The sequence below is a fragment of the Berghia stephanieae genome, chromosome 5, assembly GCF_034508935.2.
Source record: "Berghia stephanieae isolate SIO BIC M18660-M18661 chromosome 5, UCSD_Bste_1.3, whole genome shotgun sequence".
NCBI lineage: Eukaryota > Metazoa > Mollusca > Gastropoda > Nudibranchia > Aeolidiidae > Berghia > Berghia stephanieae.
The window spans coordinates 56788134-56860222 of NC_088364.1; the positions used below are offsets into that span (position 1 = coordinate 56788134).

At 35.7% G+C, this 72089-nt stretch overlaps 5 protein-coding genes and 1 long non-coding RNA gene across 7 annotated transcripts in view; 1 reads left to right on the forward strand and 5 right to left on the reverse strand.

Moving 5' to 3' along the window:
* The window catches only part of LOC144973271 (uncharacterized), an 11777-nt gene extending 9444 nt beyond the window's left edge, over positions 1–2333 (reverse strand). The window contains exons 1-2 of the mRNA XM_078915521.1: positions 1900–2333; positions 95–297 (exon numbers count right to left, since the gene is read on the reverse strand). Of these exons, the coding sequence (XP_078771647.1) occupies positions 95–297; positions 1900–1972 (276 nt within the window). The 5' untranslated portion in view covers positions 1973–2333. The remainder of the gene's footprint in view (positions 1–94; positions 298–1899) is intronic.
* Positions 2334–5829: 3496 nt separating this feature from the next.
* LOC144973274 (uncharacterized) lies at positions 5830–14560 on the reverse strand. Its single transcript, XM_078915523.1, has 3 exons — positions 14241–14560; positions 11654–11989; positions 5830–6290 (listed from the first exon to the last, which is right to left on the reverse strand). Exons 1-3 carry the CDS (start codon positions 14344–14346, stop codon positions 6118–6120), a joined length of 615 nt encoding a protein of 204 aa, XP_078771649.1. The 5' UTR covers positions 14347–14560; the 3' UTR covers positions 5830–6117.
* Positions 14561–23931: 9371 nt separating this feature from the next.
* LOC144973979 (uncharacterized) lies at positions 23932–24387 on the reverse strand. Its single transcript, XM_078916868.1, has one exon. The coding sequence runs from the start codon at positions 24385–24387 to the stop codon at positions 23932–23934; it is 456 nt and encodes a 151-aa protein (XP_078772994.1).
* Positions 24388–25664: 1277 nt separating this feature from the next.
* LOC144974170 (uncharacterized) lies at positions 25665–32388 on the reverse strand. Its single transcript, XR_013645648.1, has 3 exons — positions 32273–32388; positions 27359–27652; positions 25665–25860 (listed from the first exon to the last, which is right to left on the reverse strand). It is a non-coding gene; the product is annotated as an uncharacterized LOC144974170 (long non-coding RNA).
* Positions 32389–39124: 6736 nt separating this feature from the next.
* LOC144973275 (GDP-fucose protein O-fucosyltransferase 2-like) lies at positions 39125–52556 on the forward strand. Its single transcript, XM_078915524.1, has 10 exons — positions 39125–39270; positions 41674–41846; positions 42299–42552; positions 42859–42974; positions 43782–43918; positions 45999–46065; positions 46813–46938; positions 47440–47620; positions 48230–48359; positions 49275–52556. The coding sequence occupies exons 2-10, from the start codon at positions 41674–41676 to the stop codon at positions 49426–49428; spliced, it is 1338 nt and encodes a 445-aa protein (XP_078771650.1). The 5' UTR covers positions 39125–39270; the 3' UTR covers positions 49429–52556.
* A 3544-nt stretch (positions 52557–56100) lies between these two features.
* Positions 56101–72089, reverse strand: part of LOC144973276 (uncharacterized) — a 22860-nt gene continuing 6871 nt past the window's right edge. The window contains exons 1-8 of one of the 2 annotated variants that reach the window (XM_078915526.1): positions 70286–70566; positions 69061–69175; positions 67068–67235; positions 66145–66219; positions 65293–65515; positions 64739–64947; positions 63371–63528; positions 56101–62040 (exon numbers count right to left, since the gene is read on the reverse strand). In XM_078915526.1, coding sequence (XP_078771652.1) covers positions 61765–62040; positions 63371–63528; positions 64739–64947; positions 65293–65515; positions 66145–66219; positions 67068–67235; positions 69061–69175; positions 70286–70357 — 1296 coding nt within the window. In that variant the 5' untranslated portion in view covers positions 70358–70566 and the 3' untranslated portion in view covers positions 56101–61764. Of the gene's footprint in view, positions 62041–63370; positions 63529–64738; positions 64948–65292; positions 65516–66144; positions 66220–67067; positions 67236–69060; positions 69176–70285; positions 70567–72089 lie in introns of those variants that run through there. The other variant, XM_078915527.1, reaches the window with a different exon arrangement.

The following is a 72089-nucleotide window of genomic DNA, read 5'->3' on the forward strand; positions in this document are numbered from 1 at the left end:
TCTTATATTTTCGAGATACACCCTAAAGACAAATTTCCCCATGGGATTCATAAATAAAGGGAAACTTTTTAAATCAGTCAGAAAGAGGAAATACCTGCATGTTTGTCTTCATGTTTGGACCCGAGGAGAGCTTCTGCTGACCGTAAACAAGAATTGGCTTTTGTCCACCCTTCATCAGTTGTAACCATACAACTGTCTTTGCCCAATAGGCAGGGCCGTCAGATTTGCACGTGATGGTGATCTCATCTGTCATTAGTTCGTTGATGCTTTGGGGCACAGACTTGATATGAAGAGCAGCTAAGCACATCGAATGGAAACGGTATTTATGACGTATTTGTTGTGAAAGTGAAAAAAGGGAACAAAAATTTAATAAAAACAAATGAAACATGTCGTGGCCTTTGTTTACAATCTGGATTTATGTTGGTGCAAACAGCTGCTGAAAGTTGACACTATAAATCTATACAATGTTAAATTAGGGTCAATGTGATAAGCTTTCATGCACGAAAATCAAATTGTTTCCTGCAAATTCTAAAAACCCACCAACTTGCATCCGGATTGACGTGTACTTGTTTACAGGTCTGATAACCCAAATTGTTATGAGCTCACTGTTGTAATGGAAATACTCTTAAACCAACGCAAAATAGTGTCCATTATAACAATGTCTAATTACAGTCAAACCCATGATTGTGTTAGGTTATCAGTGTATTTGCTACTATGTGCCCTTCGATCGAGAACCGTTTTGAACGACGGTTAACGTGCAGCCATTTACTTTGCAAATCAAATTCTTTTAACAATTAAGATTTCAATTTCAAAATTGTGATGCCTCAGCGACGTGTACTTATTTGCAGGTCTGATACCCCTAATTGTTTTTGGTTCATTGTAATGAAAATATCCTCAAACAAAGAAAAACAGCCCTTAAACGAAATGCGTTTTTTTAAATGTGCTTAAATATCAAATCATATTAGATAGATTTCTCTCCATATCATCGCAAAAAACCATATATTTTGATTGTTGCATTTGCTTGCAATAGCTACAACAAGAGACAGAAAATGATGAAGAGTCGTTGGGTTAGAGAGAGAGAGAGAGAGAGAGAGAGAGAGAGAGAGAGAGAGAGAGAGCGAGAGAGAGAGAGAGAAGAGGGGAAAGAGAGTCAGAGATACAGAGAGAGCTAAAAGAGAGAGAAAGAGAGATAAAAAAAAAGAGAGAGAGAGAGAGAGAGTGAGAGAGAGAAACATACAGAGAGAGAAAGATCCAAAGAGAGAGAAAGAGAGATAGACATACACAGAGAAAGGGGGAGAGTGATACGGAGAAAGAAAGAAAGAGTGAGAGAAAGAGAGAAAGAAAGAGAGAGAGAGAGGGGGCAGAGGGAGACAGAGAGAGTGAAAGAGAGAAAGATAGAGACAAAGAGAGAGACAAAGAGATAGAAAGGGACAGAGAGAAAGACAGAAAGATAGAGAATGAGGGATAGAAAAAGAGAGATAGACAGAGAGAGAAAGAGGGATAGTGAGACAGAGAGAGAAAGAAAGATGGATAGAAAGAGACACACAGAGAGAGAGAGAGAGAGAGAGAGAGACAAAGAGAGAGACAGAGAGAAAGAGAGAGACTGAGAGAGACAAACACAGAGAGAAAGAGAGACAGACAGAGAGAGAGAGAAAGAGAGAGAGAGAGAGAGAGAGAGAGAGAGAGAGAGAGGGACAGCGACAGAGAAGGACAAAGAGAGAAACAGAGACAAAGAGAGAGAGAGAGAGAGAGAGAGAGAGAGAGAGACAGAGAGAGGCTCATAGAAAGAGACACATGGTGAGAGAGAGAGAGAGATAGGGAGAGAGAGAAAGAGTGAGAGAGAGAGAGAAGAAAAATAAAAAGAAAGTCTAAATTTTTCTATCAAAGAATCGTACTTACCAAATCCCTTGCTTGAAACAATGAGAACTGCGACGACGACGTAAAAACAAAATAGTAAGGGATTTGTCGCCATTTTGTATTTCAAGTTTATAATCTTGTCTGTTAGAGATATTCGTATTTGATGTGCTTGTTGGATTGAAGGTTGTTTATTAAAGTTTCGAAAATTACTTTGTTTGGATTAAAACGAACTAACTCACAAATTATAAGTTTATTTAATACATTTATATCTAGGGATTTTTTTTGCGTTCAGTTATAAGAATGTGCAATTGATTCTGTTTTGTATAAAATATTTTGATATGAAAACATTTGGGTCAGCAATAAACTTCACTTTCTTGTTAGTCAGCTCTTGAAACATGACAAGACCATAAACTTTTCATTGTCGTTTTGTGACATAGTATATTTTGATCGTGACTGACACAGAAGTCGTTTATCACGAGACTGGTCTATCTATCACTGAGTTATCAGTGGAAATTACGTACTTTGGCCCTTCTTTTCGTCATTACATATAATTATAGACATCTTTTCACATAAGGCCAATCCAATCCGGAGGTCAACCATTGAAATTTTCAATTCAAGATATATTACGATTCGTGTCTTCAATTTTGAATAGATTTGCTTTTCTTGTTAGTTTGTTTAATTGATTGTTTGTTGTTGTTACATGTTGTTTTGTTTTTTTTGTTTCTTCTGTTTCATGTTGTTATAAATGTTTTTAAAGTTGCTTTTCTTCTTATTTTTTAAGGAGGAGGGTTTTTAGAAAAAAACTCTCCGTTTGAAATACCATTAAAAATAATTGCTTCGTTACTTTATCCAGTTTGGCAGTGCAGAAATAGACCATGCCATATATAACCAGTGCTTGAATCCAGGAGCAAATAAATATCATACCATATCAATAGCATGGCTTTAAAATGGACCAAGTGTTCCTTAAATGCCTTAAAACATAAATAATAATATATTGTACATTCCACATTGCACCTTTGAGAAAATAAAATATTAAACAGGGAGACACAGATAAAAGCATGAAGGAAAATCAAAAATTAAAACAAACACCCCCCCCCCCCCCCGAAAAACCCCCCCCCAAAAAACGTTATTTTAAAAAATTAGAAAATAAAAAGCATCCATTCATAATGAATGCTTAGTAACATATAAATATATATATATATATTATATATATATATATATATATATATATATATATATATATATATATGAGTGTTGGTGGGTACTCGTAGGTACGAAAGTGCTCGATAATGATGGTTAGAGCTAATATAAAATATAAATTGTCACTCACATTATATGATTACGCCGACTGAGGACGTAGAGTAAACCCACAGAAACGAACGTCTCATATAATGTGAGTGACAATTTATATTATATATATATATATATATATATATATATATATATATATATATATATATATATATATATATATTTGTTATGCCTTGGCAACTTGGTTGCTAGGCAACACCCGAACGTGTCTGGAGTTTGGCCGTGCCTTCCCAGGGTGCTATGCATTTTGTATCCCGCCTTTAGCCAATCAGGGTTCGAGCCTGATGCTTATATACTTGAGATCAAAAGAAAGTATACACATTTAAAATCGTCGTTCCTTTTTTATCCGTCGACGTAGGCTATTAGCCTTTAATTATGTTTACCGATAGTCGATGTTTTTGTTTTTGACCTGAAATTCGCTTACCACGTCGCTCACGTTCTAAAATAACCTTTTAGCCCCATACTGTGGACAGGGAGTGTGTAGATTAATTTTTTGTCATCCGTGTCTTTTTTTAACTATTTCCAAGGCAGGAAAGCACATACAAAATACCATCCATTATTCTACGCGATGCCACGACTTAGTTTAGAACAACGTGCACGTGCCATTGGTCATCTTCAAGCTGGACAGTCTGTGACCAATGTTGCAAGCATGTTTAATATCACAAAAAGAACGGTATATTCCTTAGTGGATCGATTTCAATAACCCAAACGGTAAGGGGCCGAAATCGAACTGGCAGACCACGAGTAACAACACAAGGTGAGGACTGTTTTATACGCACCCTACATCTACGGGATTATTTTAGAACGGCGACTGAAACTGCGCTAGAGTTCCCAGGTACACGAAGTCGACACACTGTTCATTGCAGACTTAGAGAGCATGACATTATCGCAAAAGTCCGTTGATGCGACAATTTCTTAGAGCACATCACCGGTTGGCCCGTCTTCAGTGGGCCCTTACTCATCTGCGCTGGACAATGCATGCGTGGTCATTTGTTCTCTTCTGGCTGGCCCGTCTTCAGTGGGCCCGTGCTCATCTGCGCTGGACAATGCATGGGTGGTCATTTGTTCTCTTGTCAGATGAATCACGCTTTGTGATTGGAAGAAATGACTGTAGATTACATTGTTACCGAAGATCACACGAGTGATTTCACGATTCATGTGTCGTGGAATCCCCAAACAGGGGATATGGACAAGTGATGGTGTGGGGTGGAATACGCAGAGACTATAGGACACCTCTCGTCCAGGTAAATGCATCCCTAACCGGTGCAAGATACATCCAGCACATTTTACAACCCCACGTTATTCCATGTCTTTTATGAACATCCTAATTTTTATTTCCAACACGACTATGCACCATTCCATCGAGCTATTGTAACACGGGATTTTATAGCAGCAAATAATGTGAACGTTATCAGCCTCGGGCCTGCAATATCCCCCTATCTAAATCCGATAGAACATATGTGGAACATAATCAGCCGCTAAGGTCGTTCATTAGACCCGCAAAAGGAACAACTGTTCCACGCCATAAGAATAGATTGGAATAACATTCCTCAACACCAGCGGGCCAGATTGACCTGACCAATTCCATGTGTAGGAGATACAATGCTGTGATTGAAGCGAACGGGGGATATACTCGTTACTGATTGAATTAGATTCACCTTCACTTCAAATGAAATGAACGCAAGTAAGTTTATTAAAATGTCATTGTTTGTCAATATTATAGTGTATGTCTTGACTTGTTACTTCACTTTTTCAAGACCATGTTTTAAAAAGTCTATGTTGCATACAAGATCAAACATGAACGTTACAAATTCTAACAAAATGAAATATAAATTATAGTACTATGATTACACATAGGTTTTTAATAAACCAGAACAATATTTCATACCAATTCTGTAGGTAAAACAAGTGTATACTTTCATTTGATCACTAGTATATAAGCGTAGCGCGGGAAAGCAGACCGTCTTTGTAAGTATGTCGAGTTGAAGAGAATACCACTTTCCGACGGTCCTGTTCTTTATTGTTTTATTATTGTAGTGTTCCCTATTCGTGGGTGTAAGGAGAAAGGATAAATGGATAAGTTGAGTTGTATCGTTCTATTTTGTGTAATACATGTTATTTAGTTCCTTAATAAATGTGTCGTGTCCGTAAACCTTAAACTTAATTTATTTCTTCACTACAATTGAGTGACCGTGAAGCACGGACTTTCTCTGTCTCTCTCTTGCATCTGATCGGGCTAGGCCCAGAGCAGTGGCCTGATCTTCCTCTCCGAGTTCCCTCCGTCTGTCATTCTGGTCTTTTCCCTTTTCTTTTCTCTTGTTGACGTTACCGGTTATCTGGCTCTATCAACTAACCGAGAGCGCCCGAATTGTCACAATATATATATATATATATATATATATATATATATATATATATATATATATATATGTGTGTGTTGTGTGTGTGTGTGTGTGTGTGAGTGTTGGTGGGTACTTGTAGGTGCTCGATAATATTGGTTAGAGCATGTGATTGTTATTACTTATTTTACTTATATATATATATATATATATATATATATATATATATATAATATATATATATATATATATGCCACAAAATTGAAAGTTAAGGTTAATTTCACATCTTTATGATTGGGAATAAATAATACTACTTCTGATATTGTAATCACATCTTTATTGTAAGGGAAAAATAATAATATTTTTGACATTGTAATCACATCTTTATGGTGGGGAATAAATAATAACATTTCTGATATTGTAAAAAAAATCTAAGTTCGTAATTTCTTACAATTTTGTTATCAAACTCAATTTTTCCGACATAATACCGTTCTGAGACGCTGAGTCACAATTGAAGAATTTTTGACACGCGTCGATATTTGACGTCAAAAATCGTTGGCCGAAATTAGAAAATGCATTTTGTTGTGTCATCTGAATTTTGGACGTTCCGTTAATTTGAACCGCTTTGCCCTCCACATTGGTTGATACAGGAAGTTTCGTCATCGAAGCCTTTGTGTCTACATCCGGAATACTGGGAGATCTCGCATTGTCCAGTTTTGTGGTTGTAAAAATACTTCTCCACTGTGGTAAAGCATTTTCCCTTCTCTCGTGGCATACGGCATTCTGTGGGGTGGGTGGGGGGGGGGGGGGAAGAAGGACAGTTTGGGGGAAGGGGGGGGGGGAGGGGGGGGAGGTGGGGGGAGAGAAAAATTGTGATATCAGAGTGAAGTAATGCAGATACTGACTTGACTTTCCTTCCCTTCCTCCAATACATTTCTCCGTCTTCTCCGCACCGCCCGCCTCTTTTTTTCCCTCCATTTTCATCGCGAAGTCCCAGGTTTGAGAGTTTTTGTCAAGATGAGGGTCATCTAAATCGATCGATATTTGAAGGACAAATTGTTAAGTATGGGTTTTTTCCAGAGTACGGCAGAATTGACGTTCTCTAAGTTGCCTGAACAAAAAGGACATGACGCGTTGTGCCAGGATTGACCCCCTCCTTACCAGCCATTTTCAGGATTTTCACCAAAACTTCACACCCAACGAACACAGATTTTTTATCACTCAGACATAACAGTAGTAAATTCTTGCGATACATAATTTCTTTAGCAAAACATGCTCTACAACACATTATTCATTTTCTTTAAATTTTATGCTGTACAAAAGAAATTTGAATAAGAAAAATGTTGGTTGTATCGTAACGAATGTGACGGTTTTCCTATGGGTGGTAAGGAGAGGGTTAAGTCATGGTAGCCTTTGGCTGTTATGGAGCCCTCATTGACAAGCTCTGCACGACCATTAGTTTTATACTATACGGGCCGTGCCATAACGAACCCGACGCCACAGCTCAAGACAGCTTTTTTTTCAGATTGAAATGGTGTTCTTGTGTATTGTCCTTATGTTTTCTGAATAGGGTTCAACAGTCGTGACGTCACTTCCCTTGTGATGACACATAGTAAATGGTTCTAAACCATCGGAACAATGGCGAACGCCATTATCTCCACCACCGCCCTTTTGAAATACTTACCCCGACGAGTATAAAAGTGTATCAAGATGAGAAAAACAGTATACATCTGATCATGTTTTGATTTTTATATATTCTGATCACATGACATGTATAAAAGTTCTAGACAGCATGAAGAATAAAGAGAACTGATTTTCTTTGCTTAGAACCAAGCTGCTGGTTGCTGGGCGGACGTGACATCGGACTATTGAATCCTATTACGACATGTTTCTCCCCAATAGGGATGTACAGTGCGCAATGGATGCACGTACTCTCCGCTATTCGTGTAGATCAGTTTTATTGCTTTTCACACTGTATGTGGCATTTTAACAATATGACGCGTAATTTTGACGATATAGGCAGTTAAACTCTGGCAGCAGCGTCTAATGGTGCTCACACTTCTATGTTATGACGATCAACCCGATCAGCAAATTCCGTACCGCACTCGTGCACCGTCGCAAACCCACCTGGAAGCTTCGTCACAGCACACCGTTCAACTGGATGCTCTGCGGTGTCGGGTTCGTTACCGCAACGGGTACATATTGGACAGGTGGAACGTCCCAACTGATGAAGCGATTTTGCCGTTAGGCAAGTTCTTGACCGAAGCCGATTCGCTGCCACCCAGTGTCTCCTCTTGCTGGTGGAAAAGCCTGGCAATTTCCCCCCCCCCCCCCCCCAGTTTTGAGGAGCTCTTGTCAGTTTATATTGGCGCTCAGTAGGATATTATAACGCTTCCGATTTTTCATCATCATCATTGCCTTTTTCACCCTGGGTCAGGGTATAGGCCACAGACAAACAGTTTCCATCCTTCTCTGTCCTGAGCTATCTTTTTAATCTCATTCCAGGTCTTACCACTTCTCTGTATATCAGCTTCTTTAATTCTTCTCCATGTTCCTCGTGGCCTTCCCCTTGATCTTCTGCCCTGGGGTTCCAGTCCAATACTTTCTTTGTTATAGTGGAATCATTCTTTCTAAGCGTGTGTCCAATCCACCTCCATCGTCTTCTTCCTATTTCCTCTCCCACTGGTTTCTGCTGTGTTCTTTTCCATACTTCTTCATTTTTTATTCTATCCATCCATTTTATTCTGAGTAGCTTACGCATGCACCTGTTTACAAAAATCTGTACCCTCCTTATACATGCCTGTGATGCGTTCCAAGTTTCACATCCATACAGTAAGACAGACTTCACATTTGAGTTGAAAAGTCTTAGCTTTAGTCGAAGGGAGATATCTTTAGTTCTCCAAACTCTGTTCAAAGATGTGAATGCAGCCTGTGCCTTTCCTATTCGTGCTTTCACCTCTGCTTCCGTGCCTCCATCCTTGTCAATAATACTTCCGAGATAGCAGAAAGTGTCTATATCTTCAAGTTCCTGATCTTTTACTTTGATCTGCTTCCTTTGACGCGTACCTATCCTCAAGACCTTTGACTTTGCAGGGTGAATTCTTAGACCAATTGATTCCGAGAGGCTGTTTATAATTGTGGTTTTTGCTTGCATTTGTTCCTGGGTGTGGGACAAAAGAGCCAGATCATCTGCAAAATCCAGATCATCCAACTGTGTCCAGGGGGTCCACTGTATCCCATTTCTTCGCCCTTTGGAGGTTTTTTTTCATTAGCCAATCAATGGCAAGGATGAACAGGAATGGTGAGAGCAAGCATCCCTGCTTGACACCAGTCTTAATTTCAAAGCTGTCAGTAAGCTGATCTTCATGTACAACCCTGCAACTTGATCCTTCATACATTTCCTTAATGAGGTTTACTATCTTTTCAGGGAGTCCATAATGTGCCAGAATTTTCCACAATGTTGCTCTGTCAATACTGTCGAAAGCCTTCTCGTAATCCAGAAAGTTGACAATAAGAGGGGAGTTCCATTCTATAGACTGCTCCACCATTACTCGCAGAGAGGCAATCTGGTCGGTGGTTGAACGGTTTTTCCGAAAACCTGCCTGTTCGTCCCGCAGTTTAGCATCTGTTGCATTCTTAATTCTCTCTAGAATAATACGGTTGAAAACCTTTCCTGGGATAGAAAGAAGAGTGATACCTTGATAATTATTACAATTGCTGAGGTCCCCTTTCTTTGGAAGCTTGATAAGATGTCCTTCCTTCCAATCCTTTGGGAATATCCCGTCATTCCAGATTCTCTCAAACAGTGGGTGCAGGGCCTCAGCATTTCTTTCAGCATCAACTTTTAGAGCCTCCGGTGGAATCTGGTCTGGCCCAGCACCTTTCCCCCTTTTCATCATGTTAATGGCACCCACAATCTCTGCTATCGATGGTGGATCACAGCTAATTGGTAACTCATTCCTTGCAGGAAAAATTTCTGGCTGGTTATCTGGTGGTGGTCTGTTCAGAAGGCAGTTGAAATGTTCCCTCCATCGTTCGGATTGAGCCTCTTTTCCAAAAATAGTTTTCCCATCTTTGTCTTTGACCGGTACCTCTGGTTTCCCATATTTTCCAGCGAGTGTCTTGGTGGTTTGATAAAGGATCCTCATGTGTCCTCCTGTCGCTGCTGCTTCTGCTTTCTCTGCAAGTCTGTTCATGAATACTTCCTTGTCTTTCTTCACAGATCTTTTGACTTCCTTAGCTATGGCTCGATACTGCTCTTGTGCATCCAGTCTTGAAGCCCTTGTTCGGCTTGCGTTCACTTGTTCCTTCCTAGTTCTCCTCTTTTCAATAAGGTCCAAGGTGGTTGGACTTACCCATTCTTTATGTTCCGATTTCTTTACCCCCAATACCTCGTGGCAAGTTGTTATGTAGACTTCCTTGATCTTTGCCCAATGTGACTCTACATCTATGTCCTCCTCGAGCTCAGTAAGCGGTTGGAATCTAATACTCAATTGTAGTCTGAATTCCTCATTCTTTTCCCCATCAAGTGCATTCACCTCGAATTTTCTTCTTGTATGTGAGCTGGTCCCATGTTTTCTGAGTCGGAGCTTAAGCTTTGCCAATAGCAGGTGGTGGTCTGATCCAACATCTGCCTCTCTCCGTACTGTCACATCTTCCAATGAACGTCTGAATCTTCGAGAGATACAAAAATGATCAATCTGATTCTCTGTCACACCATCTGGTGAGACCCAAGTTGCTTTGTGGATCCTCTTATGGGGAACACTGATCCTCCAATCACCAAACTGTTAAATGCACAGAAATTTGCAAATCTCTCACCATTATCGTTCATTTCTCCCATGCCATGACGTCCCATGATACCTTCATAACCTACGTTATCCTGTCCCACTTTAGCATTAGCATCTCCCATCAATATGTTGATGTCTTTCCTTGGCAACGTGTCAATGACTTGTTGTAGCAGACTATAAAATGTATCTTTGTCCTCATCCGTTGCATCATTTGTTGGAGCATAGATCTGTACAATGTTCATGCTGATCTTCTTACTCCGTGTTGTAAAGGACGCCATGATGATCCTTTCTCCGTGTTGTTCCCATCCTCTCAGTGACTTCTGGGCAAACTTGCTTAGAATTATTCCTACTCCCTGTGTATGAATCCCGTCCCCTCTCCCTGAATATAAAATCTTCTCCCCAGACTTGAGGTGTTTCTGTCCGGATTGTATCCAGTGGGTTTCGCTTACTCCAAGTATATGCAGCCTGTATCTTCTCATCTCAGTCACAACTTGAGAGCTTTTTCCTGCTTCATACATGGTGCGAACGTTCCACGACGCAATTCGAAGCTGCTTGTTTGGCAAAGACGTCATCGGGTCAGCAGAGTCCTTTCGGCTTTGTCTGTTGTCCTTCATAAATTCTGTCATTCCAGAAACTCTTCGTCGCCCAAGCTAAAAAAAGGATTTGGTTTGTCTGTCTGCGTTTCTGTAACGGTTTGAGTTTAACGGAAAGGGGTGTTAACCCTTTGCCAACCCCCAACCTGGAGGACCAGGTGACTCAAAGATGGGGGAATCACACACGATTAGTCGCCTTTTACGACACGCTGGCTTGGCGTTGGGCTATTCTCGACCCTCTCAGTTGAGGGACCCCCGGACACCACACGGGGTGCTTCCGATTTTTACCTCTTAAAATTTACGAATCTTCATTTTTTCAGTAGGCAGGTCTACCTACTGACCCTTTTTTTTTTGAGCATATTATCAGGTGGATAATGGTCAAAAGGAGAGGTAACATCAACACAGCAGATGTGATCTAAAAAGCACATATGGACATAATAAATTTATTTTTTAACTTAAACTTTTATATAGAAAGCAATATCCACTAAACGTGCTCAAAGCGCGTTACAAAGGGTCCATGACCAAAAGCAACACGTAAAATGTAGAACGAGACATGACGCCTGTTAGGCGATATTACATTTTTATTTTTATGGAGACAACGCTGTTAACGGGCAGGTACTCATTTGACACCTGAGTACGGTGAGAGAATTAAGAACCTTTTCCAAAGACTGAACTATGCGCTGAGCGAGGCTCGACCCCAGGACCCTCCAGTCCAAAAGCAGGTGTCATACCACTAGACCACATAGCCGCACATATAATTTATTACCTTTGTCACGTTTCCAAAAAGGTTTGTCGTCCTTGCCACCCCTGTCTCTGCCTCTGCCTTCGTTGTCCTTGCCTCTGCCTTTGCCTTCTTTGTCCTTGCCTTTGCCTTCTTTGTCCTTGCCTTTGCCTTTGTCTTCCCTATCTCTCCATCTGCCCTTGTTGTCCTGGTCGTCGTCGGTTTCGGATCGCAAACAACGTCTTTCACATTTGTTCTCACTCTTGAAGGTGGGCCACCCGCACTGTCCATCAGCGACCTTGACACACTCCTTCTTGTCCTCGTCAAAGTAATATCGGGAAGACTTGTTGCAATCCCTGAACGTCTCTGGTTTCTTGCATCCTGTGAACCATATTATCCTTCATAAGCAAGTTTTAAAGTTTAAAGATCAAAATTTTGGATTTAAAGTTGAAAATAAAAATGCAAACAAGAACAAAACAAAAATAAAACAGAAACGAAAGAAAATAAAAAGGAAAACAACAAGCAAGCAAAAGAAAAAAGAAAAAAAAAGAAAACATAAAACAAATCTAAAACAAAACTAAAGAAAAAAGAAAGAAAACCCCCACAAAAATCAACACACAACAAATAAAACATAACAAAAACACCAGCAAAGCAGATTAAAACAAAACAAATAAAAATCAAACAAATAAAAGTGAGAAACCTATAATTTTCTCTTTAACCAAAAAGTTGATAGAATGCGACGTACACGTATTTGCAGGTCTTATACCCCAATTTCTTATGGGCTCATTGTGGTAATGGACAGCTCAAAAAATGACCCGAAATATTGACCATGACAACACTGTTAGACTAGGCCCATGTATGAATAATTATCGTTCTTCACAGATCATTGGTGCTCGCAATTTGTTTCGGTTACTAAATCGTAAAACATATAGTAAATATTTCTTAAAACCTTTTGGATAGAACGCTGCTTTATAGCAAATGATTTTCTGACAGATCTTACGACAGGTCCAAAACCCATTTTATGTTTTTGTGGACATGGATGTTAGAACCTATTTTTAGAAAATAAAACCGTTCTACTCAGATACAACCCCCAACACCCTAACACACCCCATTTGCAAGTGATCTATAAATCAGTCTTCAGAGCCATTAGGCCTATGGAACCGGAGTTTATCCCAGTTTCTATAGCATGGAAAGGACAAAAACAACTGCTACGCTTGGAACTGGACGCTAGTCTATAGCAAAGTACTGTGTGCCTGATCTAATAAACCCGGCTACCCAACCACTGCTGGGTGGACGGGACACCCAAGATATATATATATATATATATATATATATATATATATATATATATATATATATATATATATATATATATATATCAGGAATCATTCCCGTTCCTTTACATGCGGAGCGAGTGCTCAATTAAACTGTTGAGACCCCGAAATCGGGCTTTACAGTTATGATATTGTGTGAATGCATTATCTACCTAATTCAGGCCCTTGATTAGGGGACAAAGAGTAATTACTTGTAAGTTTTGTTCACTCATAGGAGCAACAGAGCGTAGCCATCGTGAATTTGTAGCCAGACACTGACCAAAAAAATAACGTAAAAAGACACGTCTTTGGAACGTTTCCAAAAAGTCACTGGCGGTCGGTCTATTGAGCGGAGTTGCTTTGCGCCTCCCTACATGGTGGTGCATTGAGGTTGGATTTTCTATACATTCTATTACATTTTGACAATAATCACCGTTGATATTCAAAGAAATTTTATATGACTGTCTAATTGCTGTTGTCATAATTTTTAAAAATGATATTCATAAATCTCAATGCATTGACTTGTGACACGATCCATACCAATACTAGGATAGGATCCAGGGTCAATTTTGCTTTAGAGTAGAGGAAGGTCAACAAAGGGACCTTTTTTACATTTTTACATAGGCACATCGTAAATGCCAATTACGTGAGTACACCTCTTTAAAATTCAAACCACATTACCCCCCCCCCACACACACACACACATACACACACACACACCACGTACACGCAATGATACACACACATTCTAAAATATTAAATTAAACCCACTAGAACATTGATGAAGCTCAATATCCATTCAGTGTGCTTAAAGCACTTAAAAGTGGTCCTAAGCCAATAGCAATATGAAAGACGAGACATGAAAGTATCTGTTGTCTTAATATCTGTGAACCACTGTTTTGTAAAGCTCATTTTGCTTCATATTATGGTCTGTAATTAGATATAGATTTTGAGTTTGAATGTAAAAAAAAAAATATTTCTATTGGGTCGGTCTGGCTTTTATGGAAAATTCCTGAAAATATTAGCAAGGAAAGAATTAATGCAACAATTAACAGTTCTTATCGACGTGTACGTATTTGCAGGTCAGATAACCTAAATTGGTATGGGCTCATTGTTGTAATAATAATTATACTCTCAAACAAACGTGTACTTATTTGCAGGCCTGATGACTTAAACTGATTTGGGCTCGTTGTTGTAATGGAAATTTAACTCTCAAACCAACGAAAATTATTCTCCAAAACAACAATGTTAAATCAAGCCCAAAGTTACGTTCTGTTATCAGACCTTCTAATATGTACAGCTTGCATCCAGATTCTTACTGTTACGGGATTTGAACCTTGCGTCCACCTGGGCCATGTCCAGCAAAACGATGACCATAAAGAACAACATCACCCACGTCGTTATGAGCTTGCCACAACTCGCCATCTTTAAAACTGTCGTCAATAACACTGAAAGATACTGTTACTTAAATAGATATAGTGTACGATTCCAAAATATGCGTCTATAAAATTAGTATTAATTTAGCATTTTACAAATCCAAAAAATTAACAACCGCAAGTTTTGAGTAGTTTTTAAGTTCTTGATTTATTTATCTAGTTCTTGGCTAACGGTTGATCTAAATTCCATGAGCTGATACCAGGTTTATATAGAGATGATTTGACTTTAAATTTGAAATTACATAACAAAAATCAGTCAAGTGGAGCGAGCGTCGCTAAACTGGGCGTTTGCTTTTAACGGAAACCCGCATAAATAATGTCCAAGAAATCCAAGGATTAGGGAAGAAAAGTCGTATTAGCTATCCACGATCGATAGAGTCACGCTCTCACCGGCCAGGCGGAGTTGTCGTACCAGTAAGGTCGCGGGTTCAAACCCCCATCACCGCCGAGAAAAGTGTTTATTCTCTATTGTCTTCTGTCACTTTCCTACTCACTTCATCTCTTGTTGTTATCAACATAAGTGCCTGCTCCACTCACTTTTTTTTTCTGAAGTCACATCTTCTACTTTTAAGGTTCCAAAATTCTTGGAATTGTGTATGTAACCAGTTCTTCGAAGACTATAATGAATACTTTACATATTGAATCATAAGGTGACATGACTATTTATGTAGCAGGGTGTATAGTCAGATTCTAAGGATTTCGGGCTGTAAAAGAGCGAGGATGGATGCATGTTTCATGTCGACCAGCATAGATTTAGACTAGAAAATTAGATGCCATCACTCTGAAACCAGAAAATCTTTTACACTAGGTATATATTTAGTAAACGGGAAGAGTGGTTTTACACTTTCAATGAGATGGGAACCAATTTTTTTACATCACACTTTTGTTCCCTATTGCTTAGGCGGAGGGTGACGAACCAGTCGAGTCCCGGGTTTGGTGTTCATCGTCGCAGTTTTCATTCTCTCTTGTCTAATCAAATCGTGTGTTTTGATCATCTGGGAAATATCGGCCAATAATCGTTGATTTCACGTAAAGTAGAAAGAGCGATGGGGGCCTGCCCGGCATCGAATTCAGTCTCATTGCGCGTGAAGCTAGTGCTCTATGAAACTGAGCTACCGTGATCCCTGGGAAGCATATTACTTGAACCTATTATCTATTATTTTATTTCGATAAATTCCATTTGTCTTTTGTTTTCATCAGAGTCACAAATTAAACTTTGGGAATAAATGATTTTTTAAATTATACCTTTAAAAAAAAAAAATATTCATTTTAAAAAATTTAACAAAACAACCCCCCCCCCCCCAAAAAAAAAAAAACAAAAAAAAAAACAAAAAAAAAACAACAACAACTTTGTATTGATATCAGTGACTTCATCGGAGTGTCCAACCACTACGCAATCAATAGGGAACTGCAGATGTGTGATGTAAAATTAAATTGAAGTTCGTTTACGCGGTGTCCATATTCGGGTTTGAGGGAAAATCTTTCACCCAGCTTGTCCCTCCTAAAAGATTAACGAGATGAAAAAAAAGAAAGAAGAGAAGAAGAAGAAGAAGAAAAAGGTACAATGCAGACGAATACAAACGTGACAAATAAGACAATTATAAATACAATTACACATCGTGACTGATAGTTGATAAACAAGCACGACCCCCATGAATGGAAGTCAACATCAAAATTGAGAAGTCAATAGTAAATCGTGATTGTCGAGAAATAATAGATACAAAGGATCGACCCCAATGAACGTCAATCAACATCAAAATAATATTATCTGCTTGCGTGGGAGCTGCAATACAAAACAAAACAAAACAAACAAAAAAACACACACAAAAACAAGACAAAACAAAACAATTTTTTTTTACAAATTAATTTAAATTATTTTTTTTTAATTAAAAGGCAAATTAAAAAACGAGGACTTATCTGTTAACCATTTGATGGCGAGACAGAGTTTCTTTCATACTATAATTCCCCTGAAGACGTCGGCGGGAGATCCCAGGTTTGAGAGTTTTTGCAAAGATGAGGGTCATTTAAATTGATTGATATTTGAAGGACGAGTTGTCTGACCAAGTGTTTCAATTTGATACGTGTGCTTCCTGAGTACAACAGTTATCTGGTTTAGCACACCGGGTGTGGTGTCTAACTCTGAAAAAACAAAAACAAAACAAAACAAAACAAAAACAAAAAAAACTGAAAAAAAAATTTATAAAAACAAACAAACAAACAAAAAGGCACACAAAAAAACAACAACAAAAACAACAAAAAACAAATAAGCATTTAATTAAATATTTGGCCAGAAAACTCGTTCTTAAAATTAAATATCGATCGATTTAAATGACCCTGATCTTGGCAAATACTCTCAAACCTGGAACCTACTCTTAAATTTGAGAGTTTTTGCCATAGTGAGTCCAGGGCTCGACTTGAGTCCTCCTCTGAGCGCGCAAAATTTATTACCTGGAAACGTTTCCTTACTCACGTTCTCTCACCACCGTACTGAGTTATACCATTTTCTTCTTACTGCTCCTCCTCCTCCTCCTCCTTCTTCTTCTTCTTCTTCTTCTTCTTCTTCTTCTTCTTCTTCTTCCTGCTCCTCCTCCCCTTCCTTCTCCTGCTCCTCCTCCTCCTTCTTTCCTTCATACACTTCTTCCTATTCCTTTTCCCCATATTCTTTCTCCCCCACCTCTTCCTCCTCCTTATCCTCCTTCTCTCTTCTTCTTCTTCTTCTTCTTCTTCTTCTTCTTCTTCTTCTTCTTCTTCTTCTTCTTCTTCTTCTTCTTCTTCTTCTCCTCCTCCTCTTTCTTCTCCAACTTCTTCTCCTCCTCCTCCTCCTCCTCCTCCTCCTCCTCCTCCTCCTCCTCCTCCTCCTCCTTCCTTCTTCTTCTCTTCTTCTTCTTCTTCTCTTCCTTCTTCTTCTTCTTCTTCTCTTCTTCTTCTTCTTCTTCTTCTTCTTCTTCTCTCCTCCTTCCTCTCTTCTCTTCTCTCTCCTTCTCTTCTTCTCTCTTCTCTCTTCTCTCTCTCCTTCTCCTTCTTCTTCTTCTTCTTCTTCTTCTTCTTCTTCTTCTTCTTCTTCTTCCTCTCTCTCTTCTTCTTCTCTCTTCTTCTTCTTCCTCTTCCTCCTCCTCTCCTCTTCTTCTTCTCTCTTCTTCTTCTTCTTCTTCTTCTTCTTCTTCTTCTTCTCTTCTTCTTCTTCTTCTTCTTTTTCTTCTTCTTCTTCTTCTTTTTCTTTTGCTTTTTCTTCTCCTCCTCCTCCTCCTCCTCCTCCTCTCTCCTCCTCCTCCTCCTCCTCCTCCTTCCTCCATTTTAACGAATACAGAGTTCACAGCAATGGCATTAGGGGTCATATTCAATGCTTTCAAAGTGAATCAACAAAAGATAATCCGTCACGTTACTGAATCTGACTTGTAAAGGTTACTTTTTTAAAAATCTACTCAGTTCTTTATTTTCCACTCAAGTTTCTGAGGCCTTCGCATGGACGGATCCAAATTATTGTTATTCTCTTCACTACGGTCATTATATCTCTGGAATCACAAAGCAGGCGAAGGATTGGCTGTTTTTGTTATAATATTATAATTTCTGCCGTACAATCCATGTCAAATCTTCTTTTATTCGTATTGATCACGATCGTAAAAAAAAAAAGTAGGAAAAGAAATAAAAACCTTAGCTCAATATAGGGATAGAATCTGTTTTTTAAAACATTCCAGTCTTCCCTTGGAATAGACCCTAGAAACAAATTTCCCCTATGAGATGAATAAAGGGAATTCTATTTTATTTATTTTTTTATTTTAATATCTTGAAATAAACATTTTGAATTCATATCCACGCGTGAATGTTACTGGAGATTAATCCCCAAAAAAAGTCAAGGTATTTTATGTTAGCAAGACCATGAACCACTGCTTAAAAAAAACAGAGAAATTTAAGTCCACAGGGAATAAAATAATCGCCGGAAGTAATGATTAACTTCTTCTTAGTGATAGATAAAAATTATCATACTGCCCCTCGCCATGTAAAATACACTTGAGTTTCGAAGGCCTTTCATTGATTCAAAATTCTGACTATGATTTGCATTTCAATGACATTAAAGATTTTGTAATCGGGACTAATTGCTGGAATTAGAGGTGTTTGGATTACTCAGACGCTACTAATAATGTTTTTGTTTTTTTGTTTTTTGTTTTGTTTTGTTTTGTTTTTTTTGTTTGTTTGTTGTTGTTTTTTGGTGGTTTTTTTTTTGTTTTTGTTTTGTTTTTGTTTTTTTAAGCCAACGCAATAATATTATCCTTTCTTCTAGTTAAACCACAAGAATTTTTTTTTTTAAACAGTCATTTCCTCAGTTTAAAAAAAAAGCTTTTTCACCAAAATGAATATATCAAAACAATAACAAAGAGCTGATTGACGTCAATTTCGTTCCTTTAGTTGTGAGAAAACATGAGTTAAGAGACTTTCCCCCACTAAATCCAGCTTCCAGTCCTCAACGGGACTTGAACAAGGAACGAAAGGTCACAAGCTTAGTATCATACCACTAGACCACACAACTTATTAACAACTAGACTCTATTATGCGTCACCACTGTCTTAATAATCTGTGGTTCTGCATCATAGATAATAATATATTACATAGTAGCCTGATATCTGCACTGACAGAATGTTAGTCATTATACACGGGAATGGGAAAGGACTATCCATATTGACGACGAGAACTCATTTAAGGAACACGAGATACCATTAATCATTTTAAAACGGGAGAACTGGATAATAGATCAAATATTGATGCTGTGCGTTTAGCCAAAATGCTCACAACAATCCGCCAACTGGATATAACGTATCAACACACAAAACCATGTGTAACCCTGAAGGTTTTTTTTTATTCTTTGCGCTTCGGCAGAAAATTCACATTTGCCAGCCGAAAATAATGTATCAAAACACAAAACGATGTGTATTGTGTAGCCTTGAACGTTTATAGTCTGACTAATACAGTTCAGTCAGAAAGACTCATAAAAACGACTGACTAAAAACAATAGCAAAGACCTGAGTGACGTCAACTTCGTTCCACCTATAGATAGTATGCGCTTAGCTAAGAAGCTGACAACATTGCCATCCGGAAGTATAACGGACCAACACACAAAACTCTGTGTAATCTTTAACGTTTATAGTCTGGTTAATATAGTTTAGTGAGAATAGGCTTCAACAGTCTTCACATCACTTCTCTCGTAATGACGCATAATAACTTATTAACTGGTTTAAACTATCGGAACAATGGCGGACGCCCTTATGAAATACTTCCCCGACGAGCATAAAAGTGTATCCAGAGGAGAAAATAATTATAAATCTGATCATGTCTAAACTTTTATACATTATGATCACACGACATGTGAAAACGTTCTAGCCAGCATGAAGAATAAAAAGTACCGGTTTTCTTTGTTTAGAACCAAGCTGCTCGTTGCTGGGCGGACGTGACATCAGACTATTGAATCATATTACTCATAAACTCGGATGGCAAAAAACAATAACAAAGACCACAGTGATACCATCTTCGTTCTATCTATAGATAGTTGAAGTTGACGTCACTCGGGTCTTTGTTATTGTCAAAATACACGGAGATCTTTTGTAACGTTTTAGAACACAGTGTTCCTTCAATTCAAACTGTCAGAAGGTGGGTCAGGGAAGTTGAAGATGGAATATCTGTCATGCAGAAGGCTCCTTCAATTCAAACTGTTAAAAGGTGGGTCAGAGAAGCTGAATATGGGATATCTGATTTGCAGAAGGTTCTTCAAATCAAACTGTTAGAAGGTGGGTCAGGGAAGTTGAATATGGGAGATCTGACATGCAGAAGGTTCTTCAATTCAAACTGTTAGAAGGTGGGTCAGGGAAGTTGAATATGGGAGATCTGACATGCAGAAGGCTCTTTCAATTCAAACTGTTAGAAGGTGGGTCAGGGAAGTTGAATATCGGAGATCTGACATGCAAAAGGCTCCTTCAATTCAAACTGTTAGAAGGTGGGTCAAGGAAGTTGAATATCGGAGATCTGACATGCAAAAGGCTCCTTCAATTCAAACTGTTGGAAGGTAGGTCAGGGAAGTTGAATATGGGAGATCTGACATGCAGAAGGCTCCTTCAATTCAAACTGTTAGAAGGTGGGTCAGGGAAGTTGAATATCGGAGATCTGACATGCAGAAGGCTCTTTCAATTCAAACTGTTAGAAGGTAGGTCAGGGAAGTTGAATATGGGAGATCTGACATGCAAAAGGCTCCTTCAATTCAAACTGTTAGAAGGTAGGTCAGGGAAGTTGAATATCGGAGATCTGACATGCAGAAGGCTCTTTCAATTCAAACTGTTAGAAGGTAGGTCAGGGAAGTTGAGTATGGGAGATCTGACATGCAGAAGGCTCCTTCAATTCAAACTGTTAGAAGGTGGGTCAGGGAAGTTGAATATGGGAGATCTGACATGCAGAAGGCTCGCAGAAAATAAGGAGAGAAGAAAGTGATCCACATCGGGGGGTTTTCGACACACGTGGCATTTTACTGAACTGGCCTGTCCAACCTGATCAAAATGATAACGGAAACTATTACAGATTCGTTCTGAGACCAGCAATACGAAAAAAAGAGACCCACTTTGATTGAGTGAGGTGTCATTCTGCATCACGACAACGCACCTGTTCACAAGTCAAGAGTTGTGAACGAGCTACCCGAGGGATACTCGTGGGAATGGTTGGAACACCAGCCCTATTCACCCGATCTTGTCCCATGCGGCTTACTTCCACTTCTTCCCTAAACTAAGGTTAAAAAAAAACGCTGTGATGTTAATGATTTGAAGACAAGGGCCAGATTCAAAATGCGATGAAGAATGCAATCATGGCCTTCGACATCTTTGACTCCTGGGTACACCGAATGCAGAAGTGTGTAGAACTAACGGTCCTTATGTTGAATAGGCAATACGCTACAACAATTGTAAAGTCACTTCTCTCGTGATGACGCTTGGTAACTTAGTAACTGGCTCAAAACTATCAGAACAATGGCGGACGCCCTTATGAAATATCTCTCCGAACGCATAAAAGCGTATCCAGAGGAGGAAAAAACGTTATAATTCTGATCATGTTTTGACTTTTACATATGAAAAGTTCTAGCCAGCATGAAGAATAAAAAGGACAGATTTTCTTTGTTTAGAACCACGATGGCCGCCGATGCTGGTTGACGTGACATCAGACTATTGAATCCAATTGAATAAAGTTTCATGTGACACAGCGCGACAGGGAAACTTAATTCTGAAAGATACCTCGTTTCTCAACACAAAACTAAGAGTACAAGTAGATATAGGAGGAAACGATTGACTGTATGTTATGATTAATCACACACTACAATCCGGTTACTAGCTTGAGGCAAAATTAATCAGATATCTCTCGTCCTAAAACAAGCAGTAACCACCGGGGACATTCTTAATTACGCCAAATGACGGGGATGAGCGAGTATTGACTACTAAAAAAAAGGATGCAACCTCAAACTTATTTTTCTAAAAAAAAATTGATTTCACCACAACTTGTAAATTAGCTAAAGATAAACCAACATACATTATATTTTTTTAAAAACATAACACCCACTGATTCAGTTCTGCTCGTTGAAACGATCGTTTTCTTAATAATACTGTTTAAGCATTTTGTGAGTAATTAATAAAATAAACCCTTTGCAGCCGGGATTCGAGCCGATTTTCCCTAACAGCAGTATTTATTATTTATTCTACCTATACAGTCGTTGCAGTGATATGACTCAGATTTCATTAATGAAGCCCGAGTGGCATTGTTTTGACTTTAAGCTAGGCGAAAACTGTTGAGTTGGCAGTTTAGTATCATTTTAAAAAAATAGGAAAATTAATATGTGGAAAAAAAAGGAATCTCGTTGTTAAAGGGTTAATATCGATAATACAGAGCGACTCCTAATAACAATCCAGTCAAAAAATATGTAGGCTTGGTAAGAGCAAGTTATTGAATGTCAAGGAAAATTGAAGAAGATTTGGGAGAGCACTCGTCTCACAACTCATAAGCAAATGGACTAGTATCGTTTCCAAATTGAAACGAATTTTCTTCTGATCCCTTTGAGCAGTAAGTGGCTGGGTAGTTAGATTTATATATATCCGACGAAAATTACTTTGCTGTGCATTAATATCTCGATTCAATGGTTAGTAAGCAATAATTGCTGTTGTTTGTTCAACGTCACTGAAACGGGAGTCTTATGTTGCAAAGGACTACTTTTTTCAGCAGCGTCTAATGGTATATTATTATTATGATGGTCTTATCTAGGCGGCGAATTAGTTGCTGAACTATGCCTTCCATGTCCCAGAAAATGGTAAACAAGACCTTTCTCACATAAACAATAACTTTGAATTTCCTTGGGCATGGAAGAGATGTATCCCTTATTACACTTTGGCTTCTGGGTCGTAGTGATAGACTCAAGATTCATCACCAGTCACAATTTTCTGCAGAAAAAAGTCTCCCCTTCCTTGTCATATGGTTTCAAATGTTGGGTACAAATGTCTTTACTTTGCGCTTCATTGGCGATATATTTTTTTATTTCCCGTCGATTCGTCCAAATCATACGGTCAACCGTTTCTTGATTATTCGTATCGGATGCAGAAAATGGCCTACTTGTTCGCTTGCGATCAAACACTTTTGGCTCAGTTGGGATATTTCCTTTGAAAATACTAACCCTCTTTCAGACTGCACCATCAGTAATAGACATATCACCATAAACGGCCTTTATTCTTTGATAGATGTTTGCTGCGCAGCATCCTTCTGCTGTTTGAAATTCAATATCAGAGGGCTGTTTGACGAGAAATTTATTATGTGTCGCAATTTTCTTAACCGTGTCGTCTTAGTAAGGTTGTGACGTCACTCGATTATGAGTTGACGTTACATGAATTAGTTGTTGCACATGAGGGTAAAATAATGGTTTGAGAGTGCTAAAATATGTTTTGATTTATGGGCAAACGGTACTTATATTATATCAACCCGTCCTCGCACTTTTACAAACCATTTAAATCGGCTCTGAAACTTTATAAAAAGCTTGCTCTTCTTGCCGATAATGGCTGCAGGGAAAGCTGAGAGACGATAAATTTATCTTTTGAAGACAGTCGTGTTTGTAAAGTTACACCTTATGTTATTATTATCATTCACTCCCAGAATAGAGCGTCATTACTTTTAGAACTGATTCATCTTTTTAAATCTCTCTCTCTCTCTCTCTCTCTCTCTCTCTCTCTCTCTCTCTCTCATATATATATAATATATATATATATATATATATATATATATATATATATCCAACATATACATATATATATATGTATATACACAACATATATATATATATATATATATATATATATATATATATATATTCATTCATCCATCCATCCCATGATCTGATGCAGCTCTCACCACTTTCCGCCATTCTTCTCTTTTGTTGGCCTTCTTTAAGAGTTCTTCCATCTTCTGTCCTCTCCATTCCTTGGTATTGCCCATCCAAACTTTCCTTTGTCTTCCTCTTCTTCTTCCTCCTTCAAGGGTGCCCTCCATCACCGTTAGCACAAACCTTCATGCCTCACATTGTGGCCAAACCATGACAGTTTCCTCCTTCTAACTGTGGTGATGAGGGGTTCCTGTCGTCTTTATTTGTTTTGTGTTCTGTGTATGGCACCCGCAGGAGTTTTTGATAACTTTTCATCTCAAAAGCAGATATTCTGCGTTTAAATTCCGCAGTTGATGTCCATGACTCGCAGCCGTATTGTATGATGGAAAGTACCAGTGGTTTGTACAGTTTAATTTTTATTTCGAAATTGATTGGACTTTTCAATATTTTTGTCAGTATCGTTAGTGTTGCTGATGACATTTCTATTCTTGCCTTGATCTCAGTTGTACTGGTAACGCCCTTGGTTGGCAGAACACCTAAGTATTTAAATGTTGACACTTCCTCGAATGTTTCATAATCGTTTGAAATTTCTGCATGCACAAAGCAAAGGAAAGCTGGGTAATGGGACAGTGCAGAGACATTGATCATGGGATGCAGCACGGGAATGCAAAGAAAGCCTATGATATCTTGAAAATGCTTACAAAAACAAGTAGACCAAAAGCTAATGTTATTGAAGACAGCAATGGTACTCTACTTACCAAGAAAGAGGATGTCACGAGTAGATGAAACGAATACTGCAAAGGGCTGTATAACATCAATTTGAGCCCAGACGCATCAATCTTGTTAGAGAGCAGAAACACTAAACAAAGACACACCAATTTAATGAAACATGAGGTTGAGGCAGCTATCCAGGGTTTAATCTCCAGCAAAACCCCTGGAATACATAACATTCCAGCAGAACGTTTTATAAATGGTGGAGAAGAGACAGTGGCGGTAAGGGAAATTCTATGCCAAAAGATAATAAACGAGACAAGGTAGCCAAAAGACTGGACACAATCCTTGATAATCCCTCTCCCAAAAAAAAGGGAGATTTGAAAAGGTGCAGTAAATAGCCACCCAAGTAAAATACTTCTACGGATAATACTAAACAGAATGAAACAAAAAAAAAACCCGAAGATATCCTGGTAGAAGAGCAAGCTGGGAAGAGCACAGTACAAATCTTCAATAATAGAATTCTGACAGACAAATGTGGGCGTCAGACAAGGCTGCATACTCTCCCCAATGCTCTTCAACGTCTTCCTAGAGAAAATTATGAGCGAAGCTCTAGAAAATCATCAAACCTCTGTATCAATTGGCGGACGAAAATTATGTAATTTACGTTTTGCTGATGATGTAGACCTCATGGCTGAAAGCAAACAAGAACTACGAGATATAACTATCTCACTTGCACATAAAGCAATGCAGTACGGCATGGAAATAAGTACAGAAAATTCTCAGATACTGGTAAACAGCAGAAATGATGGACATGCAGAAATATATATATATTATTATTTCATGTATAATTATTATTGTTTTCATGAAACAGTACTGTAGAAGTTAAACAATAATAATTATACTTGAAATGTTTATAAATAGCTCCTTTTATCAAAAAGTTGAGCATTATTTTTCATTTTGCATTTTTTTTTTATGTTTATATAATATATATATATAATATATATTATATATATAATAATATATATATATATATATATATATATATATATATATATATCTCAATCTCTTCTCTCTCACTCACACACAAACCCATACACATACGCACACACGCACGCACACACACACACACACACACACACATACATACACACATACATACATACACAATCACGTGGACCACAAGATATTGATAAATTAAAAAATGGCAGCTGTTGTGACGTGACATAATTTATTATTGTATTCAATGACTTAAATTCTAGACATTTCCATGAAAGACAAATGGGCGGACGTGATGATCACATTAGTCGGTGATGGATGGGGACATAGAAGATGATTAATTAGAAAAATGACCTATTTTCTATTTTGAAGATTGAACTTGCTTCGTGGATGGTGTCATTTTGCCTAGTCCTGAAAATAGAAAGAGAAATCGGGTAGCCTATCAATGATTAAGATCTCTCATCAATAACATATAATCAACCAAAAAGCCTGTAAATCGATAAATATTGTTATTATTATAATTATTATTATTATTATTATTATTATTAATTATTATTATTATTATTATTATTATTATTATTATTATTATTATTATTATTATTATCATTATAATTATATATTATTATCATTATATATTATGTTATATTATATATTATTATCATTATCATTATTATTATGTTATTATTATTATCATTATTATTATCATCATCATATTATTATTATTATTATTATTATTATTATTATTTATTATTATTATATATTATTATTATTATATATTATATTATTATTATTATTATTATTATTATTATTATTATTATAATTATTATTATTATATAAATCATTATAAATCTGATGATTATACGCTTGCATAAATAAAATTGATATCAAAATTTGTTACCTGTGACAAAAACAAAAACAAAAACAAAACAATAATTTGAAAATCGAATGTAAAAGTACAAACGGGATAGCACGATAGTTAGTGTTGTTGTTGTTGTTGGTGGTGGTGGTGGTGTTGGTGTTGTTGCGGCTGCTGCTGTTGTTGTTGATCCTTTGACGGTTGTTCCTGTTTTTCTTGTTGCTATTCTTGTTTCTTTAGTCAGTGGTGGTTGTGATAGCGGTATTGTGGGTGGTGGTGATGGTGGTGGTGGTGGTGATGGTGAAGTGAATACTATTGCTGATGGCCATGGTATTACTGGTGGTGTTTTTTGTTTGCTTTTGTTTTTGTATCATAACGAAAATGTTAAGAATAAACCATACTATATATTTCAAGTTAACTTTCGATGAAATTGGATTGCTTTATGTGAGATTAACAAGTTGTTGGTAATTAGTGGAGGTGGTTAGGACCAAATTGCGCAAAGCATGAATTATGTTACAACGAAGAGGGTAACCTCAAAACAATTATAGATACTGAACCGCTTTGACAGATGACCGGAGTGATTACAAACTGACCATGGATTAAAATTAATATATTGAATATATATTGTCGCTATTGGTTCTTGATGTATATTTGTATATATAAATATATATATATATATATACATTGTCGCCATAGATTCTCAACTTTGTGTTTATACATTGTTATGCATGCCACGTCTGTAAACGAATTTCCATTTTTTTTGGATGAATAAAGAAGTATATTATTATTATTATTATTATTATTATTATTATTATTATTATTATTATTATTATTATTATTATTATTATTATTATCATTATTATCATTATTATTATTATTATTATTATTATTATTATATTATTATTATTATTATTATTATTATTATTATTATTATTATTATTATTAAAACCCTCGAATTACTATGGAAGATCATCGATAGCAAAAATTAATGTAAAGCGTGATTTGTTGCTCGTTCCACATAAAAGACGACTTCACACATTTATTAAAACTCACGTAGTATTTGCTGGCCATTAATCCGCCGTAGAGAGGCATTCCAACTCCGTATCCAAGGTAGCCAAGTCCACCGTAGGCGTAGGGCATGACGCCCATGCCATAGCCAAGACCCATCCCCATCCCCATTCCGTAGAAAGGCATTCCAAAACCTGCTCCGTACATGCCTAGTCCGAAGCCTCCCATGGCAGGCATGATGGGGCCTGCTGACACGGAAGCGATGACGACTAAGGCAAGGATGAGGGCGGACGTCTGGGCCATTATGGATGAAGGGGTTGGTTTTTGCTACTGGCGAGCCTGTAAATTTAAAAAATGTTAGATATAATAGGCATGTACAGACAATCAAACAAACAAATAACAGAGGAAGAAGAAGAAAGAAACGCAATATTTTATATTGGTTCTGATAATAGGCACTTTCGAATACCTGTAATACTGTAAATTACTTTCAGTGTTTTACAGAGGGTCAATAGCTGCACTATAGATTTAGGACGAGACATGAAGACTAACAGGCAACATTATGATTTTCACTTCGACAGAGAAAATACTATTGCATACGAGGTACTCATTTTGCAACGGAGTATGTTGAGAAAATATGACTAATGTGCTTTATCCACGTCGCTCACAACTGTATTCGAAAGCTTGTCACAATCTGTGGAGCGCGATTTGATTCCCTTTTCTGCGGCGAGAACAGACTGTCCTAATGATTGCGACTCTTTGGATAAGACGCAAGTCCAATGCACAGCACTTTCTATCATGTTTAAAATAGACCTGAATATTCTATTCACTTATGGTATGTATGTATGGACAGGATAAGTCAGCTGAATGAGAGGATTTTGAATCGCACTGGAATTGAAGTTGGGTCTTTCGCACGTCATTTAGACACTCTACCGTTTAAGCTACTGGGCCATTGAAATTGATTAGGTGTCAGCAAGCACAAATTAGATTCTTTACCATGAGCGGTTCAATTTCCCTCTTACTTGACATAATATACCAGAAGTCCCAGGTTTGAGAGTATTGACAAGATAAGGGTCATTTTAATCGATTTATATAATTTGAAGTTTTCTGGCCTAAAGTATAAAAATGTATCGTTGTTTTGTTTTGTTTTGTTTTGTTTTTTGGGGTTTTTTTTCTTTTTTTTTCTTTTTTTTTTTCTTTTTTTTCTTTTTGTTTGTTTTTGGTTTTTTTAGAATATGGCAGTATTATTTCTGTCGTGCGCTTTTACTTTTTTGCAGGCCTGATAACCCAACTTGTTATGGGCTTGTAATGGAAATACCCCCAAACCAAAGCAAATATTGTCCATTACAACAATGTTATATCTGGCCCATAATTGCGTTCGGTTATCAGACCTGTAATTTTATGCACTTCGCTGTCTTGGTTTGTGTGAGACACGGCATAAATCTCATACATAATATGTCTGAATAAATTAGGTGAAGAAAATTGAGTTCAAGGATAATATCGTCAAAATTAAAAAATCTCAAGTTTTTGAAATTTAAAAGATATAATTTACTCTCTTCAACAGTGTCATTTATTTTTTATCAATGTGTATAATTAGACTTAAGATTTACTTGAAAGCAATGAGTTTAATCCATCAAAATATCGTTTTGAGACGATTTGGCACATATTATTTAGCAATGACTATCCCGCACAAATCTTTGGGCCTCTTTTTCGCTGACGAAGTGCCCGAATTCGCGTCAAAATATGGGACGAAGCCGTTTCGTATATGCTATTTTAAAAAATTAATTACGACGCTGTTTATCGATGAATATGACTGAAAGTTGGCACACGGTTAGAAAACAGGTCATTTTAGATTATGTCAAGCGACAAAACCCGTGCGATTACCAGAAGACCGTTAAAAATAGATTTTTACTCTTTGGAGTAAAATATTTCTAAAACTACCGGGCGTGGAGGTTTTGTCGCTGACAAGGTAATACATGAACATTTCTTCTTTTGGTTGTAAAATTTCATATGAATATGACGAGTACTTTTCCCGTATTTTACAAAACACCATCCTAATTTGCTCTTCAAGTTTCAATCTTTTAATCCACTTATTACGCAAGATACAACGAAAGGTCGAAAAAAAAATGCCGAAAAAGCGTCCCATATTTTCGCGTTTTTTTTCCTCTTTGCGGGTCATCCAAATAAATGACACCTTTAAAACTGTATAACTTATTTATTTATGAATGGATTTTCAAAATTCAAAAACATTTTTACTCAGTGGAGATAGGGCTTGGATTTTAGACAAAAAATTTCCTCAAAAAGGGAAAAAAACATTTTTCATAGTCATTGCTATATTATTTTATTATACTAGGATAACAATCGGAAACGCCCTTAATTGGAAAAAAAATCAACATTGTGTTTTGTTTTTGTTTGGGTTTTTTTTTTCTTTTTTTTTTGGGGGGGGGGGGGGGGCGGAGGGGGGGGGGGGTTAGTTGTTTTTTTGTTGTTGTTTTTTTAGTTTTAATAATTTTTTTTTTATTTTTTTTTTTTTTTATTTTTTTTTTTTTTTTTGGATTGGTTTTTTTTTTTTTTTTTTTTTTGTTTGGTATTTTGGTGGGGTTTGTTTCTTTTAAGCCGTTTTTTCTTGTTGATTTGTCAGGGAGCGGGTTGTGTTTTATAGTTTTAATTATTGTTTTTAATTTGTTTTTCTGTTTGTTCCTTTGTCTTTTGTTACTTTCTAATTAAGCCACAAAACGATTTTTTTTAAAAATAAATACCAAAGCATAGGCAACATGAGAACAATGAAATTCGGATTGATGATCATAAAATCTCAATGCCCACATTCCAACAAGGAAACTACGGTTTGGGCTTTTGACTTTGTGGAAATAAAAACAAAAGCATAAATAAAACAATCTGGCAGGTCCCCAGAAGAATTTATACGAATGGCATGATCCATAAATTACGGTAAAATGTAGCCCATCGCCTTAATCTGTGCGGCTATGTGGTCTTGAAGTATGACACTCGCTTTCGAATCGGAAGGTCCTGGGTTCGAGCTTCGCTCGGCGCATAGTTGAGTCCTTGGAAAAGGCTGTTTACTCACATTCTCTCACCGCACTCAGGTGTAAAATGATTACCTGATCGTCAACAGCATTGTCGCTGTCGAAAAAATAATTTTAATGTCGCCTAACAGGCGTAATGTCTCGTTCTACATGTTACTTGTTGCTGTTGGTCAGGGACCCTTTGTAAAGCCCTTTGAGCATGTTTAGTGGATATTGTGCTATATAAAAGATCAATTTCAAAAGCAAATTTAATCTGGTAATATTATGTCAGTTTGAAAAAGAAAACGTAAGTGAATTTAACGTTGTGATGATTAGAAATATGATAACTTGGTGTTATATTTCTGTTAGAAACTTTTAAAATGCTTTTCATTATTTTTTAAAAATCAAATTTAAACTGAATTTTATTTTCTTGACTTTAAATAGTTAATTGCTGCACTCTGGTAAAATTTGTATTTAAAATTTTGGCCAGAAAACTCGTCCTTCAAATATCGATCGATTTTTTTTTAAATAAAAATTAAATAAATAAATAAAAATAAGATTCCATTTATTCATCCCCAAGGGAAAATTTGTCTTTAGGGTCTATTCCAAGGGAAGAGTGGAATAACCCAGGCGTCAGCCGCAGTGCAGCGCGCAAAGTGAGCTAAGGCGAGGTGACTTGATCAAGGCCACACATCGAGGCGGGGTAGTCGAACTCGGTACCTTTTGGGTACGAAGCAAAGACCGTACCGCTGAGCCACGCTGCCCCTACTATGACAAATTACCCTCATCTTGGCAAAATCTATCGAACCTGGGCCTCGCTTGTTAATTGTGAAACACTATTATATCGGTGTCAGTAAGTTGCTGGAATAGAAAGCTATAGTTTTTAAAAATGATGATAATATATGAGGAGGTTTTAAGAGGTTTTTAACCTCTTAGAGGTTTTAATATCATATGTTTTACTGGAAAGAGTGAATATTATGGCTTCTCAAAGTGACAAACACTAATTTAATGTTTCTGCTAATCATAACTTTTTTTAAAAAAACGTTTTGGCATCTTGTTCACTTCGACATAATACTGTTTGCGGTGATGGGTCATGATCGACGTATACATATATGCAGGTCTGACATCCGAATGAAATTATGGGCCTAGTTTAACACTGTTGTAATGTACAAAATTTTGCGTCATTTTTGGAAATTTCCATTCCAATAATGAGCCCATAATGAATTGGGTTATCAGACCTGCAAATAAATGCACGTCGGTCATGGTATTAAGTTTGAACATATTTGAAAATACCAAAATAAAAGTTCTGGACAACAGGAAGAGCTGTTGGAGGACTTTTAATGATAAAATATTTTTTAATTAAAAAAAACTTGAGCTTTTATATAGTGCATTATCCACTAAACGTGCCCAAAGCGCTTTACAAATGCTAATGATGAGGATGAAGAGGAGAAGGAGGTGGAGAAAGAAGAAGTCGTAGTAGTAGTAGTAGTAGTAGTAGTAGTAGTAGTAGTAGTAGTAGTAGTAGTAGTAGTAGTAGTAGGAGGAGAAGTAGTAGTAGTAGTAGTAGTAGTAGTAGTAGTAGTAGTAGTAGTAGTAGTAGTAGTAGTAGTAGTAGTAGTATTTGTTATTGTTAGAATAGTAGTAGTAATAGTAGTAGTAGTAGTAGTAGTATAGTAGTAGTAGTAGTAGTAGTAGTAGTAGTAGTAGTAGTAGTAGTAGTAGTAGTAGTAGTAGTAGTAGTAGTTGTAGTAGTAGTAGTAGTAGTATAGTAGTAGTAGTAGTAGTAGTAGTTGTTGTTGTTGTTGTTGTAGTATGTAGTAGTAGTAGTAGTAGTAGTAGTAGTAGTAGTAGTAGTAGTAGTAGTAGTAGTAGTAGTAGTAGTAGTAGTAGTAGTAGTAGTGGAAGAATATCCTGAAATTATTAACAAAACATAAACACTTACCTTTTAATTTGACGGTAGAAGCAAGTGTGTATAGACTGGCAAATAACTTTTGGCTTGCTCTTTTTATAGTATACCAGGCAAACTGACCAGCTTCCCCTCAATCAATCCGGAAAAATAATATTGCTCATTCGACACGGGATTTAATCGGTTTGAGGATCGAAGTCTGTCAAAAGGGACAAATTTATGGATTAAAAAAGTTGTTGACGCGAGTAGGATTATCAGCTGTTTATTCCCAATCCATCAATCTATAACGGTAACTCCAACTCAATATTACCCACAGACTCTATGATATTACCTGGCGATTATATCTAGAGCGTCTGCTGTGGTGTAATCGCAGTGTAGAGATGCATCAGATGTGATGTGAAATTTGTCACCTAACCCAATTAAGACAGCGTGAAGGAGAGATCGTTATGCTTTGCGAGATAATCTTATGTGAGTGAAGATTGAATGTTTGATTTGTAAGACCTATCTGTTAAAGGATTACACTATAACTTTGAAACGCAAATTTACTCTCCTGTTTTCTCTCTCTCTCTCTCTCTCTCTCTCTCTCTCTCTCTCTCTCTCTCTCTCTCTCTCTCTCTCTCTCTCTCTCTCTCTCTCTCTCTCTCTCTCTCTCTCTCTCTCTCTCTCTCTTTGTTTTATCTTAGGGAGTTTTTGATAACATTTTCTTTTGTTTGTTTGGAGTTGTTTTTATTTTTTATTTTTTATTTTATTTTTTTTTTATTTTATTTTTTTTGTGTGTTTCTTTTTATCCATTATTTTTTATCCTAGACTTCAGTAATATAAATAGTCAATGGTTGTTAAAAACATTTTCATTAGAACTTTAATTTAATAATTTGTAAAAAGCTCTTTTTTACGTTAAGCCTAAAGCCTTTGTTACATTATGACTGGCTGACCTCGAATTTGGCATAAAAATGGGTTTCATTGTGTACTATGATCCTTTTGTATAATTTGAACAACGAACTGAGGACGAATATAATCTTAAAGGCACTGCTTTTTTTTTTTTTTTTCGATTGGTAAAAAATCTACTGGTTAATTATGGACTTGATTAAACATTATTGCAATAGACAACATTTTATCTTGGTTTAAGAGTACACGCATTATAACAATGATCCCTTAACAATTTGGGTTATCAGACCTGCAATAGTTTTTAAACAAATAATAAAAACAATCTTTATTGTCCTTCAAATGATCCCAAACTGATGGCAGAGTGAACATAACGACGCCCCTTGCCCTTTAAACTCCAAATTGATTCAGAATGTCCAAACAGCCAAACCGAATACGATTCAATAGTCTGATGTCACGCCGCCCGGCAACGGCGGCCATCTTGGTTCTAAACAAAGAAAATCATTACTTTTTATTTTTCATGCTGGCTAGAACTTTTCATATGTCTTGTGATCAGAATGTGTAAAAGTCAAAACATGATCAAATGTATGTGTGTTTTTTTTTTCCTCTGGATACCCTTTATGCTCGCCGGAGAAATATTTCATACGGGCGTCCGCCATTGTTCCGATAGTTTAGAGCCAGTGTTACTAAGTTACCATGTGCCATAAGGAAGGAAGTGACGTTACGTTTGTGTTTATGTAAATACTCACTTGTTATACTCGCAAGATCAATCAAATAAACTCACAGGACTGTGTGTAACCTTAAACAATATGATTCAATTGTCTTATGTCACGTCCGTCAAGCAACGGGCAGTTTGGTTCTAAACGAATAAAATTGGTACTTTTTATTCTTCATGCTCGCCAGAACTTTTTCACATGTCATGTGATCAGAATGTATAAAAGTCAAAACATGATCAGATTTATAATGTTTTTCTCCCCTGGATACACTTTTATGCCCGTCTGGAAGTATTTCATAATGGCGTCCGCCATTGTTCCGATAGTTTAAAACCAGTTACTAAGTTACTATGCGTCATTATGAGGGAAGTGGCGTCGCGACTGTTGAAACCTATTTGTCTGAGTGAGAGAACTTACTGAGAACTAGTCACCCAAGTGGCGGTTTAAAAGCAATAACAAAGGAGAGTATGATGTCAGCTCCATTCTTTCAATCGTTAGTAAACAACCAGCTATGTTTGTGCGCACGTCTTTTTGGGGTCTGTCATTATTCCCATGTTTTGATTGGTCAAAAAAGTACTGGTTAATTCCTGCGTGGTAAACATTTGCTCAAACAAGTTAATTTGGGTTATGACAAGAAAAAAAAACAAAAAAAAAAAAAATGTAATGGTTTTAATATTGATGTTGATGACGATGGTGGCGATGATGATAATAACGAAGATGATGACGATTATGGTGATAACAGTGATGACTATGATGATTATGATGACAATAATGATGATAAAATATATGATAATATTAGTAATAATAATAATAATAATAATAATAATAATAATAATAATAATAATAATAATAATAATAATAATAATGATAATAATAATAATAATAATAATAATAAGAAGAAGAAGAAGAAGAAGAAAAGAAGAAGAAGAAGAAGAAGAAGAAGAAGAAGAAGAAGAAGAAGAAAGAAGAAGAAGAAGAAGAAGAAGAAGAAGAAGAAGATGAAGAAGAAGAAGAAGAAGAAGAAGAAGAAGAAGAAGAAGAAGAAAGAAGAAGAAGAAGAAGAAGAAAGAAGAAGAAAGAATAAAAATGATGATGATGATGGTGATGATGATGATGATGATGATGATGATGATGATGATGATGATAATGATGATGATGATGATGATGTTACTATAATAAAACAAGGCAAGGACGGTTCGCTATATCTACATGTGTGTCGGTTACTTTTATTTATCGTCTTCCCGTGTCCAAGTATTGTAAATATCTCGTCCTTGTTGTCAAATAAATATCTATTATTTAAAAAATAGGGTTGGGAAAATCCAATATACAATGTATATCAACGACCACAGAATTCCTGGCAAATCTAAAAATTATAAAACTATTTTTTACAGGCTGATATAGAGTAGATTCAGGCTTACCGGACACACAAGCCTTATCTGTGGTCGTCTCAGAGAATGGAAGACTGCTGGCCAGAAATAAGACCAATGCTGTATAGTGATGTCGTAAAATGTAACGCTCAAGTGGCCGGTTTCAGGTGAACCAGCCGATTTTGCACCCTAAGCAGTCTTTTCCATGTTCTCGACGCAAAATGTTATTCGTGACATTTTGGTACTACCGGACACTTATTGAACGTTAAGGTCCAACCGGACACCCAACTTGGGCAAACCGGACACCCTTCACGGATGTTGAAAAACACTGTTTCCTTTTGTTTTTTTAATAGTTTTCAATTCATAAACAGTTACAGCAGATCCATAGGCTCAGTTTGTAAAATATCTGCCGGGTCATTGGTCAATTTAGGGTTCGATTCCAGCATTCTAAGGACTTTGAAGGACTCTTTCCATAAATTGGCAGAATGTTGCCTTCTCCCAAAACGACTGCCATATATTTTCATAAATAGCTAGACTAGATCTAGACGTCTAGATAGATAAATAAACACGTTTATGTTCATTTTCAACAGAGAAAGACAAAAATAATTTATTCAAAACAATTAATAGGGTACATAATCATAACGCAACATGTCACTTGCACAATGTACAAACAAACGTAAAAACACTGATCTCCTCCTCACTCATCCCCAGTATCTTCTCTCTCTCTCTCTCTGCCAGTACATCCTCTGTGGTATCACCTCCCACACTTGCACCAAATCCATCCATCCAGGTTCCTATCACTTCCACAAAAATCACATAAACGTTCATCGTTGTCATTCACACCACATAACTCATCCATATCCATCTCAACGTCCGACCTGTCAACATACACAACCATCGTATCATCATCCTCTGCACTAGACTCCACTCTTTCTTCCACTCTCCTCTTCTTGCCCTTCCCATTCCCCTTCCCTTTATTTTCTGCCTCCTTCCTCTTCTCTTTCAACTTTTTAGCTTTCTTCTGTTCTTTCTCCAAGCGCTTTTTTTCCTTCTCCTCAAACTTTTTCTTCTCCTTTTCCTCCCTGTTCTTCAACGCCTTTGCCTTCTTCTCTTCCTGTTCCATTTTCTTTGCCGCCTCCGCTTTATCTTTGTTCTCGTGATACTCCTTGAAGGATGCATGTGACACATAGGAGGGGGGCTGTACACGAGGCGCTCTTGTTGACTTTCGGCTAGACGAAATGGGGAGTGGGAGGTTGTCAAATGTGGGCTGTGGGACATCTCTGTTCCAGAGTTCCAAATACTTCGCGTAGTCTGGTTCAGAGGCTGTCGCTGGAACATTCCTGAACTGGCGTCGTCGCACATTGAACATATCAACAGGCGACCAGCCATAGGCAAGTATGTGGTCGATTAACTGGCATGTGTAGAACGCCACGTTGTCCCGATCCCGACACCCACACTTGCCAGGTGTTGAAGACGGAGAAACAAGGTCGGGGTTTTGTTGACTGGTAGCTGGGAATATCGAGTCATGACTGGACGAGGTGGAAGGGCAACCATCATAAAAATCATTATTCTTTGCACCTCCAGGCACAGCTGCTCTCTATCCTTCCCTTCACCTGCCCTGGCACAGGCCACCATCCATTTGACAAGTTTCTTCTCCTCCTCTGTGGCCAACACTGTATGAGATACCCTATGGACGGGGTATTTTCTGGCCATCTTGTCCATCAGGGTTGATTTCGGGACAGAGTAGGTCGCAGCGGCCTGGCGGAATGAAAGATTTTTGGTGCGGATGGCATCAAGTGCAGCATCCACACTCTTTCAGTGTACTTTGATCGCGGCATCTTGGTGCCTGTAACAATGTGAAAAAATTAACTTTATTTAGATATTTGAACTTCATTTTCATAGACTGGCTAGTCTAATAATGTAAATTTTCCTTTACAATGGTGAACATAATATAATTTTAGGGAGGCCTTCCGAAAGCTCCTACATCCCCAGTATTTTTTATAATGTTCTAGTAGGGGGTTTGGGAGGAGGAAAAGTTTTATTTTTAAAGTCTCCCCCCTCCCAAACCCCCTACCAGAACATTATAAAAAAAGTTTCCCCCCTCCCAAAACATTATAATACTGGGGATGTAGGTGTAGACGCTTTCGGAAGGCCTCCCTAATTTTCTAATAATAATAATAATAATCATGATAAACATAGGCCGGTCAACAGAAATACAAGGAAAGCATTGAAACAAATAATATTATAGACGTCTAGAATAATAATAAACAACTTAATCAACCCGTCCGGTTTCACCTGAATCGTTTAAATTTTTTTTGGTCAAACCGGACACCGCCCCCCCCCCCCCCCCCCCCCCCCCCACTGGAGCTAAAATGAAAATCGGACATCGTCAGACGATCTAACCACAATCAAACGATCCTAAAATAGCATGTAGTGCAGTGGTTGAGCCGAAACTCCTTAATAAAAACGTATAAATAGCTTAAATAGCAACTTCCTTGCACACCTTGCAACCCATAACAAAGAACGGGATACTTACGTTTTGTGAGAAATATCTCGATGAAAACACGATTCTTTGACTTCTCCTTGATTGCACTCATTGAAACGGTAGGAAAAACGTCACAAGAGACGTGTGCTTAGTTACTAGAAATATGCGCCGGGGAAAAAACAAAACAAAAGGAAATTAGACATCGAGTCGGGTAGCGTCCGGTTTGACCCGTGTCCGGTTTGACCTGAATCTACTCTACGAGGAATTTGCAAACTTCTTTTTATTTCAGGATAATTCTCTTATCCCCTTGACTCACTTTAATACGAAGAAAATCTGCTAGGTCGTAATACTCAGTCTTGTGTGTGTTTGTGTGTGTGTGTGTGTGTGTGTTTGTTTGTTTAAGTTTGACTTTTATTGCGAGTATGATTATTCTACGCAATTCTAGCATATCCACAACAAAAATTGATGACGTAATTTTAAATCGTTCTTTATACTATCCATGGATTTAGGTCTTCGTGTTCTCATTAGAACACGGATATTCAGGTCCATCATACTATCAAATAATAATAAAAACCTCATCCGAAACAAACAAAAAACGATGATGTCATTTTAAATCTCCCTTTATACTATCAAGTAATGATAATCTATTCTTTTTTTTTAAAAATAGGGTTGGGGATCAACATTGTTCCGTAAAACCAATGTTAAATTTTTATCATCAAGCACAGAATCACAGGTAAATAAAAAATATAATAAGATAAGATGATCTTTATTTATCCACTTCTGGAAATTTACATTGGCTATTGCCATAGACTATTGAAGTTCTGAAAATAGTTAAGCAAATAAATAATAAAAAGGAAATACAATGACATAATAAGTATAACAAATGACTGTCTGTCCTAATATCCTTTATTTCTCCGCAAATTTCTCTACTAGTTGTAAAAAAAAATATATGGAAAATAATGCCTTCCACAAAATAATTGTAATAATAAAACGAGATTCCTTTTAAAAACCGTCAGGACTGATGTCCATAATTTACGTCAGGGTTGCCAGTTTGGCATTTTAAATGCCAGATTCCAAAAATCTGGCATTTTTGAAAACCGTTTGGCATTAGAAAAATCATTTGGCATTTGGCATTTTCATTTGGCATTTTCTTTTCTTGTATATTATACTTCAAATGACACCTTTTCTTAATTATTTCTAAACGCGTAAAAACAAACATCTTCACATTTCTTTTTCATTCTTAAAATCCAACCGTGGTGTAGTGGTTTAGCACTCCACTTAGTAGTCAGTAGGTAAATAATTACCCCAACAGGAAATTTAGTATAATTCAAAAAAAAATAAAAAAAAAAAAATAAAAGAAAAGAAAAAGAAAAGAAAACACGCAAGCCACCAGGATATGATAGTAAATTGTCTATCAAAAGTGAGTAGTTTTCTTAGTGGGGGTGGGAGTCAACAGACTTTGGCATCTTTTTGAGTGTTTTGGCATTTTTTGAGTCTTCCCCTGGCATTTTGTTGAAAAATAATCTGGCAACCCTGATTTACGTGATAATTCAGAATTTTCTTGACGACCCAAGACAAAGTTTCGACGTAAGTTATTTTGTTTTGGTCTTGTCTTATTTTTCCTATGCTGTCCATTAATTTCTTTCATATTTATTTTCTGAATAAAAGGATTTCAAGAATGTTTCTTTAAATTTTGACAAAATCTATGACCATTCTCGTTCAAAAGATCATAAATTAATGAGAAAAGAATGGTCACTTACTTAGAATTAGAATTACCGGCCGGGGAATTAGTTTAGTTTTAGTTAGGCTAAAACTAAACGAGCCAAAACTAAAACCGTGCGAATTCGGGTTAAAAATTAGCATACAGGTAGCTAAGACTAATACTCATATAATTTACATCTGCTATACAACCACTCTGGCAATTTGTCATAATAGTAAATAGTGCATTTTTTATCCCCAAGGGAAATAACAACGAGAATACAATGTGCGTTCTATAACTTTAAATACATTGTTTACCATTAAAGGTAGCTAACAAATGATTTTTTCGTGTTGTAATCTAGTAGATAAAGAGGGGGAGAGGGAGTGAGTAGGAAAAATGAAGAGAGAGAGAATGGGATATAGATGTAGAGGGGGGGGGGGGGGGGGGGGGAATAGAGTTAGAAAGGGATTTAGTGGGAGAGAGAGAGATAAAGGTGATGGAGAGAGAGGGAGAGAAAGAGAGAGAGAGGGAGAGAATTTTACTCACTAACCTATACCTCCCACTCCTACACAAGTCTGTGCAAGGTAAGCTGGACCTTAAACTTAAAACGTAAACACTTGCATCTGGTGCTGATACATTCTCTCTTACAACTCTTGAATAGTTTTTGGAAACTTTTGACAATTTTGGAAATAAGCTCTACAGTGTTTGTGTCAATCCTCACACTTTATCCAACCCCATTCCGCTGGGGAGGGTGACTGACCATTCTTTTGCTCTTTTGATATGTTGCACCGATGCTCCAGAAGTTGGAGGTAGTCTCTCATTTCTTTCTAACAAAGTACGACTTATAGTATCAATTATACCTGAACCTGAACAAGCAGGCAATTTTTGTGCGTTGCCTTACACAAGGACACAACAGTACAGATAAATATGCTCCCATTGTCACCATGCGGTCAATATCGTAATGTAAGTAGCTTGACACAATACTGCATCATAATGATTGATGATTATCATGATAATAATTATAGCGTTCCGTTCTAATACAATTTTATTGGTATGCTGACTCCCTACTCTCATAAAAAAGCAGTAGTCCTTCAGAGCCATTCGGTCCATGGAGACAGAGTTTATCCCAGTTTCTATAGTGTGAAATGGGCAATATCAATTGCTTGCTACCCTTTTCATTGGACACCAGTCTATCACAAAGTAAATTCCACCAGATATAACAGGCCCAGCTACCCTATCACTGCTGGGTGAACTGGGGGGTTAGAATAAAATCTCGACTGCACATGGGATCGATCTCAGTCGCTTTGCATGTGAAGCAAGTGCTCTATCAACTGAGCTATCTTGACCTCACAACTGTCATCAAGTCTGTCCAAAATAGGTTATAAAACACATAAAATGATTATCGTAGTATTTTTGGAAAGAAAAAAATAATTAGGGGGAGGGAAGAAGGAGCACTGTTTGTGTCAACACTGGTTGCCGACAGTTATCGAGCTGTGTTGTGTGAGTATGTTCGTCTGTCTGTCTGCTTGTCTGTATAAGTGCAGTTGATTATACTTGCTAAATCAGATACACAAAAATCTCTTTATTATAGAATTTTACATTGTAGAAGTCCCTCAAAACTAGCAAAATTGAATAAGATTAACGATTAAACAATTTGGATAGTTCGTGAATTGAAAGTTTAGTGAGAGTAAAAGATACGGTTCGACGCTAAAAATAGTCACCAATGGGAATCCAAGGATGGCGTAAAACAACCTTGGGTCGCCTTGTTTGGAATGTTTACACAATAGGAATGAAAGAAATTTTTGTCCATTTCAAAATTTTCCATTTTAAAAAGCTTGTATCTGAACTAATACTGGTCTCTCATAGTGGTTCTTTAGCATAAATTACAGGATTTTTCAATTCTACAACATGTAATTTTCATGCTTTCACCCAAATTTACACACTTCATGGGTTTTTTGGACCTAATTCCCCCCCCCCCCCCCCCCCCCCCCACTACCTCTGCTGAGCCTGAGTCAGATTCTGACTTTTTACTTTTAGCTTTAGTCTTTAGCTGCTGTATTGTCATTGCCAGAACTTTGGCTTTTTAACACTAACTTCTTTAACAGCTGAGCAATCACTGTTAAAGTGGTACCTTATACCTCCAAAGAAGAATAAAAATCAGTTTTGTAAAAATTGGCAGAACTAATTGTTTTGACGACAAAAGTAAGGCATATAAACTTATTTCCCTTATTCAGTGTTACGTACATATCACTGATACTCATTTTACTATTTGTTTTTATTTTCATCCCCAGATGTCTGCCGTAAATCTTGCAAGATTATCAACTTTTATAAATTTCATAATCATCTTATTTCTTATAAACTCTCATTTGATAAAAGCACAAGATATCGAAGATGACATTGATGACACTGTCCAATTTGAATCAATTAAACCAAATCTTAAGGTGGCTGAAGCTAAAGCTCCCAGGTATATGATTCTTAATATTCTCCATCTTCTTCTTCTTCTTCTTCTTCTTCTTCTTCTTCTTCTTCTTCTTCTTCTTCTTCTTCTTCTTCTTCTTCTTCTTCTTCTTCTTCTTCTTCTTCTTCTTCTTCTTCTTCTTTCTTCTTCTTTTCTTCTTCTTCTTTCTTCTTCTTCTTCTTCTTCTTCTTCTTCTTCTTCTTCTTCTTCTTCTTCTTCTTCTTCTTCTTCTTCTTCTTCTTCTTCTTCTTCTTCTTCTTCTTCTTCTCCTTTTGCATATTAACCAATTGACAACCAAACTAGGTATTAATGTTCATTAATGAAATTGGTTTTATAATGTTATCTGTAACCATGCATACATAATTGTGTAGTTGGTCTAATGACCGATTAAAAAAAAATTTGGGGGAGACATTGAAAAAAACAAACATTAGAATAAATAAAGTTGTTTTCCTTTTCAGATTTCTGTTGTATGACGTCAATCCCGGGGAAGGTTTCAACCTAAGAAGGGATGTGTACATGCGAATTGCTGTATTAGTTCATGAGTTAAACAAGAAAGACCCATGGATTCTAGTTCTGCCTCCATGGGGCCGTCTTTACCATTGGAAATCTCGAGATATAGGACAACAGGAAAGAGTTCCATGGTCCAAGTTTTTTGACTTACCAAGTCTCAAAGCCTTTGTTCCCCTCATGGAGTTTGAGGAGTTTTTAAAAGGTTGATTTGTTGTGGAATGTTTTTAAAATATTTTTCTTATGTTATATTATGAGTGAAATAATTTGTAAGCAAAGGCTTTGAAATACAATAGTACAAGGAGAGTGAGTAATCTTAATGAAATGATTAAACTTATTCATTTAATCAATTCCAAGGATCTGCTGTCGAATGTAGTCTGATTATTGACTTTTGCCACTTTCATATTTCTATATATTGTGTAATGTTTACATTAGATGAAAGTTGAATGAATTATCAATGTTACTATTATGTTTGTAGTAAGATAGATTATTTTCCATAATTCATTTTCAGTACGGGATGAGCCAGTCATTGATGAATTATACTATCTACAACGGTATGAGGAGGGATGGGACAAATGGGAGCAGAAAATTGATATCAGGCCTTGTATAGAAAACCCGTATCATTATGTAAGTCAATGGAATTTTTTAATTTTCTTTCTTTTTTTTTAGGTCAGCTTTTAACATTTGAAGGACATTTGACTTTTAGGACTTTTTGTCTCAAACTTTTACTCAACTCACATATCCATAGGCATAGATGACATTGTTTTTAGCATACTCGCTTCCTAACCTAGTGGACAAGACTAAGTTGCTTACCTATCATGCATAATAGATAAAGGTAACATACTTTGTCAAAAGTAAATTGCGTCTTTATTTATGCTCCCCTGTCATGTTAGGGGTTCCAATGGCTGGTTGGTTGAGCTCTCACTTCAAAAACAAAGGGGCTGGTATAGGTCCCTGGTGTAGCCAAGATTTTTTCTGACCTATCTGACCAGAAGTGATTGAGTCGCTGGGTCTGTTAGATTTAATACTGTTGTTCATTTAACGTTACATAAGAAAGGATTAATTTTTTGTTACCTGATACACTAAAATTTACTGTGGGAAATCTTGAAAGTAATATATAAAGAAGAATGAGTCATTAGCTGTAATGCAGCAGTAAGATTGTGAGCCACACCAGTAAATGATAGATTTGATGCAAAATTCATAAATCTATCAGTCTCTATAGTAGTGATATTTTTGTTGTGGTCAACGGGATTTTAAGAGTTGAAAGGTTGATAAAGTTTTGTGATTTTTTTCCAATTGACAGTGGTGTGAATCAGTAGAATTATTGAGATGCGATTCTGTCAAACACAAGTTGTTTGATTCAGTAGTTGATACAAGTGTGCTGTGACTGTATACTTATATTCGATCTCAACATATATATATATATATATATAGGATCCTGAGACAGACAAATGGTATGGATGGTTCTTTGGTTATGATAATGATGTGTGGGCGGACAAGATGGAATGCCTGTCAGCAATGGCACATGCTGGATTTATAAAAGATTTTCTGAACAAGAACACTACTGGCAGGTACATACAAGACTTATTTCTGATTTTTTAAAAACAAATTTACTCAATTTTTCATGCTTAAAAAACCTTAAAGCGGGAGCCATGTTTTTTTTTAGATTGCAGAAGATGCATCAGGCAGCTCACTTGAGCAAAGATTACCATGTTCAATATACTAATAGTTGCGAGTCTTGTATTCTTCAAGATACTTTTTAAATAAAGAATAAATGGTAACAAAAATATCCATTTAAATGATGTTATCAAAATTGTGAGTATTATTATACAATAAACATGATGTTGATAGAATAGATATGTACAGTAGAATTACTTTAAACCGAAATTTTGGGGATCTTCTAAACCATTTCTGTTTAAAGACATTTTGGTTTAAAGCAAGTTCTCGTTTTGCGATGTTTTTCAAGGGTAGTAACTATTTAAGAAATTTGCTCATTTAATCGTATCATGGGTTTCCCCATAAATGTAGTTGTTGAATAAATGCCGTCTTCGTAACCATTTTAAAAATCATTATTTTTTTATTTTTTTTATGTTATTATTATTTTTTTTTGGGTGTGTTTTTAAAATATTTTTGGGAGTTTTCGTTTTCAATTCAAAATTGTTGAAAGAGTTGTGTTCGGGATGCCGTGTTTTTTACATATCTCCGTCTTGATCAACTTTTTTTTCATCTACTTCACATAGTATTTTGATTTCAACTCCAACATGTAAGCACAATGCTTTCTTTTAGACATCTTTTAGTAAAATGTAAAGCTAAAATAAGATCGAAAGTTCTTGTGCGATAATTGATAATGAATGATGCGCAGCTACTCAGAGGTGAAGTGAAATGGAAATGAAAAGGCGTGTCAATGCTAAGCTGTCTACTATACACCTCTCTTTTGTTGAAAAGCCATTAGGTTCAAAGGCCTAATTACATAGACCCCCCCCCCCCCCCCTCTCACACACACATTCAATCAAAGTGGAAATGAAATGGCATGTCAATGGTAAGTTGTCTATCCCCCCCCCCCCCCCTCCTTATTGTCATGTTGAAAATCCAGTCAGTTCCAAAGCATCAACACACGAGCGAGAACATCTCGCTTGCGTGATTCTACACCCCAACTCCCCCTCTTTCCTCATTTTTCGCCTGCCAGTCACCCGTTGTCTTCCTTTTCCAGTCTGCGATCATGGTGCTGGCCAAACCCAAGTGCAGTGATTGAAGTGTTTGCCTACCCCCCCACCCCACCCATCACCCTCATCTTATACTTACGCTCTTTGTTTTAATATCGCCGGGCATGATTATGTGGGGCCACCTTCCCGAATTTTTGAAGAAAAATAGAGAGAGAGAAAGGGAAGGTGCTCTCAAGTTGTTTCGGTTTAAAGAAACTCCTTCTTAGAAGTATTTCGGTTCATCGTAAGAATAAGTACAAAGATAATGAAGAAACTAGTACAATTTATTAAATTCTTTGCGGTTTAAGGTATTTTTCGGTTTAGCTTCTTTCGGTTTAAAGTCATTTTACTGTATATTGTTTGCTTACCAAAATAAAATAGATGCTTTTCAAACAAAACATTAATTTGGACTGGGAGCAGGCTTTGACAGGTTTGGAAAAGAAGAAATAAAATAGACATTGTGTGAAACTACAGACTTTTGAAAAGTTGGCTGTCTATCCATTCATTTCTTCAATTTCGATAACAAATTGTTATGGCATCGTAATCATAAAGTTGTCACTGCCATTGAATTGTCCAAGTTAATACAAAGGAATGCAGAATCCTACTCCATCAATGACTCTCAATGCAAAAATTAAAGCCTGAGTTTAAATCTGCTATTGCACCGTTAATTGGGTTAATTCAATCAGGATGTTTCTTTTTTTTTATTAGAATTTAGTCTAAAGAGGCCATTTGAATGTATGGGCAAGCCATATAAGTATTGGGATAAATATATGATGTTGTGAGGAACATAAGATGTTATTCTTATGAGCAGTATCAATGTGCCATTGTCCAGTATCTTCAGAATGCTAAATGCCGTCTTATTTAAAAAAATGAGAGGCATTCTGAAAATGTTTCACTTTAAACATAGCCATTGAAATTTATTGTTGTCTATGTCATTTTAATTATTCAGAGCAATAATGTTGGACAGGGCAGAAGTTTTGCTCCATGACCACTTTGGGGATGCAGTGTTCTGGAAGGTAGGAAGTACTTTAAACTCTGCATGTTATAATTCAACTGTTTAAAGCTTTGGGTTATCACTCTATCGTTATCTTTGAACAGTTTCTCTTTGTGTTTTCATATCAATGTAATTAATTCTTGTTATTTCTTGTTTTGTTTGGGTTTGTTTTATGTCTTTTTTTTTTTTTTGGTTATTGATTTTCTCTTCCTATAAACAGGAATGTATCTTTGACTGGGCTAGTAATTTTTTAAATCGTCTAATCCTACAAAAGAAGAGGTCCTGGTCTGGGGAGGGAGCAAGTTAAAATGTTAATTTTTCGGGGATTTATTGCAAAAATCATAGCTATTGATGTCGAATTTCGCTCTTAGTATGCAGATCTGTAAAATGATAATAATAAAAATAACAATAATAAAAAATTGTACCACGTATCTACCCTTCAATTTTGCCATTTGCAGAATTTGTATGGAAAATACTTTTTAAATTTTTATCCATATAGAAATCGCCTCTGATTAGATATTTATCATTTTGATACGTTTTCTTTGAAGCAAAGTTTTCCCACTAAAGTAAGGATTGAGCTTGATACAGAAGACAAAATTTAGTCTATCTTGATATATTCTTCCCTAATGAATTCTTTTGTCTAATCTCATCTTCATTCCTTTTTTTTTTTTAATTTTTTTTTTTATGGCATTTATATAATCATGAAGTGTCACAGACAATTGTTAACATCCAATAAGGAAAAATATATTGTTTTTATCATTCATTTTAGGCCAGAAGAAGTATGAGATTTGCCAAACATCTTCGTGACATTGGAGATGAATTCAGAAGAGAGCATCTCGATTCTAATGACAATGATGATGTGACCACTTTGGATCCAGACTGGCAAAATATGAAGGTGAAATGTGTAATCGTCTCTCTTTGTCCTTTTACTCTCAACAGCTTTCTTATGACTGTTCTATTGGATTTAAAATTCAAAATTCACACCTCTTCAACTAATTGTCCACTGATAAAACAAATGTAATTGACATAGAAAAGGCATGTAAATTGTTTATGTTATTTTGTTAATATTATTTTCAAAGCTTGATGGGTTTCTTAAACGGATTATTGTATGCATCAGATTTGATTTACGTGAAGTAGAGTTGATTTAGAAATAGCTTATATATTGAGCAAAGATTCTGAAAATAAATCTGTTCCTTTTTTTCAAACCATTAGCTAGAACCATTTAACTTTTATGTAATGATAATGATAATATTGTAATAGGGTGAGAGTGGTGATAACCGGAACATATCTTAATCTTTATTTTTGAAGGTTTGAGTCGAAACGTTTCTATGTCTTCAATTTGTATTGAGGCCTAATTCGTCAACACTTTTCACTGACAAACCACTACTTCTTTCAGAGAAATCATGGAGATGCATTAGGAGGACCTTACATGGCAGTCCATCTACGTCGTCAGGATTTTGTCATTGTAAGAAAGAGCCATACCCCTTCACTAAAATATGCTGCCAAACAAATTAAGGAAGCCATGGAGAAGACAGGACTCAAAAAAATATTCATTGCTACCGATGCTCCGGATGATGGTGAGTGTCTAAAGCGTTTGATGGTGAATGGTGTTATAATATTTCTTTGGAGACACATTGAGTTAGCCTGATAATTGAGTTTAAATTGTTGCTTCAATTGGTTTCATTTTTTACCTTAGCAGGCTTTATTTTTAGTGAAAGACAATAAGTCTGAGATTAACTGAGCATCAGCTGCCATCCACCACTTTAAATAATTCAAAGGCATTTTCTATCCACAAAGGTAAAGAATATTTTTTCTGAATCCAATGGCATACAATATAACATGTTTGTTTCGAATTTATGTTATTTATTAGAACTTGGTCAAGAAGTTTAGAGATGGCTGTACATGTGTGATGATGCCTCTCACAACTTGGGCTATGATGGTTACAATGAGCAAATTAGGCTCTCACTTAAGGAATGTTGTTCCAATCTTTAAACTATCATTGCTTCCAGTCATGCTAAACTTGTCATTTATTTTCGCTCAAAGAATGCTATATTTTTGGTATCACCTTAAATAGTGTTTGTTTTATTCTCGTGATTAATTCAGGTTTTGGGGTTGTATCTTGTTTTAAATGATGCTAGAGATGTGATATTGTTGAACGATCAACTGTCTTCTTCTCTATTCATCAGAATTCAAGACACTGTCCAAAAATTTAAAGGACTATAAAATTTACAGATACAAACCATCCAAAGAAGTTCATAAAAAATACAAAGACGGGGGTGTGGCCATTATTGACCAATGGATTGCATCTCATGCAAGGTAACCATATTTTAATTTTCCTTGCTGTAGTATTGAATACAATTCAAACACCATAATTATTTGTCATCAACTCTGATATTTCATTTCATGTCCCTAATGACTGTCAAAATTGTTAGATCACAATTCCAAGAAAGTCATCAATTATCTCATTGATCAATCATCTCATTAATTTGACAGGTGCTCTACAAGTAACACTATAATCTTCTTTACCCTACCCTTATTTTTCCAACTGCTTCTTCCATTTTATCTCGTATCAATTGAAATAAAATAGGGTAAATGAGATTATAGTGTTTTTGTTGGAAAAGAAATTGATGAGATGCACGGCAATGTATCATGTTTGATGTTTTGCAAATAAACATTTAGTTTACTCTTCTGTGCTTTGGAGGTGTTGATATAAAAGGGGTTGATTGTTTTTCTGTTTGTTGGACATAACACGAGATTTGCGACCTTTAAATTGAATGTAGATAGTCCAGAGTAACCAGAACAACACACAATGTTGATGATAGGTAAATAATGCATAAGAAAATCACAGTTTTAGGTGCATCCATCTGTTCCATGAGCTATCTAGCTTGCTACAAAGTGAAATGAGAAGCTTGACCCCATGATATACAAAAAAATATCTGATTTTTTGAATATTATATATTATTATTATTATTATTATTATTATTTATTATTATTATTATTATTATTATTATTATTATTATTATTATTATTATTATTTATCATTATTATTATTATTATTTATTATTTTATTATTATTATTATTATTATTATTATTATTATTATTATTATTATTACCATTATTATTATTATTATCATTATTATTATTATTATTATTATTATTATTATATTATTATTATTATTATTATAAGTATAACACTGCTATAACCGTTTTACTTTGTATTACATTTACAGACACTTCATCGGAACACAGGAGTCCACTTTTTCTTTTCGAATTCGGGATGAAAGAGAAATTTTAGGATTTGATCCAAAAACTACATATAACCAATTTTGTGTTCAAGGAGAGAAAGAATGTGAGGAACCATCAAAATGGCTGATTGTTTATTAGGAATTTTTTTAATGATTATGGATCAATAAATTAGGATTCTTGCACTCTTTTGATGCATCAAACTAAAAAGGAGCAAGCACTCAAATGTGGACTCCTTAAACAATTTTGACTTTGATATTTGTGATCAGATAAAAAATATTTTCTTTTTGTTGATTATTATTTTTTGTTTTTGTTATTTGTTTGTTTTGTTTTGTTGTTTTTTTTGGTCTTCCATGTTTTAGATGAAGTAGGGGTTTGACGGGGTGACTTGACATATAGTTTAATTTATTTAGAAATCAGTATACATTTTTATTTTTATACACTAATGAGATTGCATTGTTTCAGATGCTTTTTTCCAGTTATGATTATTTCACCATATTTGAACTGAATGTGTTCAGAAATGAATTTTCATTTTATGCCTTTTTTTTTTCTCTATGGATCCTCGCGGTAGTTGAATTGGTAGAGCATTTTTCAAACGAGCAATGGAAGCGGTTTTGATCACAGGTTGATTTAAGGTTGTTGTCTTCTTTCTGACCCCTCTTATCAGCATGTAGGAAAATACTTTTGCAATATGTGATCATTTGATCCAAATAGTAGCAAGCATTTGTTCCATGGTCCTCTTGGTTCTTACTTTTTTTCTCTGTTTTTTTATTTTTTTTGTTCATATTGTAAATCGCCTTTGAGGAGAGAGAGAGAGAGAGAGAGAGAGAGAGAGAGAGAGAGAGAGAGAGAGAGAGAGAGAGAGAGAGAGAGAGAAGAGAGAGAGAGAGTTTTTATTGGATACTGCTATAATAATACTAACAAATTTGTTTTACGTGGATTCAGGTCTTACTTTTGTTTTTCATTTCATGTATGAGCTAATGCTCTGCTGTTCATCTTTTTTTTTTCATAAAATCCTTTTGTCTCATTATACCTAAATGACCCAAAAGTGTCACAAATCAACAAATTATTGTATCTCTTTCAAATAACTGTTTTTCATTGAATGATTCATAATTTTTGCTATTCTTTTTGAAGTCAGACGATATTATCCTTATCATATTTTAACATTTTGTCACATTTAATATTTTGTCACCTGATACAGTCCTGTAAACTCACAAGCAATGGGGTAGTAGAAAAGTTGTTTTATTTTTGTGCAACTAGCTATGATTTAATAGCTGGGTCTGTTAGATCTGGTAGAAAGCACAATAGATTATTGTGTTGTTCATAGGCCAAAGAGTTGTAAACAATTATTAATGTTTAGTTATCACTATTCAACTGGCTAAACTTACATTTTTCTTTCTTTCTTTTATTATATTTTTTTACACACGACACACTTTCTCTCATGTAAATGATTTAATGATAACTTTGTATTTCAGTTTCAAGGTTTTTCCTACTGTTCATTTTTATTTATAGACATCTTGCCAACACGTGGAATATAAATCTGATCTCAGAACTATTAATCAAACAGAATGAACACAACTATCAATCTTAAAATAAATTCAGAAGAATAATGAGAATGACATGGTTGTGATAAAAATGGTGACGATGAAAAAGATGATTATTTACCTGTTCTTTATATCATTTTTATAACTCTATTTCAATAATTATGATTTTGCCCTACATAAATGCCATAATATATTAGACGATTCTTTCATCTCTTTGTATTTTTTAAACGAGTTAATATTTATAGTGCCAAATAACACAAGTTTGCGAGTGTGTGTTATTGCACGATAAAAATATAACGAGTTTAATAAATACAAAGAAATGAAAGAATACGTTTATTCCACCCCTACAAGTAATATTATTAGATATTTTGTAACCAAATGGTATGGTATTAGTACTTCTATTCACCATTATTTGTATCTTTTTCCTTCTGCTTGATGACAATTTGACCCAAAACTAAAAATGTTAGATATGTATTAAAGCGCACCAAAAGATTATATATAATTGCCAATCAGCTGTCTTTTACACCTTCTAACTCACCAATAAAATGTTCGAAAATATTTTGCACTCGTTCAATAAAATTTTTATTCAACGCGTTCAAAGCATTATTCAACGATTATGTATTTACTAAGAAATGATAGGGTTTTCTAATGAGAGGGGTAGAATAATATTTATTAATGATCTTTTACTCTTTTTTTTTTGTTTTTTGTATGTGTTGGCATTGAACATGGATAATATTTTGTGCAGATTTTGTATTCTAGTGGTATGACACGAGGTTTGTTACCTGTAATCCCGGTTTTGAGTCAATGGACAGCACAAAATTGAGTCCTTGGAAAAAGCTCTTGACTTACATATTCTCACCATACTCAGGTGTAAAATGAGTACCTGGCCAGTAACAACATTGTTTCTTTCAAGTACTATGACACATTAAGTGGTTATTACAGTTAATCTAGATTTTTTGGAAAACTCTCTCCCAAAGAGGAACAAAAGATGAATTGAATTCCCCTTAACGCCAGTTAAAAGGAAACTGCTAGAGAAGGTAAAGGATTCAGCATGTGACATTGAATATATCCCTTTTGCTGGAGATCCTGTGGCCATGCCAGCATGGAACTTTTAAGCGGCTTCACCTTTACTCTTAGATCTAGAAAATCTCTGTTGAATTTGTTCCTTTTGTCTTACTGTTGCCTTAGAAGCTTGTTAGATAGGTCTGAATCCTTTATCTTTTCTAGCATTTTCCTTTTAACTGGCATTGAAATGACCTATACTATAAGTGATGTAGCAGCGTTGGCTTCAGGAGTGCTCAGCAGTATGGTCTTTGTTTCATACCCAAAAGGTACTGAGTTCAGCCTTGAGCAAGTCACCTCATCCTAGCTGAGTTTTCAGCTGATGCCTGGAGACTCGAACGACAAATTTCCCAATGTGAATATATGGAATTCTATTTTATTTTATTTTATTTATTTGCAAGCGTCTTATAGCCTTGATGGAGAGAAAGAGATTGGGTGAGAGTGGGGTGTGAGCTTCAGCTGAAGACTTTATTATCATGTCATTACGGTTTGGTCACTGGTATGCACCTTTTTGTTGGTGATTCTTTTTCCATGTAATACAAATCACGTGTCAGTTAACGGTTCAACGTCCAATATCTATGATAAATTGCCTCACATCTACATTAGTTTTACCCATTAGATAATACCATTAATAATACAAATAAATTTTCATTTTCACCTAAAGAGCCAGTGAACCATTGATTTTTATTTCAGAATAGATACAGAGGTACATTCTTACTATCACTAATTTTATTCACCTTTTTTTTCTGCAATCTTGTCTTTTTTACCCAGTGCAATTATGTGGTGTAGTGGTATGACACTCGCCTTCGGATTGGAAAATCCTAGGTTCGAGTCCCACTCTGAGTGGCTCATAGTTGAGTCTTTGGAAAAGACTCTTTACTAACATTCTCTCACCGTACTCAGGTGTAAAATGGGAAACTTGCCGTTAACAGCATTGTCTCTGTCAGGGAAAAATTGTAATATCACCTTACAGGCGTCATGTCATGTCTTACATGACATGTGTTGTTGTTGGTTAGGGGCCCCTTGTTAAGCGCTTTGAGCACATTTAGTGAACATTGCACTTTATAAATGCTTTGGGTTTTTTTTTAAAATGGTATTGTGAGCTCTAAGATCTCCAAAACCAACAAACTTTTTTTTCTCCATAATGTCTAAGTTGTTTTTCGTTTCGTGATTAATAGTTTATGACCCAGGGCCTGCGGGTGGTTGGATGGGAGCATCACCCTTGAATCATATACCTATGATGTTCGCATGGGTGTACGATCCGATAGTGATGTCGTTTCTTCTTCTCTTTACTAGCCTATCCTGCTTCTTTGGTTTGTGATTGTATTTTTGACAGGGGATATTTTTTTCTGTAAATCTTCTGCCTGTTTGTTCTTGGTTATTTATAATTTAGCTTATGATATCTTTAGGTTATGATTTTGATTTACATTTGTACTATTTTTGTTAGATTGCTTGTTTTTTTGTTTCAGCGGTCTCTCATATAACCTCAATTGTGTTGGAAGAGACTTAAAGCAACAAACAAACAAACAAACAGGCAGGGCCTAGAAGAAACTAAATGGTCCCATTCCAGAACAAGAATAGAAAGCCACATGGAAATGTTTTTGTTTTTAAGGGTTTTACGGCGCTTGCAACACATTTAGGCAGTAAAAAGGAAGAAAATGGGATAGTAAAAAGTTCTAGAATTACAATTAAAGCATCCAAGAAAAAGTAAGAAAAAGCGGAACTGGGAACAAACAGGGATCAGATGTAGATTCCAAGAGCATACCATCAATGTACTTAGTTTGAGATCACCAATAAGTCTCATCCGGACACAAGCATGGCCCCCCACTAAGAGGAATACACTCAAATGCTTACATTATAAATTGTAACAAATATAATAATACATAACAGAGAGATGATTTACAAGGAAAAAAATATCATCTCCCAAAACAATAACTATGCATTTGACTGTTTCCCTCCCAGCCAGGACTCCGGCCAGGGCCAGGACAAAACCAAGCAATCTCATTCCAAGGCAAAGACAGAATGCAAGTTGGAAAACAGATATAGGGGGATAGAAGACACAATAAGTACCTCCCTGCCCACTATTAGAGGTAGGAACCCCACCCAGCTACATTGAAAGAACAAGTGATACAGGGGAATAGAAGCGATAGCAATCATGATGTTTATCCTTGTAGAATCCACAGATTGAGGGCAATACACATATCAGCTAAAGGGAATTCCATCCACCGCTATATATGTCTTCATTTTTATGGGTTTATGGCGCCAGTGACACTTGGCCATTTAAGTGCCAGTAAAAAGGAGGAAAATTATTGGGGGGGGGGGGGGGGGGGGGGGGGGGGTTTAAGGTTTTTTCAGCACTTGCAACGCATTTAAGTCATTTCAACACCGGTAAAAAGGGAGAAAATGGGGTAGCAGGGTGGCCAACTTTTCAGAAACTGAATTAGGGAAAATTTTTGGTTACCGCACAATAATGTTAAGAGTGAAGTAATACACAGCCTAATACTAATTTAATACTATACAAAGAATGAAAATGAAAACAGACATTAAGTTGACATACCTGTCAACCTTGGAAGTGAAAGGGGTAACTTTTGACATATGTATCCTCTATCCAAGCTTAGGAGGTGCATTATGCCCCCTATTGAATTTGGTGCAGAAGTCACAGCCTCTATTCTATTAATAAATATGACTTGACAATTCAAAACTAAAAAACTACACACACATTGAGACCACAGCATCACTACAATACTTTTTACACTATGTACATGATAACAGGCTTTGTTTACTGCTATTATTTGCCTTCTGAATGCAAGCTATCCATGGTGGATCTCTTGCATTTTTGCAAGAACTTGTCAGTCAATTGGACAGGTGGCATGCTTGATGAGGAGACCCTAACTTTATTAACTAAAAGACTGTTTAGAGTGGCATTGCTCAACTGAGATCTGCTTTCAGTTCTATTCTTCCTAACCAAACTAAATATCCTCTCTGATGCTGCATTACTGTGAGGAATTGAAAGAACACTCAGGGCTAGCTGTCCCAGGTTCTGGTAAGGCCTACTTCCATCAAGTGGACATATGTAGTGATGGAGCTATGGGTTTTTTTCGGGGAAAAAAACGCAGTTTCGGGACATCGGGAACGGTGGATCCATTTAGGGAATTTCCCCGAAATAATCGGGAAGGTTGGCCACTCTGGGGTAGTGAAAAGATTCTAGAATTACAAGTAAAGGTATCCAAGACAGAGAAGACTGATTCCAATAGGGAACAGATGTAGATTCCTAGAGCACACTATCAGTTTACTTAGTTGAGATCTCATAAAAGTCTCATCTAGACACCAGCACATAATCTCGCTGAGTGGAATAAACTCAAAATACTTACAGAATATATCCAAAACAGAAAATATAACCAACAATGCATAAGAGTTTATTTTTGTTTTTAAGGGTTTTACAGCGCTTGCAACACATTAAGGTCATATCAGCGCCAGTAAAAAGGAGGAAAATTGGATAGTAAAAACATAGAATTACAATTAAAGCATCCAAGAATAAGGCAGACAAGGGGGAACTGGTTCAAATAGGGAACAGATGCAGATTCCAAGAGCACACTATCAGTGTACTTAGTTTTAGATCATCTAAAAGTCTCATCCAGACACAAGCACAGGTCCCTACGTAGCGGAACACACTCAAATGTTTACAAATCATATATAATACATAACAGAGAGATGATTTACAAGGAAAAACATATCTCCCAAAACTATACATTTGACTGTTTCCCTCGCAGCCAGGGTATCCGGCCAGGGCCAGGACAAAACCAAGTCATCTCATTCCAAGACAAAGACAGAATTCATGTTGGAAAACAGACATAGGGGGATAGAAGACACAGTATGTAGAGAGTTTATTTACAAGGAAAAAAATTCATCTCCCAAAACTAATAATAAACGACTGTTTCTCGCTAAGCTAAGGACTCCAGCAATAGCCAAGACAAATCCAAGCAATCCCATTCCAAAACAAAGACAAAGTAAGCAACATGGAAAACAGTTATAACGGGATAGAAGACACAGCAAGTGACCTCCTGCCCACCATGGGAGGTCAAAGGACCCCATCCAGAGGAAAGATTATATGAAGTTAAAATCACCACAGAAAAAGGAGATTCGTTCAACAATTCTACCATCATTAGAAGTCACACAGCCCGACATGTAACATAAATTTCAAAAAGAATTAAATGGTTCACAATCCGTTTATTGCAAAAAGAAAAATTGAGTGTACCGTCTAAGCGGAACAAACAAGTTTGTGCAATAATCAAAAGTAGGATGTATATGGTAAAGCCTTAATATTTTTTTAAGCCAAAAACATTGTCAACATACACATAATAATCATGATGGTACATACTAAAGACATAAACATCAACCATTTATAACAAAGATAGGACTAAAAAAATGGGTATTGATTATTAGCTTTTTCTGTAATATCAAACGTATCCTAAGAAACTAGCCTTAAGATCGATTATGGCTTGACTGAAGTTGCCTTCAGAACAGATGCTCCTTTTGTGCCCCTTGTTTTTGCAAAAGTGAGAGATTCTACAAGCCTTCAAAAATTGAAAATTTGCATGTGGAATGTATTTGGAACCTAGGCTGGTTTGGAACTATCATATTTTGCAAGGGAATTGGTAATATGTAGACATAATGTACTAATGAATAACACTATATTTCAAACCGCTCTTTCAACAATTCAAAATGATAATCCATAAAACAATAATATCAACTTTAAATTAAGTTATAATATTCTCATTGAAAGAACAGGATTTCGAGTATTTGAAGTCATTATACCAAGCATAATAATAATGATAAGAAGATTGATTGTATTTGTTTTTAAGGGTTTTGTGGTGCTTGCAACACATTAAGGTCGTATCAGCGCCAGTAAAAAGGAAGAAAATGAAAAAGTAAAAAGAACTAGAATTACAATTAAAGCACCCAAGAAAAAGTAAGACAGGGGAATTGATGTAGATTCCAAGAGCGCAATATCATTGTGCTTCATTTGAGATCATCTAAATGTCACATCCTGACACAAGCACAGGTCCCCACTAAGAGGAACTCACTCAAATTTTTACAAATCATATATTTTATATGTAAAACAAAAAATAATACAATGCATAACAGGGAGATGATTTACAAGACAAAAGATATCTCCCAAACTCAAACAATACATTTAAATTTGACTGTTTCCCTCCCAGCCAGGGCCAGGACAAAACCAAGTAATCTCATTCCAAGAAAAGGACAGCCTGTTGGAAAACAGATAAAGGGGGAAAGAAGACACAGTAAGTGCCTCCTTGTCCACTCTGGGAGGTCAGAAGACCCCAACCAGAAAGAAGAAAATTAATACTATGAATAATAATGATGATGATAATAATATCGGTCATAAAGCACCATGAAAAGTAACACTTTTATGGCACTGTTATGTCACTTCAGCGCCAGTAAAATGGGATAGTAAAAAAAAAATAAATCATAGATTACAATTAAATGCGCACAAGAAAAAAGTAAGACAAATGGGAATGGTACAAATAGGGAACAGATGCAGATACCAAGAGCACACTATCGTAGTAAGTTTGAGATTGACGCAAGCACAGGATCCGACAAAGAGGAACCCACTTAAATGCTTACATTATACATTCAAAACAACAACTATAACAATACATAACAGAGAGATCATTTACAATGGAAAAAAATCGTCTCCCAAAGCTATTACTATACATTTGTTTGTTTACCTCCCAGCCAAGGGTCCATCCAGGGAAGAGACAAAACCAAGTAATCTCAACCCAAGACAAAGACAGAAAGTAAGTTGGAAAACATATAGGGGTATAGAACACACAGTAAGTGCCTCCCAGCCCACAATGGGAGGTGAAAAACCCCACCCAGATGACAGGCTTAGAAATTTGTTTTGTTTGTTTTTAAGGGTTTTACGGCGCTTGCAACACATTTAGGTTATATCAGCGCCAGTAAAAAGGAAGAAAATGGGATAGTAAAAAGTTCTAGAATTACAATTAAAGAAGCCAAGAGAAAGTAAGACAAAGGGGAACTGGGAACAAATAGGGATCAGATGTAGATTCCAAGAGCATACCACCAATGTACTTAGTTTGAGATCACCCATAAGTCTCATCCAGACATAAGCACAAAATCCAACAAAGAGGAATACACTCAAATGTTTACATTAAACATTTAAAATAACAAATATAACAATACATAACAGAGAGATGATTTACAAGGAAAAAAATATCATCTCCAAAAACAACTATGCATTTGACTGTTTCCCTCCCAGCCAGGGCCAGAACAAAACCCAAGTAATCTCATTCCAAGACAAAGACAGAAAGCATGTTGGAAAACAGGCTTAGATAAAAGAGAGAACATAACTATTAGATGATAGAAGAAATTTACCTCTGTATCTAAGACAAAAAATATGGCATTACATGGCTCTTTGCAGAAAAGATACACCTAAGAACTATATTACTAACAATATCTAATACAAATATACAATAAATTACACATACAATACAAGATCTGATTCATAAATAATATAAATCACATATTGATTGACATAAGACATAACAGAGAGATGATTATAAGACAAAATAATCCTCTCTCATACAAAAAGCAAGATAACAGTGCCATACTCCAATGATGATGTGATCCCCACCATGATTTTCTATCACCCTTTGTGTACAAAAGTAAATAAATTTGTCCCACAATGCACTACACAGAAGATGGCAATTGTCCTTTTGTTTCACTTTTGGTAAAGAAGAAACAAAAAAAAATAAAATTCAGACAAATCTATTTGATCTCAGTGCAGGTAGTTGCATAGTGAATAATGTTGCCTCAGCGTAATAACTATAATAATAATAAGTTAAATGAAAAAGCAAACTGTATTATTTGCTAATATTGAGACGAGATCGTTGTTTTTGTTTTGTTTTTCAAGGTTTTACGGTGCTTGCAACACATTTAGGTTATATCAGCACCAGTAAAAAGGAAGAAAATGGGATAGTAAAAAGTTCTAGAATTACAATTAAAGCACCCAAGAAAAAGTAAGACATAGGGGAACTGGGGACAAATAGGGATCAGATGTAGATTCCAAGAGCACACCACCAATGTACATAGTTTGAGATCACCTCTAAGTCTCATCCGAACACAAGCACAAAATCCAACAAAGAGGAATACACTCAAATGCTAACATTATACATTGAAAATAACAAATATAATAATACATAACAGAGAGACGATTTACAAGGGAAAAAAATATCATCTCCCAACACAATAACTATGCATTTGACTGTTTCCCTCCCAGCTAGGACTCCGGCCAGGGCCAGGACAAAACCAAGTAATCTCATTCCAAGACGAAGACAGAAAGCATGTTGGAAACAGTTATAAGGGAATAGAAGACACAGTATGTAGCCCCCCTGCCCACTATGGGAGGTAGGAACCCCACCCAGTGAGCTGAGATCATGTGACCACAAAACAGAGAATGTTTAATAAGATTTTTTTATAGGGCATGAAACACATCACTTCACGGTGTTTACTGCATGGTTCTCCAGCATTGTCATTGCGAACTCGACTACCAACACTGTGATTGGTGATGATGATAATAATAATAAGAAGAAGAAGGAGGAGGAAGATAATAATAATAATAATAATAATAATAATAATAATAATAATAATAATAATAATAATAACAACAACAATAATAATAATAATAATAATAATAATAATAGTAGTAGTAGTATTAGTAGTAGTAGTAGCAGTAATAGTAGTATCATGTAGTAGTTGTGGTGGTAGTTGTATAATCATCATCATGATACAATTAATTGTTCTTTAAAATGAAAGGAGAATAGAAGACAGCCTTACAACTCAAACACGCTGTCATTTTCCGACAAGAGAACAGACACGACCATCTGTAAATGTGCCCTCTTTAAATTGGCTGTATTGGGTAGTAGTGTTGATAGTTTAAAACCTAGACTTATGCAACAGAGAAAAAACCAAAGGCAAAAGTTAACATAAACATCATTGTCTATCAATAGTATGCCAGGCTAATAGTCAAGATTTGAAATTTTAGAGAGTAGAGTAAAATTATTCTAAATATACAGTGAAATTCAATATATCAATATCAAAAATAATATTTTATATAAAAGTAAAAGACTTATATCAAGTGATATGGCAATATTAACATTTAAAAAATCATCGAGAAAATGTGAAATAGGAGATGATAAAATAAAATATTTAAAACTTAGAGTGAAAAACATAATAACAACAGATATCTTTTTGTTTGGCGTGTTTTGTTTTTTAATATTTAAAATCACTTGCAAAACACACAGATCATTTAAGCGCCAGGAAAACTAAGATGACTGATTTAGATAAGAGGGAGGGTATGAAAAGATGATAGAAGAAAGATATCTCTGTACCTTGTGTGAGACAAAATTCATCTCCTCACCTGGATCTTTGCTGATGTGTCACTAACAATACATGTATAAAACATATGTACATGATACAGGTTAGCACACGATCATAAGACATAGAGACAACAGTGGCCATTCCTGAATGGCATGCTGTACTCCTCAACCAAAGATTTTCTATTGACCTTTGGGTACAAGAGTACTCAGTCCATTGAGATAGCAAATTACCCTGAAAATGTTGTCCCACAATACACTATAGAGGCGATTTTTTTACATAGAAGAAACAAAAATTAAATTCAAACGAAAATAAGATTCAGGCAAGACTATATTATCTAAGTAAAAGGTAGATACAGAAGAGACTATAATGTTGCTTCACTGGGTGAATTCTAGTCATTTGGAACTACAGAACTTATGTTCACTTTGCCAAAGGCATGAAATGATGAGAGCGCAACAACATCAGATAAATATTAAGCTGGAGACAGATGAATAAATTATATTTCCTTGTACACACATAAAAAATAAAACTAGAAATAATGTTTTACTCAAAAAATAATTTCTTGATCATGACTAAATCCCTTTTTCATCATTTAATGTCAAAAGTCATATTGCCTTCCAATTATTTGAAATGACATAGATTTTACAATTCGTGTATCAAAAAATATACAACAATATAAGAGAGTAAACCATGAGACATTAAAGATGAAATTCAATATAAATATACAAAACATGGTAAGACATATAAAGTCACACAACAACTATGACATCAATAAACCATCATTGTATTTACAGGACTTTTTAAGGGTACCGCCAGGATTTATTTTAATCCAAAAAGAAAAACGGGAAAATGGCAAGAAAAAAACCCAGGAATTGGGAGCTTTTGTATAAACAATATAACAATAAGCTGAAGGAAATAATGAGACATTAAAGATTTAAGTATTTTGTAATGAAATTCAACAAAAACATGAAGTTTACGACATTTACTGATTGAGTCACATAAAAAATGTAAATATGAATAAATCATCAAGGAAGAAATGGAATATTTTTTTAAAAGCCAGTCAGGGTTATTTTCAACCTAAAATTAAAACAGGAAAATTCCAAGAAAAAAATATGAGTTGGCAACTCTATGAAAGCAAATAGTGCAAGGCAGCCTGGAACAAAAAAGAAAAAAAAAGTCTTATCAAAGATTGTTCTACATCTTGTTCATATCTTTCTATTTTTTCTTTTTTTTTTTTTTGGAAGATGCCTGAATTTTTATAAAGCCCGATTTTTTTTCTTTCTAACACAAGCATGTTGGCATCTGGATTAAAGATTGGTCTTTATTGTATGCAAAGTCTTGTTGAGCGCAGAGTGATGCTATTAATATTAATATGTTGGGGGAGGGGGAAGGGAATTATTAATTTGCTTGTCCAATCTGCCCTATCCAAACTCCACTGCATTTCTTTAATTTATTAATTTTTCTTTTCATATTTCCTTTCATTCTTGATTTGTTTATTAGAGTTAATCTGTGGTTGAGCACCTGACCGACACAACGCTTGATAGAACCAGAACAGTCCCAATGTACAGAATGCACAGACGACAACCATATATTCTTTGTGGTTAGGGAAAGGCGTCCCACAGATTGTATACCACTCTGTCTTGTCAGATGGAGGCTTTTTCAAACAGTCCAGGGTAAAGTAATCCTCTGAAAAATTCTTCAGGCATAAGTAGTGGCTCTTCTTTAACACCTGGAAACATAAAAGGATAAAAGTGAGAAGAATAAGTATTTCTAAATATATGAACTAATTAGGCTTCTTTTTCTTTTTTAATTTACTATTCTTGGTCAAAGTAATATAAAAATAGCCTCCTTATCGCCATGTAGGTCAAATTAATTATCAGCACCAGCAACTGATCTGAGACTGTCAAAAACTGATAAAATTCAATTTAAAGATATTGTGGCAAATGCCAAGAGAACATTTACATTTCTATCATTATCGAAACTACTGCAATCCTCTACTACAACAAACATTCACATAAAACAAACATAAAAACCTTATACAACCGCGTTTGGGACTTTAGTATAATTCGTTGTACAATTAATTTGTGGGAGAATGAATCTGACACAGTATCTCACCGAGAAGTGAGCATTGACTACAACACTTTTGTCCCTTCTTTATTAATTGAAGGAAAGATGTATCCACTTTGTTACCTCGTTTAAATCATTAAAAATAGTCAACATGGGTTGCTGAATCATCTAACACTAATATAAAAAATAAAAATGTGACAGGCTGTCTCTTGGTGGTATTATGCCAGGGTGTAAAAGGCACCAAAAATGTAATTTTATAAAGTCTGACAGACTAGAACTTCATTTTGAGTTTCTTTCTGTTTACCAAAACTACATGAATTTTCCTAACTTTAAGAAGAACATCAATTCAAATCGGGTAGATAAGGTATTGCACTTCCATTCTGGAGACCCAATGTTCAAGCCCTGAAAACGGTATCTTTTTTTTTTTTAAATTCAGTAAGAATCTTATCCCCTATTGCTCATTTCATGGCTCTAAACTTTGACTGATACCTGGGTTATCTAAATCCCTGCATAAAATAGTATTGAATAAGAGGAATTGTATTGCCATTACAGTTATCTTATATGCGGCTATGTGGTCTAGTGGTATGACACTCGCTTTCGGATCAGAAGGTTCTGGGTTCGAGCCTCGAGCTTGGCGCATAGTGAGTCCTTGGAAAAGGTTCTTTACCCACATTCTCTCACCGTACTCAGGTGTAAAATGAGTACCTGGCCGTTAACAGCATTGTCTGTGTCCAAAAAATTGTAATATCGCCTAACAGGCGTCATCTCCCGTCCTACATGTTAAATGTTGCTGTTGACCAGGGACCCCTTGTAAAGCGCTTTGGGCACATTTAGTGGATATTGCTCTATATAAAGCTCAATTTAATTTATACAAACAACATTTAACCTCTTGCTTAGCCGAACATATTGCCCAATTGAGATGTGGTGGCACAAGTACAGCAGATGTGAAAGTAAAAAGTTCCTAGGTATAACCACTCAAAAAGCCAACTCACATGTCCAAAAGCAGTCTGCACATTAACCTGTTTGTTACATGGTCCAACTGGCTGATGTAATCCAATGGAACGAATCTTACTGGGATTGGCAGTGAACACCAGGAATGCATAGAAGGAATAGTGGAGTATGACCACAAGCATCATCAAACCAAACAGACCTGAAAGTCAACCATAGCATCAAATGGACATTTTTTTAAAAATTGAAAATTAAAAATCTAGCCATTTATCAGAAAGACATACCTGCAAAAATAATCTCAAATAAAAAATGTTACATAGATATTGTCCTACTGAGAATAGTAAAAAAAAGTTGTAGATAGAGAATATCAAAAGTGTTTTATAGATTTTGATCCAATTCAAAAGTATAAATAAATTTGTTGATAGAGGATATAACCCCCCTCCCCCCCTTTCCAATTCCCCCATAATTATTTGTCTTCCATTCCAAAAATTAAGTTTTTGGGGTGTTTGTAGCCAATTAGGAGAGCACCCAACTATGAAGCAAGGGATTGAATTTGATCCCAGGCTGATTTGAGGTTTTTCTGACCGCTTTGTCCATCTGGGAGTGATTTTGTCATGGGTCTGCTAGATCTGACAGAGAGAGCTTTGAGATCAACTAACATGCTATCTAATAGGTAGCAAGCATTTATAATTTTCTGTTTAACACTACAACAACTGGAAGAAATTCGGACTCCAAGGGCTGCATGGCTCTCAAAGTTGTCCTTCTATACTTTAAAGCCTCTGGAGCTGGAATGTATCCCATTTTCTGCTACAAGAGTGAGATAATCCTCCATGCGCAATGATGATATAAAATCTTAAGAAATTATGGGTCAAAAATCACAATAGACTGTGTGGTTTGAGAAGGTATTGCATCTACTGAGATTGAAGCTTTTTAGAATTGATGCAAATGGTAAGTATCCATTGATAAATTAATCGATAGAGCTTATTAAGACAACTTTCATAATCACAGGTTAAGCAAGTGTTTTTATGAATAGCAAAATAGGATTTAAACAATATATAATAATATATATATATAATATATATATATATATATATATATATATATATATATATATATATATATATATAAAACGTCCAAATTCTCTGATGTATAAATTTCATTTAATACAAAATTTGACCTGTAAAGATATGGGTATTTGGCAGGAAGCTGTTTGTAAGAAATATGTGTCAGTTGTAAAGTGCATGCAGATCTCTATATATTTATAGATAACAACAGATCATCATTTTAACTCTTGATTGGAATTTTATAGGTCACACTGGGTATTAATTATGAATAAAATTATGTAATTGAAGAAAATAAAATCACAATATACTGCCTCTCTTAAAATAAGTACCATTCATTTAGCAACTTACTTCCTCCTTTAAAACGAGCAAAATCAAAAGGTCTCCTGTCAGAGCACCAGACAATCAAAGCAAAGAAGGCCAGGAAGAGAAGGACACATGCCTCCGAATGAATACCAAGAGAGTCGTGTAATGGGTGGTAGATTGGTATGAATTGTAGCACTCCTAATGGCATGGAAAATAGGCCTGTCATGATGACAATCAGCAATTCCAGAATAAATCTGAAATTAAAAAATAATAATTGAAAGCTCAAATTAAATCACTGTGCATTATCTTTCTTTAAGATTAGACTTAAAACTAATGCAACAACACTGACAAATTTCCTTTATTTCTATGACCTAGATTATCAGAAATAATTTTTAAAATACAAATTATTGTAATTATTACGATTATTATTACGATTATTATTATTATTATTATTATTATTATTATTATTATAATTATTATTATTATTATTATTTATACAAATATTATGATGACGATTATTGTTATTATTATTATTATTATTATCATTATTATTATTATCATCATTTTTATTATTATCATTATCATCTTCATTCACTCACCCACTGCTTTGAAACTTGAGGGCCCTAGAGCAGAAGAGTGTTTTAGATCCAAAAAAGACAATAGAGAAGGAGGATGCAAAAGCAGCGTGGAAGTAGTAAGAAGTCCATGGCACCCAGTAATGCCTGTCGTAGATGTTAGGGTCATCATCATGCCATGTCCACCACAACAACTTGATACCCATTATGTCAAAGGGTATATCCATCAGCACAGCCGACAACCCAACTGGAATAACAAATATTAAACAGGATTTTAAGTTTTTAAATACACAAAAGAAGGATGTTCATGATTTGAAACATCTACAATGATTAGCTGTCAAAAGGTTAGAATCATTATAGAATTCAAAATAATCTGCTCAATTTCCGAATGTATTAATGGCTGTTTCCCTATTGCCTAATGTCCTGATAATACAGAAGTACTCATCAATTTTCTGATATCACTCTCATAATCTCAAATTAACAGTATGAATTTTTCAATTGAAATAATCTTACAAAAAGTAATTTTAAGTAGACAGACTATAATATAAGATCTAAAGAAAGATGAATCCCTGTTCTTTTTAAACAGACTATACTTTCTTTCTTTGATCAAAAGTGACTGAATGAAATCTAATTGTTGGATGAATTTGGCTGTTGTTCCTTTTACTTTGTCGTTATTTACATTATCTGTGAAGAATTATAATATGCACATTATTACAGCTACAATTTTTACCTTCTACAACACAGTTACAGTTTAATTTAACAAAGTATGTGCCAATTTCTTCTTTTTTAAATGAGCATCAAAAATTCTTCAGGAATATTGGACAATACTATTATTATGGTTGAATGAGATTAAGCTTAAAGAGAATTTTTTTTTACCTGCAAAAGGTTCAGCCCATGAATTCAAGTTCATGTGAGATACAGCTACGACAGCGGTGTAAATAAAGACTGGATCTGGAATTTTAAAAATAAAAATACATATATATATATATATATATATATATATATATATATATATATATATATATATATATAATTAATTTATTTTCACAGAGGTTATCAGCTTTTAGCATTTGTCATTCATAATTCAACATAAATCATTTCTATTATCTAGTACTCAGTTCTATGAAATTGAATAATTAGCCCATTGCAAAATTGTTCATTTTTACTTTTTTTTTTTTACATTTTGTTTTGAAGATAACATAAATACAATTATTTTGTTCGATTCAATACTTTTACAGCAAACAGCTGTATCAAAACGGTACCTAATAAATAGAGCCAAACTTACTCCTCAAAATAACTTACATCAACACATAACATCCATAGCTGCCAACCCACCAAGCTTATCAAGAGGGAGTTTTGGTCAGAAAATCAGGGAGATTCAGAAAAAAATCTGGGAGATACACAAATGTATAAAGCTACATTTCAAAAGAAAAAAAGATAATCTCCATCCATGAATGTCTCTGTCAACTACTAATAAACTAAACATACTTGATATCAAGATACACTATGACTAGAAACAGTTTTAGAATGACCAACAATTGAGTTTAAAAGTTTTAAAAAATGATTTAAGTAGTATTTACAAAGCTATTTACATACTGCACGATAATGCGGGAGATCGGTGTGACGGACGGGAGCGCAGGAGATGAACTAAAAATGCGGGAGTCTCCCGCAATTTCCAGTAGGATTGGCAGCTATGAACATCGATTTTAATTTATTTTCTTTAATTAGTATGAATCCTCACTCGAAATTTTAATCTTTTAATAAGTGCACAATCAGAGCAATGGACAAGGCATACATACAAACCAACAAAATGTGAAGGGGAAGTCTCTGTCCAACTAGCATGACCATTGACTGGCCATGCCAAAAGTTGTCAATATCAGGCACAAAGTAACTGACACTCTCAACAGTCAAACCATGAGCTATGGTAGCAAGCCATAACCACTTGAAACGGCCCCCACTTGAAATAGCTATGATAAAACAATGAAATAAAATAAAATTAAGAAAGGAAAGGATAAATGACATACAAGTACACAGAAATATATCGGGTGTGGGAAAAAAAATGGGAAGGCTTACAAGTCTGTAACCGCCGCCCCATTACTAATGCAAGCTTGAAATTTCACCACACAATCAAACCAGAACTTGTATATAATTTTTCAGGAAAATATATTGGGAAATATTTTATTTGATGATTGTTTTAATAGATACACCACAAATTTGCCATATCGAAGATTTTGAAGTAATTCTCAAATTTTGATGTGATCTGTCAAGATTCATTGGAGACCATTTAATCTTCAGAAATAAAATGGATTCCAGAATCCATCCAGAAGGTTATTTGGTTTTCAAGACGGGGGAAACTTTCTACATCATGCAAGTTTGGAAACTAAAAATATTATAATTTTTATATCGCTTTAGTTTCTTAACCAATGGTGTTTTTTAAATCAAACTTGGCAAGTATTAACCTAAGGTATTGTTCTCGTTGTTTTCAAATTTTCATATGTTTCGGATTTCTTACTCCATTGAAAACAGCGTCATACCTTTTTCCGATGTTTTTTTTTTTTTCTCACACCCTATATATCATCCCTCATCAAAAAAAAAAAAAAAAAAAAAATTTAAAAAAAGGAAACATCCATATGACTGTTTGCCTCTCAGAGTGTTACTGATGGGGTTTGGTGGAAGGGATGTGAGGTCTTCAAGAGATTGAAACTCAAGCAAGCTTCCAATGGGGTGTTGACAAAAGGGACAGGAAGGGGATGAGTCTGCTGGTGATAAGTACCTAAGGTAATTCATTATCATAACGTAGAGGAAGGTTTTGTGTAGCAATCAGCATCAACAATGATTGTCATATTTTGTCTAATATTGGGTTCATTACCTTGATTGGATACGAAGATCAAGACATGAAGAATTCCAATATACTACTTTATCCTGGACAGGGTTAAAAAAAAAAAATGAGTCCTGAAGAACTGATCCACAACATTTGCTTACCTTGGGCTTAGTTCAAAGAACTGCAAGTGAAGATCAAGTTTACAATGTTTTGCCTAAAGAGTGGTCAACACAAGACAAATGGGTCATGATACCGCCATTCTGATTCATCTGAACAACCTATTGTGTGTTACAGAACAGTTTGGGGTGATAGTGTATGTTATTTTAGTGCTTTTTGATTTTATTATTATATTACATGTTATTTCCTTACGGGTAGGGTAAGACAGATCCCTAAATTCCTGACAATATTATATTTTCCCATCTCTTTTATAAAGTTCCTGGTCATGTCATACACTTTGTAATTTGATTGCTATATTTCGTATATCATTTCATTTATCAAATAGCTCAATCAATAATTTCCCTATTATTTAGCTTGGTCAATTATTATATTTATTATTTTGTTCGTTATTCTTGAATTCCTGTCTAGTGCTTTGTGAGACAACAAGCTGTCTCTTTAGAAAAGTCTTATTTATATGTCAAAATTGATGATTCCTACCCTACAATGGTAGCTTGTCATCTATTGACCACACCTTGTGACATGAATCATCAAGGCACCCAAAGGGGAATTCTACTTACCTCTTGTCCATCTAAAGGAGCATCTCATTCTTTTCCAATAAAAATTTTCACAAACCAATAGATTTTCTTTATTTTTTTTAAAGAAAAAATTCCTGATTGAAAAGTACAAGAGTTTTCAAAATAACTCGTGTAAATTAAAAAATCAAGTACATCCTTGGTAAGTAAAGGGGAACACTTTTACAATTAGAGTCCAAGTTCCCCCTCTAATTGACAGCAAATGTAGATTATTTAACTTACCATGGCAGAAAGTAAGAAAGCCCAAGACATAGAAAGCAATCTCGCAGTAGAGATATGTCTCATGATGTTTCTGGATGTCCTTAGGGTTGCGCAACTTAATCCACCATTCCCATTCCTGAATGTGATGAATGCAAGACAAATTGAGAGAGAGAAAATGATAAGTAAATAAATAATTATATAAAATAAAATGTCCTCTGCAAATCAACCAATGCCCCATTTATCATTATCTATGGCTGGTGAATTTATGATCATGAATGATTGTTAAATTTTGAGACTGTGCAGCTATTTGAATAAAAATCAACATAATAGAAGACAAACAACACAACCTAAATTTAATCAACATCATAACAAAGCAAAGCATTATAACAGGACTTGTCTGCATAACAAGAAAGTCGAAATATTGTTAGTGGAGCAGAAATGAAGTCATACTATATTACCAAACATATACTAAGTACTTTATAAATTCAAAAGGTTTACTATTAGATGCAATTACGGCGTGTTTTGACTAAGGGTGACAAGGGATAATGCCACATGAAATTTCTGACCAAGACTAAGACCTCAATATTATTCAATGTTTAAAAAACAAAACAACAGCAACACCAACAGTTATAGACAAGATACAATCACAAGACTACTAATACTTGCAAAACTTGAGCTTCTATATAGCGCAATATCCACTAAACTAAATGTGCTCAAGGCGCTTTACAAAGGGTCCCCGACAAACAGCAAAGAACGAGACATGACGCCTGAGGCGATATTACATATTTTCCCACAGAGAAACGCAGTTAAGCAATCGGTTTTTAAAGGAAAAGCTTTTCTAACAACTTTACACGATGTCCAAATAAAATCAGGAATTAGAGACACAACAATCCTTCTAAAGTCGAGGTGGGGATATCAATCACAATCAGCTCAGATGAGTCAGTCTAAGTCTGAGTGATACTGAATCCTGATCACTGATGATAAGAGTAAGAGTAAGAGCAATACAGAATTTTCTCTGAATTCTCCTCTTCCGCTCCTATCAGTCATATACTTTGCCCACTGCCCCGACTGTATCCCCTTGTGTTTGCGTTCTCCCATTGGGATTGAGTCCGAATAGCCACGGGAGACTATTCAGACTCGAGTCCGAATTGCCACTTTTAAACTTCGTAAAATAAATAAGGAAAATGAACAATAAGTCTAATATTATTATCAGAGTTAGAGTTAGAGCTCTGCAGACTCGGGTTACCTTTTCAGTTTTTGGCAGTGTTTTGTTTAAATAGATGCGAACATCTTCTACAAATGTCTGAAGAACTTCCATTTTCAACTTTGTTTTAGTTTACTTTCACTTTCTGGTTCTGGGGAATCAATGAACAGTCAATGAGCTTTGTACTGTGAGCTCAGCCGGTTTATTATGATGAGCCAACTCCCTCTTTTTTTCATCCTGATCAGAATGAAGTTTCATACCTACATACCAAAAAGAGTTCATCACGACCATAGACTGATCAAAGTTATCGTTCATAGTTTAGTGGGTGTGTCAAGTCAGTCGATGTGGTCGTCATCCAATGCTTTGATTTGAGCAGTGGGCAATAACAGCGGCAGTTTGCAGACTCGCATTTACTCCAATCAGTAAACAAATCGAAATTATCTAATAAGAGTTGACCTATGTCATCGTTAGTCGAGTAACAAACCCGAGTTGGAATTGTGATTGTCACTCTCATCATCCTGCCACTGACCACTCCTTGTCTGCAGTGGCAGTTCTAACTACAGAATTGAGAGGGGAGGGGCCTCCCTATTCTGTGGTTCTAACATGTTTTTAGACGTTGATCAAGGACACCTACAACTTGTACAGGTGTCTTTGACGTTGATTAATATATGGGCTAATCGCCTGTTTGTATAGAAAATATAAATAATATTTCATTATCTGAATTGGCCTTGCACTTTCCTGTATGCACTATTTCACTTCCCATTTTGATGTTTATAATAACAAGAAATGAAGTGAGTAGGAAAGTGCCAGAAGACAACAGAGAATAAAAACTTCACGGCGGCGATGGGGGCTCGAACCCGCGACTTTACTGGTACAACAACTCCGCTGGCTGGGGAGATCGTGACTCTATCGTATGAGTTATCCACGACCCAATTAAAGGTCGATTCAAATTCTAGTCGAACTAGAGCAACTTCTCCCCGACTTCTAGAGACTGCATTGATGTTAATCATCCATAATGCAAGATTTATTAAGTCTATTTCTTTCCACGGAGGATCAACATCAAATGGAAGTACACCCCAGATTGCAAAAGTGTACCAGCAGAGAGTGAATACAAACACAGAGTGTATATAATTATAATATATTCCGATTGCTATTGATCAGCGTCTACATACGTTTTTTTTTTATATATCGACGGCTCCGTGCAAGAAATGATTATCTACACTTTTTATCTTTCTGAGAAAATAGTAAAAGAAAAATTTCTCATCTTTCATCCTCCCACCAAAATGTTATTTTTCTACCAAAAGCAATGAAACTTGCCTATGTTATTAGGTTGACTATGATTATCAATTACAAATACTAAAATTAGATATATTATAAGCATATTTGATGAAAATCCATAAAATTTGAGATGATAAATTCTTCAGTCAAATGTTCGGTCACATTGAAGTTAGAAAGCTGATTATATGTAGATAATCTGTTCTTGCAGGTACAGCACTCACGTTGGTAGTATGCTGTATAACAAGAAAATAAGGAGATAATAAATATTTCTTTTTCTGAAAATATCTCTGCGAAAACAGTTTATAGTATTGAAAAGAATAAGGAATATGGAGATTAGAAATTACAGCCCTGTAATTTTTTTTTAAAATCCTACAAAAGAAGAAGAAGAAGAAGAAGAAGAAGAAGAAGAAGAAGAAGAAGAAGAAGAAGAAGAAGAAGAAGAAGAAGAAGAAGAAGAAGAAGAAGAAGAAGAAGAAGGAGGAGGAGGAGGAGGAGGAGGAGGAGGAGGAATAGGAGGAGGAGGAGGAGGAGGAGGAGGAGGAGGAGGAGGAGGAGGAGGAGGAGGAGG

Coding starts and splice junctions, on each gene's coding strand:
- LOC144973274 (XM_078915523.1), bottom strand. CDS start 14,346: ATGGCGAGTTGTGGCAAGCTCATAACGACGTGGGTGATGTTGTTCTTT. Junction 11,990..14,240: donor AAGGTTCAAATCCCGTAACA/GTAAGAATCTGG, acceptor TATGGTTCACAG/GATGCAAGAAACCAGAGACG. Junction 6,291..11,653: donor TTTTTGGAAACGTGACAAAG/GTAATAAATTAT, acceptor CCCACCCCACAG/AATGCCGTATGCCACGAGAG.
- LOC144973979 (XM_078916868.1), bottom strand. CDS start 24,387: ATGATCAATGTCTCTGCACTGTCCCATTACCCAGCTTTCCTTTGCTTT.
- LOC144973275 (XM_078915524.1), top strand. CDS start 41,674: ATGTCTGCCGTAAATCTTGCAAGATTATCAACTTTTATAAATTTCATA. Junction 46,939..47,439: donor CAGACTGGCAAAATATGAAG/GTGAAATGTGTA, acceptor TACTTCTTTCAG/AGAAATCATGGAGATGCATT. Junction 47,621..48,229: donor TACCGATGCTCCGGATGATG/GTGAGTGTCTAA, acceptor TCTATTCATCAG/AATTCAAGACACTGTCCAAA.